This window comes from Mauremys mutica, chromosome 8 (genome assembly GCF_020497125.1).
Source record: "Mauremys mutica isolate MM-2020 ecotype Southern chromosome 8, ASM2049712v1, whole genome shotgun sequence".
In the NCBI taxonomy this organism is placed as follows: Eukaryota; Metazoa; Chordata; order Testudines; family Geoemydidae; genus Mauremys; species Mauremys mutica.
In genome coordinates this window covers 91,402,457-91,474,317 of record NC_059079.1, presented here as the reverse complement: position 1 = coordinate 91,474,317, position 71,861 = coordinate 91,402,457, and the positions used below count along the sequence as shown (strand labels likewise).

Below are 71,861 nucleotides of genomic sequence, written 5' to 3'. Positions count from 1 at the left end.
TGGCCAAACACACCAGTGAACAAATTCTACTCTTTCAAAAAAGTGTCAAAGAACATGATTTTTAAGAGCTCGTTCACAAGACACACACACACACACGCACCCCTGCCTAAAAAGATAAAGAGTTGCGTGACCTTACCTGGATTTTGGCCTTGCAGTCTTGGCAGTGAAATCGTGTTACTGAAGCCATCCCTCCAGACCTATCAGGAACAAATGAAATGGGCATTGCACAGAGGATCTAAGAAGAACTGAGGAAAATTCTTTACCCCAGCCTAGTATCTTGGTGTGGAGTGATACATAGCCACTCCACTCCCTCTTCTTCAATCCCTGTGTGCACCCATTACTTGGGTGATTTACATCTGCAGATCTATGTAGTGGTAAATCTATTAATTGTCTAACCCTAACATGCTACCAAACACTTCCATATAGAGTCCTAGTCTGTTCTTCACCCCACGTCCCCAACTGCACGCACACATACACGATGTTCAGCGGGACCAGTTCAGTTCTGCTGCATTTATGGCCTCCAATTCCAGCAGAGGCATTTGTCCTCCGAGTTGTTGATTGTCAGGAGACTTAACCCTGCATCATATCATGTTCTGAAAGAGATCATCACAAGCCATAAGGACTAGTACTCTGGGAGCAAGGGATTGGGCGTATTACATGAAAGCTTAAATTCCGCAGTAACTGACGGGGTCATCTCAGAAGGGCTGTTATAGCCAGTACCAACCACAAGCAACTCAATCTCAGCCCTGGCCCAGACAGAGACGGATGGCATCTAGCACAGCTTTTGAAAACGGTCTCAGCAGGTTATGAACTGGATTTCAGGTAGGTACCAAGTCTGATATGACTGGGGGGTTTCCTCAATCCAAGCCAACCAGAGTAATTGTTTGATGCAGAGCCTCATGCACCACACCAGGAATCCAGAGGCGGCCTTGCCAGACCATTTTGCAAACTGGTTAGGGGGTTTGCTGTCTGTTCCATTAGCTCTTAATGAAACAGAAGAGATATCTATTGACATCCCATTTTAGAGGGCAATGAGATAAATTCCATTAAAATGGCATCTAGGTTGCCAGGGGACAAGTTAGAAAGACATTACGTAGCCTGGCAGTAAAGGAAACAGAGTCCCTAAAAATAAATCACACTAAAGCATATGCAGTCACTGCTAGGACACCTGAAGTTTGCACATATGGTCGCTCCACTGGGAAAGGCCTTTCTGCGGCAGGCGTGCAAATCAAAGAGCTTGCATCTCATTATCAAGGCTGGGGAGGCATCAGTCAGGGCTGGAATGAAATGGCTAAGATTCCCACGACACTGTAATGGGGTGACAGTTTGGCAGCTTCAGCAGCATGCAAGTCTGATTGACCTGTATCTTTCACAGATGTGGCAGTGCTAACAGCGTGGGTGTTTACTTGCCAAGATGAGGGTATCTTGGCCTGTGGCATGGAGCCAAAGGTCCCAGGATCAACTCTCCAGATTGTAGAGGGTTTCTTTGGAATTCTTCCTGATACAACCACAATGCTTTTTGGTTCCAGCAATGGCACTCTGGGGAGGAGGTGAGGAAGGCTCCGGAAGGAGGCACTTTCTCCAGATCATGCAACAAGGCCTAATTGTTACTCAGTCCACATGACCTACATTATAGCCCCTCAGAGATTTTTTTGTTCCCAGATGGTTGCTGTTGACCCTATCCTTTAGAAGCAATAAAAGAGGGTGTCTGGTTTATATGATACTAGCCTAATGTTCCTTCCTCTCTCGTCCCTCACCACCATTCATCCCAAGGGGCCCCACTTCAGGTTCAGTAATATATGAACACGTGCAAAATCCCATCCTTCTTGAGGAAACCTGGCAGTAGAATATGCCTGATCTGCTCAAGAGAATCTCCCCTCAGTATTTAAATAGTGTGAGGTCAACAATGTTTCCTTAGTGTGGGCCAGATCCTGTCTCATTCATGCCAATGTACATCTGGAATAACTTCACTGAAATCAATGGAGTTGCTATACTATCTACCTACTTACCAATCTACATGGTGCCCATCACCTTGAAATTAGAATAGTTCCCAAGTATTTAAAAATAATGATGCTCTTGATTTACAGCAATAAACTACAACTGAGATCTGGACCTGGCCCAATGTTTTTAGTTTATTCCATAGGAAATGAAAGGAGATTGGCACATCTATGGCTTTTAGGAGACACACATGCTCTGAGGCTTCCTAATAAGGATTGTGGGAGTTTTGAAGGGATGCTAGTCAAAATGTAATGAAATGAATGCTTCTCGGGACTGATTAACATATAGCTTGTGCCACACAAAAACACAAAACAGATTTATAACTCACTTGGCTGGATACTCCCTTTCAGATAGACACCCTTAGCTTCTGACTGAACTCTTGGGGGATCTCTTTATCATTCTCTCTTCCCTCACCCTCTCTGTTATGCTGTGTATGGTTTTGTTTTCAAGTCCCTCTTCTTCAGTACCTTCCGCATACTGTCCCTACTCCAAAGTCCCTCCCCTAGCCCACTCCACCTCTGGATTTCAGTCAGCTTTGCTAGCTCTAATACTAAACATACAACAATTATTCTATTATCATTATTACAATATATTTGGCTAGCTCCAGACCAATACAGTGGAAAAACAACCCAAGTCCCCCACTGCGTTGGGGGAACACTGGACTATTGCAGACTTTCGTCCCCGTCTTCTCCTCCTAAAGTACAGTACTTTAGATCCATCTGACCATGAGCCAAAAGACTTCTTCCTGTAAGTTTTCTCTATGCTAATAGTATGTCTGGAACTCCCCCACTGTAGCATTGCTAACCACCCTCTTGCCTGACTTAAAACACAGCATTAAGCAGTGTCCCACTATATCTGCTTACTGTCCATTTTGCTCCAACCTTTGATAAAAACTGACTCTATTCTGCTCATACCTTAGTCTCAAGCTTGCTTCAGACCCAGTTTCCAGTTCAGTCTATGATGGCAAGACACAGGCCTGATCTACACTGGGGGCGGGGGGGGGGGTTTCGAACTAAGGTACGCAAGTTCAGCTACGCGAATAGCGTAGCTGAACTCAAAGTACCTTAGTTCGAAGTACTTACCCGTCCTCAGGGCGCGGGATCGAAGTCCGCGGCTCCCCCGTTGACTCCGCCACCGCCGTTCGCGGCGGTGGAGTTCCAGAGTCGACGGGAGCGCGTTCGGAGTTCGATATATCGCATCTCATCTAGAAGTCGATCGCTACCCGCCGACCCGGGCGGGTAGTATGGATGTACCCACAGACAAAACCAAAAGGTAGGCAAGACTAGAAATCCACACTTCCAGAAGACCTTGCTCGAGTATTTGTTTAGTGCTGAATTTAATGGACGCTACAAGGAGCAATATGACTATTACAGAAAGTAGCATGTGTACATCCAAAGAGGAAGATGTTAGGGGAAAAAAAATCCTTAATAGGAGTCCTGCTATTAACCAGCTATTATAGAAAATTTCACAAGTATACTTTAAAATGAGGACTGGGTTCCCCAGCTCTACAATACAACTTAATGCAGCCTTCTGGCCCATCCCACAAAGTGCTCAGCACCCTCAACTCCCACAGACTTTAATGGGAGTCAAGAGCACAGTGTGCCTTGCAGGCCTGGACCCTTCATTTCTAGAGTATCTTTCAAACACGTGGGGTCCTGAGCGCTTTACAGGTCAAGCCCGTAAAAGGTGTCGAAATGAGAGAAAACAGTGATGCAAAGTCAGGATACGGAATAAATGAAAGCTTCCAACTCTAGGGCTAATAAAGGAGAGAGAGAAAATAAGAGGCAGAGGCAAGGGAGAAAGGAGATGCTTTGAAATGAGATTTCAAAAGACCCGGAGAGTTGATGAGCCGGAGAGATACAGGGACGGAATGTTTTGTAAAATGGATTAAGCTAGAGGAGCATAAAACATTAGAAGCAAAGACTGAGGGCAGAGGGAGGGCACTCAAGGACACTGCAGCAGAACTTTCAGGCAATATAAACCTGCATTGAACTTTCTGTTCCTGGCAGCCTTTTTTTGGATGCTATTCTGGGGGTTGCCACTTCTTTGGAGCTCGCCTGCTGGGACAAGGTCACAAGTGGCAACTCTGCAATGCCTGTGTGGCAGTGTGATATGGTGCAGCTTCCTTAAATGGCACTGATGCCGCTGGACACACTATTGTTTGGTGGATACTGAGACCCTTCACATCCCACAAGCTGGGCTACCAAGTGGCAACTCAGATTGTGTGAAATTCAGCAGCTTCCCTTTGCAAGGGATCAGGCCAACAGTTCAGTTGGTTCCAATCCAGGCATTGTTCAGTGATCTGCCCCACTCTCAAAACTCCCCTGAACTGGGCTTTGAGTCTAGGGTGCAAACAAACCTCAAATCAAATCTCAGGCAACACTGACCCAGACCCATACAATGATTATGGGTTCACTGGAAAGGCTAAAGAATATTATGGAACTTGTCCACAATACAGTGTGTATCATCAACGTGCACTGGGTGTGTGTGTGTGTAGTGTGCCTGTGCAGTGCGTATGAGCATAGTGCACATGAGCAGTGTTTGTATGCAGCATGTGTACATGCAGTGTGTATATGTGGAGTGTGCACAAGCAGTATATAAAAGCAGCGTGTGTTTTCTTCCCAGGGATTGGGATCAAGAGGAGGGTGGAGGAGAAAGGAGGCAGAGAAGGTGCAGAAGGGTTATGGCTGAGGCAGACCTGTGCCCACAGGGGCCACTGAATCAGAGGTGCAATGCAGGACAATCCTCAGGGTTGCCCTAGTCTTGTGCTGCATCAGGTCCTGCAGCCCCTGAACAGGGGAAATGCAAGCTACCTGCCCTCCATTGGCCCCAGTGAGAGCAAGGTAGGCAGCAAACCCTGCCATTTGTATTTGGTAGTGTTTTTATATACATGTTGCACAGATATAAATGACAACATAAAGTGCCAGGCAGAACAGAATCAGACATGAACTAAATATATTACATTTCCTGTAGCAGTAAAGGCGTAACACTTGTTTTATAACCACGTGGTGGCGTTTTAAAGTCTCTACCTTTCACCGAGTGTTCAGAGATGCCCTGTGAGAGGTGGGCTGGGGGAAATCCAGACTCAGCAGTTTTTTTGCTGAACCCTTGTACTGCGGGTGAGGGATGTGTTCCACGCTGGAGTTCCTGTTGCTTTGGCTCTTGGAGGTGCTGCACACATGGTTTTTGTCTCTCCAGAAAAGATCTAAAAGCTAAGTAAAGCCCAGATTGTTAAAGTTACTTAGGCACCTAACTCCCATTGAAATCAATGGAAGTTAGGTGCCTAAATACCTTTAAGAATCTGGGCCATAAAGCTATTTTTTGGACAAGGATAAGCAGTTCCTCTGCAGCAATCTGTTGTGGTCTGAGGGCTGGAGAAAAGGAAGGTAGATTGCTGTACAGGTTTCTGGCAGCAACTTTGCTACATGATACCTAGGCCAGACTACACGCAGACTCCAGGATAAAAAAAGCACCAGGTGGGTTTATACCAAAGATGTCATCATGTCTGATGGATGGGATAGAGAGGGCTGCTTTCTCCAACAAGAACAGCCATAAAGACAATGGGACAGGGTCCACCAAAAGAGCTGGAAAGTCAACCTATCCAGCTACCCAGGAGATTCCCCTACACAGACAGCATTCACAGGTGCCAAAGAGCTGGCTTAGCATACGTCACAGCCAGGTAGGAGTGTGACCAGAGAAAAGAGGGCATGGCCAAAGCACTTGTGCGCCCTGGTTATTCCCAAGCGCTCAAGAGGTAGTGTAAATTAAACCTTGGATAACCAGGTGTAAATTAATTTGGGCTTTGGGTTGTTCTCACTTAGGCTGAGGACAAGAGCTGCCATAGGAACGGCCATACTGGGTCAGACCAATGGTCTATTTAGCCCAGTATCCTGTCTGCCGACATTTGCCGTTGGTTCCTAACATTCTGTTGGCTTTTTTGTCTGCTGCTGAGAAAATGTTTGCAGAGAATTATCCACGGTGACTTGAACATTTCTTTCTTGAGTGGTAACACCTAATTTAGACCCCATCATTTTGTATGTATAGTTGGGATTATATTTTCCAATGTGCATTACTTTGCATTTAGCAATGCTGAATTTCATCTGCCATTTTGTTGCCCAGTCACCCAGATTTTGAGATCCCTCTGTAACTCTTCACAGTCAGCTTTGGACTTAACTATCTTGAGTAATTTAATACCATCTGCAAACTTTGCCACCTCACTGTTTACCTCTTGTTCCAGATCATTTATGAATATATTCAACAGCATTGGTCCCATGAGGGACCCCACTAATTACCCCTCTCCACTGTGAAAATTGACCATTTCTTCAGACCCTTTGTTTCCTATCATTTTACCAGTTACTGACCCATGAGAGGACCTTCCTGCTCATCCCATGACTGACTACTTTGCTTAGAAGCCTTTGGTCAGGGATCTTCTCAAAGGCTTTCTGAAAGTCCAGGTATACTATATCCTCTGGATCACCATTGTCAATGTTTGTTGACCCCCTCAATACCTAATAGATTGGTAAAGCATGATTTCCCTTTACAAAAACCATGTTGACTCTTCCCCAATAATATCATGTTCATCTGTGTCTCTGATAATTCTGCACTTTACTATAGTTTCAACTAATTTGCCTGGTACTAAAGTTAGGCCCACTGGCCTGTAATTGCCAGGATCGCCTCTGGAGCCTTTTTTAAAAATCAGCACTACATTTGCTATCCACCAGTCATCTGGTACAGAAGCTGATTTAAGCAACAGGTTACATACCACAGTTAGTAGTTCTGCAATTTCAGATCTGAGTTCCTTCAGAACTCTTGGGTGAATACCATCTGATCCTGGTGACTTATTACTGTTTAGTTTATCAATTTGTTCCAAAACCTCATTCATGGACACCTCAGTCGAGGACAGTTCCTCAGATCTGCCATCTGAAAAGAATAGCTCCATGTGGGAATCTCCCTCACATCCACTGAGGTGAAGACTGATGCAGAGAATGCAGTTAGCTTCTCCGCAACGGTCTTAGCTTCCTTAAGTAGTCCAATAGCACCTTGATTGCCCAGTGGCCCCACTGACTGTTTGGTAGGCTTCCAGCATCTGATGTACTTTAAAAAAAATTGCTGTCGGTATTTGTCTTTTGGTAGTTGCTCTTCAAATACTTTTTTGGCCTACCTAATCACACTTTTATCCATGACTCGCCAGAGTTTATGTTCCTTTCTATTTTCCTCAGTAGGATTTAACTTCCAATTTTTAAAAGATGCCTTTTTGCCTCTGACTGCCTCTTTTTCTCTGTTGTTTAGCCATGGTGGCATTTTTTGGTCCTTTTATTGTTTTATTTTTTTATTTGGGGTATACGTATAGGGTATACGTATAGTTTGAGCTTCTTACAGTGTTTTTTAAAAAGTTTCCATGTAGCTTGCAGGCATTTCACTCTTGTCACTGTTCCTTTTCATTTCTGTTTAACTAGCCTCCTCATTTTTGTGAAATTCCCCTTTTTGAAGTTAAATGCTACTGTGGTGGGTTTCTTTGATATTCCCCCCCCCACACACACACACACAAGGATGTTAAATAGAATTACTTTATGGTTGCTATTACTGATTGGTTCACCTTTTGGACCAGGTTCTGTGCTCCACTTAGGACTAAACTAAGAATTGCCACTCCCCTTGTGGGTTCCATGACTAGCTGCTCCAAGAAGCAGGCATTAAGGGTTGAGAATTTTTATCTCTGCATCCCATCTGAGGTGACGTGCCCAGTCAATATAGGGATAGTTGAAATCCCCCATTATTATTGAGTTTTCTGTTTCCTCTCTAATTTCCCTGGGCACTTCACCGTCACCATCACCATCCTGGTCACTAGTATATTCCTGCTGATATACTCTTATTATTCAAGCATGGAATTTCTTTCCATAGAGATTCTACAGTACTGTTTGATTCATTTAATATTTTTACTATATGACTCTATGCTTTCTTTCACATATAGTGCCTCTCCCCCACCAGCACGACGTACTCTGCCACTCTTTTTCATTTGACTGTGTCTCTTCAGTTCCTACCTGTACTTTATGAACGTCTATCCTCTCCTCTTTACTAGGATATAGAGCAGGGATCGGCAACCTTTGGCGTGTGGCTCACCAGGGTAAGCACTCTTGCAGGCCGGGCCAGTTTGTTTACCTGCCGCATCCGCAGGTTCAGCCGATTGCGGCTCCCACTGGCCGCGGTTCACCGCTCCAGGCCAATGGGGGCGGCGGGAAGTGGCGGCCAGTACATTCCTCAGCCCGCGCCACTTTCCAGCCAGTGAGAAACAGCGAACCGTGGCCAGCAGGAGCCACGATCGGCCAAACCTGCGGACGCGGCAGGTAAACAAACTGGCCAGGGCCGCCAGGGTGCTTACACTGGCAAGCTGCATGCCAAAGGTTACCGAACCCTGATACAGAGTATCCCCTTTAATAAATCCTCCCCTAAGGGATGTGTCTATCCGAACCATGTGCTCCGCTGCATCTGTCGGCCTTTCCCCAGCCCTTAGTTTAAAAACTCCTCTACAACCTTTTAATTGTAAATGCCTGCAGTCTGGTTCCATTTTGGTTCTAGTCTGCAGCCAGACCGAGAATCCAAGATCTGTTAGGGTGGTGTTCAAATGCCTTTGTTCTCCCTTGCAATCCACGTCTCACTGAACACAATTCAGATTCAGCTCAGAATCTGGGCAAGTACGCTTCCTCCTAAGCATATTGCATGCAGTTCTCCATCAAACTTCACCCTCTTGCATGGCTGAACCTATTTTGCTGAAATGATAAATCCATCTTTTGGAAAAGACTAAGCAAAACCATTTCAGACTAAAAAGAGGATTTTGAGAAAGACGTGATCAGATAAAAGCAGAGGTAATAATGGAAACCTTTACTGAACCCTAATTATAGCATCTGTAAGCCATGAACATGGCAATTATTACACAGCAAATATTTACTTTACTGTAATAGTATATCTACTGTCCGTGGTTTCTGCATCACAGAGACAAATACAGAATAAAGAAACATTTTCACCATGCAAGGAAGTAGAAAAATGTTGAGTCTTACAGCTATATCATGTCCATGCATTTGATTCCCTGCTTCTAGGTGTTAGTCAGTTCTCCAACTTACCACATGCCCAGTCCTGCATTCCCTGTGCACCTAATTCTTCTATTAACTTCAGTGCACAAAGAATGTATTATTGGGCCTCAGAACTCATAAAGCTCAAGGCAGCTTCCTTGAGCAACTGCTCATTAGTAACTCCCTGGAAGCCTGAAACTGAAATCTGCTTCCTTACTGAAACAGATAGGCTGGCTCATGAGCACTAAGCTCGACACACAGTTTTATGATTGTGGGGCTGCTCATGAACATTAAGATGTGCGCACTGGTTCGTTTTGTAGGGTTGTTCGAGTACTGGGTGACTGCCACTGATTTTTTTTTAAAAGGCATTGAAGCTTTTATTAAAAATACACACATATAAAGAAATACCTGGACTTTGCAAATAGATAAAGGGGCAAATCAAATTAAATCCCAGACTGTCTTGGTACTGTCTCTTTAATTCATCCTGAGCCTTGTGACATAGACTATTTAATTTAAAAAAAAATCTAGGAGCTGGTGGTCAGAAACCTGATGAGATGAATATTCACATCAGGGTGTTGTTTTTTACATGACACAGCTACCATTAAAGTGCCAAGTTCCAGAGTGCAAAGGCAAACAGAAAACCTTTGAGAAACTCAAATTCCTAAGCAGGCCTCTTGTTAATGGCCACCTTACAGATCTCTAAAACATGCCAAGAGCTAATATCCAGCTGCATTCTCTATTCTCAAACTTCTTCTACAGCAGGGAATTTGGGGGAAATTTTCCCATGGTTACTAATAAGCTTGCAGCTGAAGCAGTGTCAGCAATCTTGGGAAGATGTGGGTATGAACATGCCTGTATGTGAATGTGGATTCACTTTGAATGCATGTTAGTGAGCATTTGTATGGAGTAGCGTTGTGCCAGCATACAAGAGCATATGTGTGCAAGTGAATATTTTTGTATGAGGCGAGTGCATGTGGATGCATTGTACATTTGTGCAAGAACACTTGCATTGGAATGTGCCAGAGGATGTGAGTAAGAGTGACCCTGTGTGACTGCATGCATGTGAGGACAAGTGTTTGGGTGCACAAGAAATTATGTGGGTGTGATGGTGCCTATGGCGGGGTGGCAGTTCAGACCACAGACCCATCACTGGGCTGGGGCAAGCAAGGAAAAGGTAGCTGCTACCGAAGTAATACTGTGAAGGCTTCCTTCAAACAAAATTTATCTTCCAGGGCTACTGGAGTTTAGTCTGGTGTGAACAACTCACTCCTCTGAGTCCCATCACAGCCAATACAGCTGATATTTATATTGAAAAGATCCTTTTATTGACTCTGTCCTCTCAAATAATTGATAAGCTCTTATTGCCTTCTGACCTTGACGGTCCTTATCCCAGCTGTTCCTAGTGTTTGGTCCCTCCCCAGCCCATCTGACAACTCACTGCACTAAAACAGGTGGTGTTTGTGGGGGAAACAGGGGCAGGGGCTTGATTTCTGCAGCAAGAACACAGAACTGCTGGCAACTATGGGAAGGGGAACGCTGCTGAACAAATATCACCCACGCACGTTATTATTTACCTCTGTGTGTCTCACTGTCTTCCCTTGCTATTTCTTCTCCTCCCCTTTCCCTCTCTCCTTCATCACTGCCTTCTCTTTTCTTAAGGCCTAATCCAGCACCCCCTGGAGTTAATAGGGATCTTCCATCGATTGCCATAGACTTTAGATCCTTTCTTCTCCACCTCACTCCCTCTCCCTCCCCTCAAACCATAAGAATATAAAATACAAATGGTCTCCATTCAGCTAGAGTGTATGAGTGAGGAGTCATTAAAGCAAGGAGCTGAATGAAGGGTATATGCCACCCCCTGGGAAGGTCCTGAAGCAGCTGTTAACTCTGTCCTCCTCCTCCATGTTCATCTGTCAAGTCAGAGGGGTAAATGTGATTTATTTTAGGATTAAATGTTGTATTATAATCTTTGTAAAGCACCGAGAGCTTGGCAGACACGTTCTATACCAGCAATACATACATCAGTATATGATTCATTCCTGAGGCTTGATGGTTTACTCCACACCCCGTTAGTTTCTTTGGGGATTTTCTGGAACCCAAATGCCTCCTACTCAGGGATGAATAGGTGCTGGTGGAGAGTTATGCACTCGATGTCTCAAGATACAGTGGACCTGATTTACACCAGTGTAAGTGCCCCTGATTTACACTGCTTCTAAGTGAGATCAGAATCAGATCCAATATCTCACTGGAGGTTTGGTTGTTTTGGGAAATTCAGTCCCTGCATGTCCAAACAAATGAAACATGGTTTAGCAGTACCTGGATACCTCAGTGATGGGTACATAACAAATACAGATAGTTCCATTAATAACACTGGGCTCCATCACACCACCCTGAAGCAGGGTAAATTCTTCTCACTGAGGTGGGGTTCTCCTCCATCCCACACAAAAGAACAAAGGGTTTATCCCCCAAACTATGCAAATCTCCCCAGATCTGCGCAGATTTAGGTGGTGTTGCTGGAGGCCCTTCGACATTCACAGAGATCCTGTACCTCCGCACTGGCTCCTCACCCCCAGCAGCTCTGCTCTGGCTTCCTGGACTCATCAGCCAACAGTTGCCCCACTCCAACCCCTTGTAAAGGAAGGTCCCAATGCAGAGGGTGTTCCAAAAGACAGTATGGACTTTCTTTAGCATTTTCCATGCGGCTGGTGGGGACCACACTGTTAATCCCCTACGTGCCCCCAACCTGTCCCTACCACCCCAGATCTGAGTGCTCATCTTAAGCCTCTCAGTTACTGCTGGCATTTGCTCATGTTTCTATTTGGGGGGAAGCTGCGTGCACAGCTCAGAGCAGGCCCTGTGCTAACTACTGCAGGAAGCTGCAGAAGAAACAGAGAACGTGGATTGCAAAATTTTGGGGATTATTTTTTTCCTCTTACATTAACTAATTAACTTTCTTCCTCATTAACATCTCTTCAAGTGTATCAGCTTCCCAGCTCCGATGGCAGAGTCGGTACAATAGCCCGGCACTACAATCAAATGAGTTCGAATTCAACCTGGCAGACCAACAGGGTGGAAGATTGGATTACCCGTGTGTCAGCAAGAGGGCATTGCTCTCCTGACCTCTCTTGAGCAACTAAACTGAATTGGGGTTGGGAGAGTGGGAGAGGAATAAGGAAATTAGCATAATAAGCATCTTCCTAGGAGCTACAAGGGAAATCCACAATGTTACAGCAAAAGGCACTAGAGCAATCTTTATGTAGCTGTTTAAAGTTAGAAGATCCCCAATCTTGACCTACCCTCTCTTTCTTGTTTTAGTTAAAAACAAAAACAGGCGGAGGTAGGGAAAGAAAAGAAATTCGTTCTAGCAGTTAGTCCAGCATTCGGGAGCAACCCTAGAGTAACAAAACAGTGCATGCCTTCCAGCACGCGTAAGAACCAGTACATGTAGCCCACAATAACAAACTTCCAATGGTGAACTTTGAGGCAGTCCTGATTTTATTCACCTACCATCTGTTCTATTAACTTCTTATTTGTGAATGACTACTATTGCCTCTATTTATTGGTAGTTTTATACATGTCCACTACACTTCCCATCCACCAAACACTTGATACTGTATCTGTTAATCTTAACCCACCACATTCTTGAGCATTGGCCTGCTAAACCCAGGGTTGTGAGTTCAATCCTGGAGGGGGCCATTTAGGGATCTGGGGCAAAAATCTGTCAGCGATGGTACTTGGTCCTGCTGTGAAGGCAAGGGACTGGACTCGATGACCTTTCAAGGTCCCTTCCAGTTCTATGAGATAGTATATCTCCATATAATAATGTGGAGGAAGATGCACTGCTCAGCACTGATGAATACTTAAAAGCTCTGAGAAAATAAAAATGCATTAAACTTTTATCTCCGGTGCTATAGCTACAATAAGCAATCAAAGAAACTGACACTCTCCCAGGGCTCTGGACTGCCTGAAGGAATTTTTTTTACGGGGACTGGCTAAAAGGATCTCAAACACCAGCTGCACTGTTTTTGGTTACTTTGCATTGGTTAAATGATGAGCTGTGAGCATTGCATAAAGCTCAGAAGAAGGGGGAGGAAATATTTTTCACTCCAAGGATTTTATGATCGAACCCAATTTTTTTAGATTGCAAATATAAAATCAATAGGAGCCATTTACAAATCTGACACTCCTTTTAGAATTCTGCTGAGGAAAGTCTAATCCCATCTCTTTATACAAGAGTGTCTCTCTTCCTTAACTTCTGGGGCCTGTCTCTCTCTACATGACAGCAGTAACTCAGGTTGCAATAAACAGCAGTTAGTTGCATGTAGTGGCAAGATGATCGATCCACTGTATAGTTTCTTAAGCTACACCAAAGGAATTAAAATTCTGTCTCACAAATTCTAAGTGATCCTTTTCATTTACTTTTCTGGCCATTCAATAACACAAATTTCATTTTTCATGCTATATCCATAAAATGGCTATTTTTCTCACCAAAATATGGGAAATGGGAAATTTCCCATGCTCCTGAGGAAACACATCTGATTATCATCCACAAGGAATTTTCAGTTTCATAATCTCAAATTTCAAAACAAATTTGCTTCTTTTGCTCAAAACCAGGATGATTTCCAAGCAAAAGACATTTTAACTCAAAATGAGCCTATTTTTTAATAAAAATATAAGGAAAATATAGCTGTATTTTGAAAAAATTGGACCATTTTGGAACATTCCAAATCAAACCTTTGGTTTTCAAACTTTTACAATTCCAGATGGAATTTTTCACATATCTCCAAGTTGAACTTCTGAGACAAGGAACCATGTGATGTTAATAACCTCCTGCTTCAAAGCCTCCCTTGTCCCCCTGTGGGGAGTATTTGCAGGTGTTTGTTTTCTTTCTAGGTCCTGCGTACTGTTGAAACTGGTATTCTAGCGCCATTGCCCCCATCAGTCTGGAAAAGGATTTTGTTTTCTCAGACCTGTGTTGTTATAACTGTGTTACAAAAAGAATGAGGGGAGCTGAGCATCCTCTGATTTTGGGTGCCTAGATTTCTGAGGGCCCAACTTGAGACACCTTGGGCCCAATCTTCAGAAGTGCTGAGCACCAATAGCTTCCATTGACTTCAGCTGATGCTGTGAGGACTCAACAACTCAGAATTTAGACCCAAAGCATCCGAAGCTGAGCAAGTCACCCAAAAGTCAGAGGCCACTCTGGAAAGTTTGGCTTTTGTCACTTGCCCAAGGGTTCATAGCGAGACAGTAGCAGAGCCAGAAATAGCTCCTAGGACTCCTTACTCACAGTTCAGTGCTCTATCTACTGCATCATAGCACGGACAGGGCCCCATTCTCCAAACCCAATATCCAGAGTCTGACGAAACTGAAAGAAGTTGACAAATCTCTATGTCAGGCAATGTTTTCATGCAGCAGGGTCAATCTTTGACCAAACAGCAGCCCCCAGATCATCTAGAATTTTAGGCTCTTCTAATTCTAATGTGTCTAACGAAGTGGGTATTCACCCACAAAAGCTTATGCTCCAATACTTCTATTAGTCTATAAGGTGCCACAGGACTCTTTGTCGCTTCTTACAGATCCAGACTAACACGGCTACCCCTCCGATACTAATTCTAATGGTGTCCCCTAGCTTGACTCCTTGAACAGCAGCTCTACCACACACCTCTTCTCCCATTTCTCCCCCCACCCAGGCTTTTGCATTTGCTCAAAGTTCCAAAGGCTGCAGAGCCAGGAGAACCAGGGCTTTTAAGCAGTGGTCCCATACTAAATTAGTACTGCTGCTGCTGTTGCAGTGTGGAGCATTGCTTCATCTGTGTGGTTGCAACACCACTGAAATTTGACCCAGCTGCCCCTCTGTGCAGTGAGTGTTGCAACCTGGCACATGGGGAGTCTGTTCCTGTATGGTGGAACACAGGGGAATCTGACAAGAATTCAACTCCTGGCAGCATCTACTCGTGTACCGTGTGGGTCAAAGAGAGGGGAGACTCCTCAGCTGAGGGAGATCTGGGGTCCCGGTGGGGGTGGGGGATGAACGGGGATCAGAATGGAATCTCTGCTGCAGGGTGGGGCAGGGACCAGAATTTGCCCACCCCCCAAGAAATCTTCCCATTTCAATCCCTCTCCACAGTCAAGAAGGAAACCAAACTAAACCAACCCCTCCACACCACACATTGATCAAGCTTCATAAAATTCAAGCAAGAATAACTTTCCATTTATAAATGAAACAGCCATGTGTAAAAGGAAGCTCTGCCACACAATAGGAGAGGGTAGGGAGGGTATCACACAGGCTTTAAACGAAGGACATAAGAAAGCCTGATTCATGAACAAATGTGAGCTTCTTTCCTTGAGAACACGCAGCATCTTCTCAAAACTGATCTTCCTGATTCAGTGTTTCACATGTAAATAATTTACCATGCTAAAATGTCAAGAACAGCAGGTCTCCAGGGAAGGGAGGACAGCCAGGGTCTGTAGATAAGGGACAATTGAGAATTATATGGGGCAATGTAAATCCATGTTATTAGCTTTCACACACATACATGCACATTTATATATCAATATTTGTGAAAAGGAGATTAAAGTCCTGCTTGAAAACCAGCATATGAAGGAAGAGAGACAGCTCCCCTCCATGCTGTCTTCAGCATGTCTTCTAGAGTTCAAGGGGTTGCTGCACAGAATGCCCCTTTTGGACAGAAATTAAGCTTTTCCAATTAGATGTATGGTGCCTAGATGTTGCGGAGATGGGTGCATGAGGGAGAGAGAGGGGCAGTGGAAATTATTTTCAAAGATTGCTTTTCATTCTCCCACCCTCTGCTCCCCCACTTCTGTCTGTGGCAGAGAAAGCCCAGCCTTTTCCCTCATTAGCAGGTAGGTGAACAGCTGTTTTTTCTCTCGGACATTAGTGTATTTCCACTCATCAGTTGTAAAGGAGTATTAAGTCCCTATATGCTGAGCATGTGACACTTTCCTGCACTTCAGCGACTATAACTATGGGGTCTGCTTCCCCATCTAGTGTGTGTGGAGGGGGGAGTGGGAGCAGAGGAGAATCAAAAGTCTTTCCATCCCAGTTCCATTTAGTTCCAGGGCAAGACGTTCGGAGAATGGAGTTCTTGAGAAAGGGGTGGACTCACTGGAGTGGGGGGGAGGGGTGTCTGCCAGTAACAGTGATATTATATTTTCCTGATACTGATGTTGAAATCAAAGGATCAGAAATAAGCAGCCGCCTACTTGAGACAAACATGCCCTTTCCAATATATACTTCTCTATAGACAGATGGTGATATTTAAAACTATATTTACTGCCCACAGTCGTTAAATTTACTGCATGGCTTTTGAGGCATTTCCCATTATATGTACAGGAGGGCTTCAAATTCTGTGGTATTATATCAGAGCATGATAAAATTTTAATGCTGCCCGCTCTATCGGACATGTAAGTGTTGTCCGGCAGTTTGAAGAGGACTCAGATATCCTGGCTGTTATTCCTGACTCTACCAGACTCACTGAGGGCTAATCTACACTAGAAGCTGCGCCACTGTAGTGTATCTGGTGAAGATGCTCTATGCCAACAGGAGAGAGCTCTCTCACTGGCATAATAAAACCACCTCCGTGAGCAGCGGTAGCGATGTCAGTGGGAGAAGCTCTCCCGCCGACATAGCCCTGTCCACCCCGTGCTTAGGTCGGTGTAACTTACATTGCTCAGGGAGTGGCTTATTCACACCCGAGTGACACAACTTATGCCGACGTAAGTGGTAGTGTGTACAAGCCCTGAGTGACCTTGGGCAACTAATTTCACCTCTCAGTGCCTCAGCTTACCTGAATATTAAGAGAAGATAGTGATACCTATTGAACTCGCAGGCTTCATTAGTGAACATTGTAAATGTTTATAAAGCACTTTGAGATCCTTAAATGAAAGGCAATGGATTACAGAGATAGTTACCTGACACGCTATAATGTATTACAGAAAAGGACACAATAATACCAGGGTACAAAATATATTGGAAGGACAGAACAGGTTGTGCTGGTGGGGGAGTTGCACTATATGTGAAAGAAAGCGTAGAATCAAATGAAGTAAAAATCTTAAATGAACTAAACTGTACCATAGAATCTCTATGGATAGTAATTCCATGCTCTAATAATAAGAATCTAGCAGTAGGGATATATTACTGACCTGACCAGGATGGTGATTGTGACTGTGAAATACTCAGGGAAATTAGAGAGGCTAAAAAAATAAAAAACTCAATAATAATGGGGGATTTCAACTATCCCCATATTGACTGGGTACATATCTCCTCAGGATAGGATGCAGAGATAAAGTTTCTTGACACCTTAAATGACTGCTTCTTGGAGCAGCTAGTCCTGGAACCCACAAGAGGAGAGGCAATTCTTGATTTAGTCCTAAGTGGAGCACAGTATCTGGTCCAAGAGATGAATACAGCTGGACCGCTTACTAAGAGCCACCATAATATAATTAAATTTAACATCCCGGTGGTGGGGAAAACACCACAGCAGCCCAACACAGTAGCATTTCATTTCAGAAGGGGACTACGCAAAAATGAGGAAGTTAGTTAAACAGAAATTAAAAGGTACAGTGCCAAAAGTGAAATCCCTTCAAGCTGCATGGAAACTTTTTAAAGACACCATAATAGAAGCTCAACTTAAATGTATATCCCAAATTAAAAAAAAAAATTGTAATAACCAAAAAAGTGCCACCGTGGCTAAACAACAAAACAGAAGCAGTGAGAGGCAAAAAGGCATCCTTTAAAAAGTGGAAGTTAAATCCTAGTGAGGAAAATAGAAAGGAGCATAAACTCTGGCAAATGAAGTGTAAACATATAATTAGGAATGCCAAAAAAGAATATGAAGAACAGCTAGCCAAAGACTCAAAAAATAATAGCAAAAAAAAATTTAAGTACATCAGAAGCTGGAAGTGTGCTAAACAATCAGTGGGGCCACTGGGCGATTGAGGTGCTAAAGGAGCACTTAAGGACGATAAGGCCATTGCAGAGAACCTAAATGAATTATCTGCATTGGTCTTCACGTCTGAGAATGTGAAGGAGATTCCCAAAGCTGAGCCATTCTTTTTAGGTGACAAAACCGGCGAACGGTCCCAGAGTGAGGTGTCAACAAATTGATACACTAAACAGTAATAAGTCACCAGCACCAGATGGTATTCACCCAAGAGTTCTGAAGGAACTCAAATGTGAAATTGCAGAACTACTAGCTGTAGTTTGTAACCTATCATTTAAATCAGCTTCTGTACTAAATGATTGGATAGCTAATGTGATGCCAATTTTTAAAAAGGGCTCCAAAGGTGATCCCAGCCGGTAAGCCTGACTTCAGTACTGGGCAAACGGGTTGAAACTATAGTAAAGAACCAAATTGTCAGACACATAGATGAACATAATTTGTTGGGGAAGAGTCAATGTGGTTTTTGTAAAGGGAAATCATGCCTCACCAATCTACTAAAATTCTTTGAGGGGGTCCACAAGCAGATGAACAAGGGGGATACAGTGAATATAGTGTACTTAGATTTTCAGAACGCCTTTGACAAGGTCTGTTGCCAAAGGCTCTTAAGCAAAGTAAACTGTCATGGGATAAAAGGGAAGGTCCTCTCACGGATTGGTAACTGGTTCAAAGATGCGGGGAAAGGGTAGGAATAAAGTCAGTTTTAAGAATGGAGAGAGGTAAATAATGGTGTCCCCCAGGGGTCTGTATAGGACCAGTCCTATTCAACATATTCATAAATGAACTGGAAAAGGGGGTAAACAGTGAGGTGGCAAAATTTGCAGATGACTCAAAACTACTCAAGATAGTTAAGGCCCAAGCAAACTGCAAAGAGCTACAAAAGGATCTTACAAAATTGGGTGACAGCAACAAAATGGCAGATGAAATTCAGTGTTGATAAATGCGAAGTAATGCACATTGGAAAACATCATCTCAAATATACATATAAAATGATGGGGTCTATATTAGCTGTTACCACTCAAGAAAGAGATCTTGGAGTCATTGTGGATAGTTCTCTGAAAACATCCACTCAATGTGCAGCAGCAGTCAAAAAGCTAACAGAATGTTGGGAATCGTTAATAAAGAGATAGACAATAAGACAGAAAATATCACATTGCCTCTATATAAATCCATGGTACGCCCACATCTTGAATACTGCATGCAAATGTGGTCACCACATCTCAAAAAAAGCTATGTTGGAATTGGAAAAGGTTCAGACAAGGGCCACAAAAATGATTAGGGGTATGGAATGGCTTCCATATGAGCAGAGTTTAATAAGACTGGGACTTTTCAGCTTGGAAAAGAGACAGCTAAGGGGGGATATGATAGAGGTCTATAAAATCATGACTGGTGTGGAGAAAGATATAAGGAAGTGTTATTTACTCCTTCTCATAACAGAAGTAGGGAGTCACCAAACAAAATTAATAGGCAGCAGGTTTAAAATAAACAAAAGGAAGCATTTTTTCACACAATGCAGAGTCAACCTGTGCAACTCCTTGCCAGAGGATGTTATGAAGGCCAAGACTATAACAGGGTTAAAAAAAGAACTAGATATGTTCATGGAGGATAGGCTATTAGCCAGGATGGGCAGAGATGGTGTCCCTAGTCTCTGTTTGCTAGAAGCTGGGAATAGGCAACAGGGGATGGATCACTTGATGATGACCTGTTCTGTTCATTCCCTCTGGGGCACATGGTACTGGCCACTGTTGGAAGATAGGATATTGAGCTAGATAGACCTTTGGTCTGACTCAATATGGCTGTTCTTATGTTTCCCACTTTCATATACGTAATAATCTATCTAATAGAGAAGATGTTATATTTTTCTGAATACTTTCAGTGTGATCGACTTTTATGAAAAGGGAAACAACGAAACAAGAAAAAAAAAGTGAAATTTCAATTTGAGAGCACAGCAAGTCTCCTTTGTAACATCCACATCAGTGCTGCCTCACAAATATAGTCTCCATAGACACTTAAAGATGCAGTCCATAGAACCAAACTTGTTCCAGTTGCCAGCAACACACACCAAAGAACAGTTAGACTACAACACAATTATAAAAATGTGTATACTATTCAAATATCTACCTAAGGTATATGTAAAGTGTTTATTATGGCAACACCCAGGCAGTTGTATGCATTAGTATCAAAAATAATATTTAAAAAGATAGAGGGGGCCACTCTTGCAAACACTGAAACATATGTGTAAATTTACTCACATGAGCAGGCCCACTGAAATCTATGGGATAATTCACACAAGTAAAGTTACACGCATGCGTAAGTGTTTGTATTATGAATTGAGGCCAATTCAGAAGGTGTCATGTACACATAGCATATGCTGCCTGGATAATATGTTGCACAACATGAATGACAAATGAACAGGGAATATACATTTTCTCCCTGGGTTTAGGATCTTTTTGAAAGGCTGGCAGGCTTAGTACACACTGTACATTCTTCAGAAGAGAATTATGGGCTGGGCAAACATTCCTTGTACTTCTCAACTGTTGCGATAATTTGCCACCTGTGCAGCCAAGCTGTTCATTCTGTAAATCTACAGGAAGTAAAAACTCCAGCACTTCCCCTGGCTGCCAAAGAAAGCTGACTATAGCACTGACCACCACCCCCCACCCCCACCCCCACCCCCATCCAAACACACAATGGATGCTCCATTGACCAGTTAGATATATGAGTTTGGATGCATAGGATTAAACAGTGATCACGTATTGGGAACTCTATCTGATAGGCAAAACCAACACACACACACAAATTTGCTCAGCTCTGCAGGTTTCTGCTCTACACTGCAATTGCTACCAAGCTGAAAGAGGACAGGGTTACAAAACAGCTGTCCCCCAGTACTGTTAAAAAACAGCTCTGTCTTGCTGTATAAAAGGGACAGAATAATGTTTTAGCTGAGCTCCTGAATCATGCTAAAACCCTGAAAAGTGGGGCCCAATTCTAGTCTGAATAAACTAGGTTGCAGTTACAAAATTCATGTTCAGAAATGGGAATACAGACCTATCCCTAGTGTGTTTCACAAAACCTGTGTGGAGGCAAATCTGACCTGATAGTGTCTCTTTAAATAAAATATCTTCTGTTGTGTTACCCGAATTCCTCAATAATCTCTCCACCAAACCCCTCCCTGAGACACAGCTTTGAAGAAGTGAAGATCAGAGACCTCCTGAAGCACCCAGAGCTCAAGTCTGAATTCATTTTCTTTAAATTTCGATGGATGCAGGAGCATCTGTGTCTGTGTGCTGGGAATGTCTGCAATTCCAGAACTGTCCCAGGCAATCTCTGCTCCCCACCATTACCCCCAAATTACTGACACAGTTTGTGATTTACTGTTACAGTGTTGTCATCTGATTTTTCCAAATACATCCATGTCCAACTCCCCCTTCCAAACCAGAGTGCACAGGGAATGGGAAATAACCTCTGTGTAATGCTTTGCAGCCAAGTCTATCAGAGAAATCAGCATTGCTGCTACAATGCTGGAATGTTTCAGTTGAAATTGCCAGAGTTCAATCATTTTGTTCATGCAGATTGTGTGTGTGTGTGTGTGTGTGCGCGCACACACCCCTCCTTCCTCTGCAATAGCTCCCTATTGTAATTCAGCCTGCATTTCAGCACATACCATGCCTGGCTAAAGCCACCTATTCCAGATTTCTCTGTCTAATCATTGGCAAGGACAAAGCTATTAGCAACTAAACTCAATAACTGGCTTTTTAATTTCATGGCCAAAGGTTGTCAGGACAGTGAAGAGAAATCTGCCAACTATTTCCCTTCCATGAAAATCTAGGCTCTTTTATCACTGACATGGGGAGCTGTGGGGCAAACCCAGAAGGGTTCGTTTTCCTCTCTGTCACCCCCACCACCCTTAGTGAGAAAGTTTCCCCCAGAGAATTCTGATGATCAGGGCCTTTCATTTGAAATCATTCTTTATTAAAATAAACACACCATCCCCTGAAGAAATATCGTAGCCGAGCATGCAGAGACTGCTCCTGCCTCTGGGATCTGATTAGAGGAGGTAACCCAGGAAAGAGCAAGTGATGGAAAAGGAAATCCTACCCATCCCTGCATACATAAGGAGGTGACTCTCTTCCTCCTCTCATTGTCATGGGGGTCTTTGCTAAAGGAAAGCTGCAGTGACGACTTTTATTACTATAGAGAGCTCAAATTTGCTGAGTAAATGGATATAAGCACTGAAGCAGTATTAACTGAAGCTCTGCGCCTGCAAGCGTCTCACTGAGAGGGTGTTTAAGGCAGAAGGAGGGTGTTGCTTGGCCATTGATAGCTTGGCTTAGTGACAGGGAAAGGAAAGGACAATAATTCACTTCCCTAGAGCCCCCAGGAGGATGGGAGACAGGACCTCTTACCCCCACCCCCAGGCCTCAAACCCTTCTGTTCAGAGATGTCTTTAAAACAAAAAACAAAAAAAAATTGAACAGCAATGGACTCTTCTTTGCATGTAGTTGTAGTGGAGAGTAGCCTTTTCCTATTACATTAGAATTTTCTTTGAAAGAAATGCTAGTTAACAGCTGTTGTGTCTGGCTAAGCTCCTCAATGGGGAGAAAGGTTGAAAGGGCAGGACACCTGAAAGAAGGGGCTGATGCTGTAAATCAGGGATTGGCAACCTTTGGCACACTGGACAAAATATAAATATTGTTCCTTCTGGGGCATGAATGCATGAGGGACAGAGTTCACAATGCTGGTGCCTTCTGCAGCTTGAGCCTGATAGAAGAGGTGAGGAATTCTCCCTACGGGGGCCTACATTGTTTTATATAAACCTATTCCAGGGGTTGTTTACCACAACTTAATGTGTCTGCCTATGTACTGTGGCAATGGATAATGTGTCCAGCTAGATTTGATAAAACTCTTTATGGCTGAAAGCCCTTTTTACAGTGCCTTTCAGCTAGAGATCTGCTAGTTAATTAAGCCCCATAAGAACTCAGTGAAGCCGGTATTATTATTGTATCCATTTTACAGATGGAGTTTGTGAGGTACAGAGAGGCTGGATGGCTTGACTAGGAATCACACAGCAAGTCAATCACAGACTCAGGAAGAGAACCCAAGACTCCTAGTCTGCTGAACTAACAACTAGAATGCACACCTTCCTCACAGCTCAGTGCTGTTCTGCAACACTAAACATCACTTTATTGTCCCATACTTAGACGTAAGCCACAGCATCTAGCACCACAAGTCTACAAATAACAAACCTGTTTGCATGGTCCAGTGATGATGTTGGCAACCTATAACAGTTCTTGGGGTACCCAGGACCACGAGTCACCAAATTACCAGCCTGTCAGCCACTCAAGCACTCTCCTCCAGGCTACGCCAGCCCTCTCTTTACCTGGCAGGTTAACAAGAGGTGCACCTCAGTCCCCTTGAAGCGTTTCCTTCCTTACACTGGCTACTCACAGAAATCCCAGATCCTCTGTTCCCAATGGAAAAGGGGACCCCAGTTTTACCTTAAATCGCCAATCCAGCACTTTTGATCACTTATAATGATACACAGTATGGTTTGGAGATTCCACTAGAAACAAGAGAGTGATCAAAACAAACAGCTGCAATATAAAACAAAGTCATAAATTGCAAACTCAGGTCTACACTTATTAATAGTTATCTTTCCTATCTAACAAGTAGGTTTTTTCTCCCCCCAAAGTTCAGTCCATTGCAAAGCTCGCTGGTTCTCCAAAAACCAGCCAGGATCCAATCTTTATGAAACACCCATACTCAATGTATCAGCTGGAAGCAAAAGAGAAGGAGAAATATCTGAGTGTATTGGTTGATCACAGGATGACTATAAGCTGCCAATGTGATGCGGCCGTGAAAAGGCTACTGTAGTCCTAGGATGCATCAGGCAAGGTAATTCCAACAGAGATAGCGAAGTGTTATTGCCATTACACAAGGCACTGGTGAGACCTCATCTGGAATATTGTGTGCAGTTCTGGTCTCCCATGTTTGAGAAAGATGAATTCAGACTGGAACAGGTGCAGAAGAGGGCTACTAGGATGACCAGAGGAATGGAAAACCTACCTTATGAGAAGAGACTCAAAGAGCTTGGCTTGTTTAGCCTAATCAAACAAAGGCTGAGGGGCGATATGATTACTGTCTATAAATAGTTCAGAGGAATAAATACCAGGGAGGGAGAGGTGTTATTTAGTTAGGTGCTAATGCTTACACAAGAACAAATGGTTATAAACTGACCATCAACAAGTTTAGGCTTGAAATTAGAGGATGGTTTCTAACCATCAGAGGATTGAAGTTCTGGAACTGCCTTCCAAGGGGAGTTCTGGGGCTAAAACACCTAACTGACTAAGACTGAACTTGGTAAGTTTATGGAGGGGATAGTATAACGAAACTGCCTACAACTGCATGTAGCCGATCTGTGACTGCTAGTAGCAAATATTCCCAATGACCAGTGATGGGACACAAGATGGGAAGGTCTTTGAGTTACTACAGATAATTCTTTCCCAGAATCTGGCTATTAGGTCCTGTCGAAATGCTCAGGCTCCAACAGACTGTCATATTGGAGTCATGAAGGAATTTCCCCCCAGGTCAGATTGGCAGAGACCCTGGGGGTTTTTCACCTTCCTCTGCAACATGGCATGTCTCACTTGGAGCTTTAAACTAGCGTACATGGTGGAGTCTCTGTAACTTGAAGTCTTTAAATCATGATTTGAGGACTTCAGTAACTCACCCAGAGGTTAGGGGTCTATTACAGCAGTGGTCTCCAAACTTTTTTGATCGCGCACCCCTATCAGTAAAAAATTTTTGAGCATGCACCCCCAATATATGTATATTTATGTATAAATTATATGCATGTACTACTATACTATTATGTACATTATAAAACATACAAAAAAAGAAATTAAAAAAGGATGAGATAAAGATGAAATAAACAATATTTTGAAAATAATTTTGTATTGTATTTTATTTAACGGTACAAAAAACCTTTTTGCTCTCACAAAAAAATTTATTATTAATAATATTTTTTAGTGAGAGCAATGTGATTGAATATGCTTCATTATTTCTGAAAATCTTCGTTTAATACTTTGTGATACAGCGAATCGAAGGTCTGGATTAGGGTTAGGGTGCGGGAGGGCGCTCAGGGTGGGGGTGAAGGGTCTGGGAGGGAGTTAGGGTGCAGGAGGGCGCTCAGGGTGGGGGTGCGGGGTCTGGGAGGGAGTTAGGGTGCAGGAGGGCGCTCAGGGTGGGGGTGCAGGGTCTGGGAGGGAGTTAGGGTGCAGGAGGGAGCTCAGGGTGGGGGTGCAGGGTCTGGGAGGGAGTTAGGGTGCGGGAGGGCGCTCAGGGTGGGGGTGAAGGGTCTGGGAGGGAGTTAGGGTGCAGGAGGGCGCTCAGGGTGGGGGTGCAGGGTCTGGGAGGGAGTGAGGGGTCTGGGAGGGAGTTAGGGTGCAGGAGGGGGCTCAGGGTGGGGGTGCAGGGTCTGGGAGGGAGTTAGGGTGCAGGAGGGCGCTCAGGGTGAGGGGTCTGGGAGGGAGTTAGGGTGCAGGAGGGCGCTCAGGGTGGGGGTGAGGGGTCTGGGAGGGAGTTAGGGTGCGGGAGGGCGCTCAGGGTGGGGTGCAGGGTCTGGGAGGGAGTTAGGGTGCGGGAGGGGGCTCAGGGTGGGGGTGCAGGGTCTGGGAGGGAGTTAGGGTGCAGGAGGGCGCTCAGGGTGCGGGGTCTGGGAGGGAGTTAGGGTGCAGGAGGGCGCTCAGGGTGGGGGTGCGGGGTCTGGGAGGGAGTTAGGGTGCAGGAGGGCGCTCAGGGTGCGGGGTCTGGGAGGGAGTTAGGGTGCAGGAGGGCGCTCAGGGTGGGGTGTGGGGTCTGTGAGGGAGTTAGGGTGAGGGGTGGTGCTCAGGGTGGGGGTGTGGGGTCTGGGAGGGAGTTAGGGTGCAGGAGGGCGCTCAGGGTGGCGGTGTGGGGTCTGGGAGGGAGTTAGGGTGCAGGAGGGCGCTCAGGGTGGGGGTGCAGGGTCTGGGAGGGAGTTAGGGTGCGGGAGGGGGCTCAGGGTGGGGTGAGGGGTCGGGGAGGGAGTTAGGGTGCGGGAGGGCGCTCGGGGTGGGGGTGCGGGGTCTGGGAGGGAGTTAGGGTGCGGGAGGGCGCTCAGGGTGGGGGTGAAGGGTCTGGGAGGGAGTTAGGGTGAAGGAGGGCGCTCAGGGTGGGGTGCGGGGTCTGGGAGGGAGTTAGGGTGCGGGAGGGCGCTCAGGGTGGGGGAGAGGGGTCTGGGAGGGAGTTAGGGTGTGGGAGGGCGCTCAGGGTGGGGGTGTGGGGTCTGGGAGGGAGTTAGGGTGCGGGAGGGGGCTCAGGGTGGGGGTGCGGGGTCTGGGAGGGAGTTAGGGTGCGGGAGGGGGCTCAGGGTGGGGGTGCGGGGAGGGGGAGGGAGTTAGGGCGTGGGAGGGCGCTCTGGGTGGGGGTGCCGGGTCTGGGAGGGAGTTAGGGTGCGGGAGGGGGTGAGGGGTCTGGGAGGGAGTTAGGGTGCAGGAGGGCGCTCAGGGTGGGGGTGCGGGGTCTGGGAGGGAGTTAGGGTGCAGGAGGGCGCTCAGGGTGAGGGGTCTGGGAGGGAGTTAGGGTGCAGGAGGGCGCTCGGGGTGGGGGTGCGGGGTCTGGGAGGGAGTTAGGGGGCGGGAGGGGGCTCAGGGTGGGGGTGAAGGGTCTGGGAGGGAGTTAGGGTGCAGGAGGGCGCTCAGGGTGGGGTGCGGGGTCTGGGAGGGAGTTAGGGTGCGGGAGGGCGCTCGGGGTGGGGGTGCAGGGTCTGGGAGGGAGTTAGGGTGTGGGAGGGCGCTCGGGGTGGAGGTGCAGGGTCTGGGAGGGAGTTAGGGTGCGGGAGGGCGCTCAGGGTGGGGGTGCAGGGTCTGGGAGGGAGTTAGGGTGCAGGAGGGCGCTCAGGGTGGGGGAGAGGGGTCTGGGAGGGAGTGAGGGTGTGGGAGGGCGCACAGGGTGGGGGTGTGGGGTCTGGGAGGGAGTTAGGGTGCGGGAGGGGGCTCAGGGTGGGGGTGCGGGGTCTGGGAGGGAGTTAGGGTGCGGGAGGGGGCTCAGGGTGGGGGTGCGGGGTCTGGGAGGGAGTTAGGGTGTGGGAGGGCGCTCGGGGTGGGGGTCAGGGGACTGGGAGGGAGTTAGGGTGCGGGAGGGGGTGAGGGGTCTGGGAGGGAGTTAGGGTGCAGGAGGGCGCTCAGGGTGGGGGTGCGGGGTCTGGGAGGGAGTTAGGGTGTGGGGGGGGCTCAGGGTGGGGGTGCAGGGTCTGGGAGGGAGTTAGGGTGCAGGAGGGCGCTCAGGGTGGGGGTACGGGAGGAGGCTCAGGGCTGGGGCAGGCAGGAGGTGCAGAGCACTTACCTGGGGCAGCTCCTGTTTGGTGCAGGAGGTGTGCAGGTGGCTCTGCGCAGCGCGGCACCGCCCCCATGGCCACGATTCTGGGAACTGTCCCACCCTCCCCGGGCAGGGCCACCCAGAACACAGGGGCTTTAGGGGCTGCAGGGCCCTGGGCTAAGGGGGCTCCGGGGCCCTGGCCTGCAGCTCTAAAGCCCCTTTTGGAATGCGGCCCTGTGAGCACGGGCCGGAGGACTCAGGAGCAGCCGCACAGCCAGCGGCTTTGAAGGGGAAAGCGCCGCGTCTTTCCAGCCACTGACTGTGCGGCTGCTCCTGCTCCTCCACGGGCCGGTGGACTCAGGGCCGCATTCTGAAAGGGGCTTTAGAGCTGCAGGCCAGGGCCCTGCAGCCCCTAAAGCCCCTGCGTTCCAGGTAGCCCTGCTTGCGGGGCGGGGGGGCAGCTTCCCCACTCCCTCCCTCCTCCGCCCATCCCCTTCTCCCTCCGGCAGCGCTCCTCCTGCCACGCCCCCTAATGGATCGTCTTGTGCACCCCCTGGGGTGCACGCACCCCACTTTGGAGACCACTGTGTTACAGGAGTGGGTGAGCAAGGTTCTATGGCCTGCAATGTGCAGGAGGACAGACTAGATGCTCATGATGGTACCTTCTGGTCTTAAACTCTATGAAGCTATGTCTGCTCAGTGAATGGATGCAGAGTGTCTTTCTCCACCCTGCGCTACACTGCATCGATCATTTGTCCTTATTCCCAGGCAGAGTGATTGATCCCCCCTCTGTTATAATGTTCCCTTTTTACCTCCAACTTGTTTTGATTGTTTACATTTGTCTTTGACAGTTTTCCATTGACTGTTTAGAGCTGCCGCAAAGGTAGACAATGGAGCCTTGCATCACCAGCTAACCAAGAAGGGGTGACAACTCCCTCCTGCTTGAATGGGCCACCACCAAGACACATAATTCTCTGGTGACTAACTTTTCCTCCAAGTCCATAAGGCATAATTTTCAGTATAGTTACATTACTCCTTAAATATTACCCATACACACATCTCACAATGGTTACGAGTATTAATAAGTTACAAGCTTTCAATAGAGGCCACATATGCTACCCTTTATGGATCGATACCATGAAAGTGGTGTATTAGCCGTAGTGAGTTTGTCAGGTCTGAGACAGGAGTTGCTTGTAAAGAACAGTGAACCCTTTGCCAGTTGGCACCAATGGACCTCTGTGTCATATAACCCTTCACTAACAAGCTAGCATTTGCACTGCTTGCCCATACCATTGCCATTAGCAGGTCGGCTCTACACGTGGTATCCTGATGAGGGAAGCGAGAGTACTTTTAGCATGGGCAAAAAACTGCAGTGGGAGATGGAGGTGGGAGATGTCCCAGGGGCCTGCTCTCTGGTCGGAAGGACACAATGGCCTCCCACAGCCTTTTGAGTCATTTGTTAATCTGGAAGAATTTTCACTTGTGACAATCCCAAGTAAATCCCAGACTGGAATCTCCGGCCCTGCTCAATGGACCCTTGTTGCTGCTCTACCCTCACCTTCAGGGGTTGGCCTCGCGTGCTGACTCACAGCACTCCAGCCAGGAGCACAGATCAGGCCCTCCCCAGAGCAGAAAGGAGCCGTGGGCTCCTACAGAAGATTGCCTTTCACTGAGTTCCCTGCCTGATGCTGCCTAAATAGCCACGTTTTATGCAGGCTCAGAGATGTCTCTCTGGCCTCCTTTGCTTGTTCTCTACTGACGTTAATCGATTAATAACATCGCTGCCTCACAGCATGACGGGTGATGACAGGATGTACTGCTCCCACTGGCAACTTGTCGCAAGCAAAATCAGGAAGCTTTGGTTTGCTTAGTGGAAACTCCATCCCCAAATAACCGAGCACATCACTGTGGTGCCCTCTAGTGAGACAATCATCATAGTCTTACATTTATTCTAAGCAACGCCATCCACCTCAAGGGACCCTGACATAACGTACCAAGGACAAGACAAGCCCTAGGAGCTCGGGGAAAGGAACTCTGCACCAGCCTGACTAATCCTGGGGATAGTCAGGCTGGTCCAGCTGGATCCCAGGAAAGCCATTTACATTGCTCCTCAGCCCTGACTAGGCCTCCTTGGATCCATTACTCTCTTTCACTTACACAAGGACTGTAGGTGTTGCTGCTGCCTGGGGCCAGCAGTACCCTCAGAGAGGCCTGTGCTCAGGAAACACCTGGGTTGGGCAGGAGCTTTTAGGAGCTCCCATCTCCAAAACTTAGTTGGGTGGGGGGAGATTTGAGGAAGTCAAAGGGCTCTTCCTTCCTTTTAATCACTGCCCATTATCTAGTTCAGCCAGATCCTTTCTTGGCTGACATCTCAGGGAGACCCCTGTCCAGGAACGCTGGGGAGATTCTGCCCTGCCTCACAGTCATTCCTCCATCCTCCATTGTATACGTGGCAGCCGGGGGGGGGGGGTGGGTGAACTGGGTGGCTGCAGGGAAATGCAGCAGTCCCTAAGAACAAGACCTCCCACCTCAGGATGCCACTAGTGTTCTGTTGGAGCAGAGCCCAGCCAGGCCACACAGCTGTGCCTGGAGTCTACTCCCACTGCATGAGGGACTCAGAATTTGTCCCATACACAGATCACTTTAACAACCACAGCAATCAGTCAATTCTTGGGAGGAATATTGTTTAACAACACTCAGTAACACTACTCGGCAGTGTGGGACGGGGAGTGAAAAAGAACATTTTACCCAAATGAAAATATAGGGAGAATTTAGGAAGGCAGAACGTAAGTTCCCCAAACTGAAATTTGTCCAGGAGTTGGACCCCAAGATTCACATCTGATTCCCTACCCTCCTTGCAAAGAACATCATGTTTTCCTTAAATGATCATGAGTGGCAGTAACCTGAGTTTTTCCTGACCTGAGAGATGATGCCTCTAGCAGCACAGAGCCTTTTAGAGGCAGGAGGAGTGAATTTCTACATGCGCCAGCCTGGCTGGATATTGTACGACACTGAGATCCAGTGGTCTGAAACCAACTCCAGCAGTGAAGTGAAAAGATTATTGGAGGAAACAAGCCGAAGAAAAAACACACACATCCCAGAACACAGAACTAAAGTCACATATCCATATATGCATGTGTCCAAACGAACATATAGTGCAGGTATGGCAATATTCACTGGCAGAAATAGGCAGTCTTTTGATACTGAACAACAAAGTATGCTTTATTACTGCCATATGTGGTGAAGATGGTGGTGTTTATAGTGCATTGCCTTAAGGTTGGTATAACCTTAACCTATTGCTGTGGAACTCACTGCAGCAGGATATTATGGCAAATAGCTTAGTAACTTTTAAAAAAGAGGCTGATATGTTTATATGAATAAGGATAGTGCTTATAGATGTAGGAGCTGTAACAAAATTACAAGGGATCTCAAACCTCCCACTTCAAAGCACAAGCTGATCACTAGTGGCAGTGGGAAGCAGATTGCTAGTGGTGGTCAGGAAGAAATGTCACCCTATGAGATAATTTTGCATGATTAAATGCCTTGTGGGGAATTTTACACCTCAGTTTGAAAAACCCAGCCTTGACCAATGTCAGAGACAAGATACCAGATTAGATGGATCATTTTCTGCTTAGGTAGGACAGTTCTCATGTGTCACAGATTCCCTGCTTGTAATACGGAACATTGTATACTATGCAATACGCTGTAATAAACACACTTTCCAATGTACATCTCAGTGCCTATAAACATTGGCTTTTTTTTCCTCCTCATAGCTGCCAGATGGCGTGGGACAGCTTATGCTGCTTCTCAGAGCTGCTGAATTTTAATCAGGTGAAAAGGACAATGCATTGCATGCAGAATTTTGCCCCCTCCCCTTTCAACACCTGCTGCAACACACAGAAAGACATGGATGCGGGGCTACTCCCCTACAGTGTACTTGGGGTGAGGGCATCATTGTAAGAATCATACTCATCTAGTCATCCCATTTTTGAGATGGGAATATACCACTAAGTCAAATTCAGCCCTAATGTACCTATAGAAGTCAAAGGAGCTAAGACACAGATGAATTTGTCTCCCCTGAATTTGCTCCCTTGTTTTGCTGTAGCTTTAGGAAAGTACTTATATGAGAGACACACTGGACAGGTATGTTCTCTTTTGGGGTGTATGTGTGCAGGGGGATTGAATCACAGACACCTTCCTTTAAGTCTTTTTGGTAGCAGAAGTCCTGACCAGATTCAGGAGAGACAATGGTTCAACAGTCTTGTTAACTGAGATATGCTAGTCACCAAGTTTGGTGCGCTGGCAGTAAAGCAGAATTTAGATTGGTCAGACAATCAAGTAGTCAGACTCACTGTGCATGTGTATGTCCTGTATGTTAATGCTGGGCTGACTTGGAACCAGACCCTTTGTGATCCAGAGGTAACAGGCTGTAGGTAACTCTTTACATATCTTGCATACAACATGGCCAAGCAGCAGGATGAATAAATCATCCTGAAAGACAGCACAACATAGAAGTGGATGACTCACAAAAATATTGGTAGGTAGACAGGTATGATAAATGCTGGTGGTGGTTTCAGTCCAGTTCCCAGCAGACAAGTGTCCACATCAGCCCATGTTTACACTCTAAGCAGAGAAGCCATAGGAATGAATGGCTCACTGAACTTCCTCTTGCCAATAGAGGTAAGTGAACCAAATTCTGTGGCTATTTACACTAATGTAAATTAGGGCTGTCGTTTAACTGCAGTTAACTCACGCAATTAACTAAAAAATATTAACTGCAATTAAAAAAATTGTGATTAATTGCACTGTTAAACAAAAGAATACCAGTTGAAATGTATTAAATATTTTTGGATGTTTTTCTACATTTTCAAATATATTGATTTCAATTACAACACAGAGTACAAAGTGTACAGTGCTCACTTATTTTTGTTTACAAATATTTGCACTAAAAATGATAAAATAAATAGTATTTTTCCATTCACCTCATACAAGTACTGTAGTGCAATCTCTTTACCCTGAAAGTGTAACTTACAAATGTAGATTTTTTGTTACATAACTGCACTCAAAAACAAAGCAATGTAAAATTTTAGAGCCTACAAGTCCACTCAGTCCTACTTCTTGTTCAGCCAATCGCTAAGACGAACAAGTTTGTTTACATTTATGGGAGATACTGCTGACTGCTTATTTACAATGTTACCTGAAAGTGAGAACAGGCATTCGCATGGCACTTTTGTAGCCGATGTTGCAATGTATTTATGGGTCAGGTATGCTAAACATTCATATGCCCCTTCATGCTTCGGACACCATTCCAGAGGACATGCTTCCATGCTGATAATGCTCATTTAAAAAAAAAAGTGTTAATTAAATTTGTGACTGAACTCCTTGCGGGAGACCTGTATGTCCTCTGAAGGTACTAATGTGAAATTTCTAAAGTAGAGATATAGCACTCAACCCAAGGTTTAAGAATCTGAAGTGCCTTCCAAAATCTGAGAGGGATGAGGTGTGGAGCATGCTTTCAGATGTCTGAAAAGAGCAACACTCAGATGTGGAAACTACAGAACCTGAACCAACAAAAAAAGAAAATCAACCTTCTGCTGGTGGCTCAGATGACGAAAATGAACATGCGTTGGTCCACTCTGCTTTGGATCGTAATCGAGCAGAACCCGTCGTCAGGCTCTGGAATGGTGGTTTAAGCATGAAGGGACACATGAATCTTTAGCGCAGGGGTTGGCAACCTTTCAGCAGTGGTGTGCAGAGTCTTCATTTATTCACTCTAATTTAAGATTTTGCGTGCCAGTAATAAATTTTAACGTTTTTAGGAGGTGTCTTTCTATAAGTCTATAATATATAACTAAACTATAGTTGTATGTAAAGTAAATAAGGTTTTTAAAATGTTTAAGAAGCTTCATTTAAAACTAAATTAAAATGCAGAGCCTCCCAAACTGGTGGCCAGGACCCGGACAGTGTGAGTGCAACTGAAAATCACCTCATGTGCTGCCTTCGGCACGCATGCCATAGTTTGCCTACCCCTGCTTTAGTGCATCTGGAATGTAAATATCTTGTAACGTTGACTACAACGGTCATGTGAATGTCTCATTGTAAACAAGAAGCAGGTGGCATTATCTCCTGCAAATTGTAACCAAACTTGTTTGTCTGGGCGACTGGCTGAAGTAGGACCGAGCGGACTTGTAGGCTCTAACGTTTTACATTGTTTTATTTTTTAATGCAGTTATTTTTTGTACCTAATTATACATTTGTAAGTTCAACTTTCATGATAAAGAAATTGCACTACAGTACTTATATTAGGTGAATTGAAATATACTATTTCTTTTGTTTTTTACAGTACAAATATTTGTAATCAAAAATATAAAGTGAGGACCGTACACTTCGTATTCTGCGTAGTAATTTAAATCAATATATTTGAAAATGTAGAAATATTTACATTTGAAAATGTAAAAATATTTAAATAAATGATATTCTATTATTCTTTAACAGTGTGGTTAATCGCACTATTCATTTTTTTTAATTGCAGATTTTTTTTTAATTGCTTGACAGCCCTAATGTAAATCCAGAGTAACTTCATTAAAGTTAATAAATTTACTCTGGATTTACATTAGTGTTCTTCAGAACAAAATTTGCCCCTAAAACTAAACCTACAAAAATAGTTTTGATTATTAGGGTTGCACCTTAAATGCAGGAACTATTAGATCTTGATGTAGATGGTATCAATGACTATAGCACTTAGTGATGGGGAGTCTTCCACTATTAGATAGACATATCAGAGGAAAGTAGACTGTGTTATTGCTGTTAGGAGGCAGGGGATTACCTCTCTGAGTCACTGAGGAGTGTACTAAAATACATTACAAATCGGCATGTTTCTTCAGAGAATTCTGGGGCACTGTCAGGAAACAGGGAAACTAGATGGACATCCAGGGATCAAAGGATCTGCATGTTTCATTTAAGGCCAGTGAAACAACAATCGATTCTTAAAGAAAATTATTCTTTATCCCCAATATTTTAATGCACGATCAAAAACAATCTCAACACTGCAATCCTGCGGCCTTCTTGTCAACTTTGAGGCAGTTCAACAGAGGGTGATTGCCAAGGACACAGCCTCCCCCGGTGGCCACATGCGTGTATTACATACACTCCATCCTAGTTTACGGGGGGCCGGTACTGGGCGGGGGCCGGTAAAGTTTCTGGGGTTGCCGGCAATCAGCCTGGCTCAGCACAACTCTCAGAGTGTGTCGGGCACATTGCACGGGGGTCAGCGGGGCCGTTCAGTCACATCTGCCGGGACAGCGTGCACGGGGGGCGGGAGCCGGGCCCGCAGAAGTGGGGCGGGCCCGGCGGCAGTGGAAGGGAGGCGGCCCCGCTCCGTCACAGGCTTCCTGCCTGAGCCGGGGGAGTCCCTGGAGCCGCACGGGGCCCCGCGGCAGCGACACCAGCGGGCGGCGCTCGAGCGCTGCCGGGACAGGGAGACCCGTATAAATACCTGAGCCGGGTCTCCAGGAGCAGAACCCAGGCAGCTCCCCGGAGCTGAGCCCGGCCCGCGCGCGCGGCCCTTCCCTTCCCGCTGCGGGCGGGCGCAGGCAGGGGCCGGGAGCTGACGAACCCTCCGCGCACATGGAGTCACAAAAACGACAATTCCCAGAATGCATTGCCCAGCCTGCCGCGCCCCACGGCCTTCCGGGCTAGCGCCGCGGTGCACGCTGGGAGCTGTAGTTTCTTTACGCAGCTCAATGGCTCAAGTCCTATAAGAGGCGCGCTCGCGGAAGGACTTCCGTTCCCATGATGCAGTGGAACGGATCTACGCAGAATGTGGCGCGCCGTCGGCGACGGCAGCGGTGCCGGTGGCACCGGGTGAGCGGGGAGCGGCGGCTGCGGGGTCCCGGCTGCGCCGGGTACCAGGTGTGGGGCATGTCGGAGAGCGGCGGCGCCGGCGGAGCTGCCTCAGGCGGGGGAGGCGGCGTCACTGGAGCTGGGGGCGCGGCGGGGGCTGGGGGCGCGGCTGCTGGGGCGGGGCCTGGCGCCACCGACCCGGCCTCGCTGCCCCCCGGGGACGCGCAGCTCATCGCGCTCATCGTGGAGCAACTCAAGAGCCGCGGCCTCTTCGACGGCTTCCGCCGGGACTGCCTGGCCGACGTGGACACCAAGGTACCGCTGCAGGGGCCCGGCCCCACCAGCGCATCGCCCGGCTGCTTGCCGGGGAGGGGTCTTCCGACGGGGACACCTGGGCACTGGGTCTGGTTTCCCCCTACCCCGGGACCGCCTGGCCGACGGGAGCCCCCGGGCCAGGCTCAGCCGGGTACTCTCCTGCTTCTCGGAACCTAGTCGCCTGGGCGCCCTCTGACCCTGCTAAGCCTCTGTCGCACCGGGACCTAGGTCTGGCCCTTGCTCAGGCTCCAGCGGCTCTGCTGGGACTGCCTTGCTGACATGGGCAACAGGATGGTAGGGACTTCTCCCCACCCAAGACCCCTGGTCTCACTACTTGATTGCCCCACCTTTGGCCTGGGCTGCTTGGCCGACCTGGGTACCAGGAACTGTGTATCTCCTCACCTTCCTCTCAAACAGCAATCCCCAAGTTCTGGTCCCCGTCCCCTAGTTTCCAGATGCCATCCTGAAAGGGGTTCTGCTTCAGCCACCCACTTCATTGTAGGTTCTAACTTTATTTTGGGGAGCCCGGTTCCGTCTCTAACCTGGTTCCATTTGTGGGGAGAAGGGAGCATGCACAGCACTAGCCCAGGGCACAGGCCTGCCTTGCCTCAGGATTTTGTGGGTATTCTCGTGTCTTGGTGCTGCAGCCAAGAAGAGTGACCTAAACTATAAGTATGAGTGGTTCATGGAGTCCAGAAGATGATACGGAGGAGAATATGAGGTTTTTCAGTTTTCCATTATTGTGCCATTGTCTATCCTGTGAGGGGACAAGGTTCCCCCCCTGTCCCCTTGTGTTTTTTCTGATCCCTTCCAATTTCTGTGGCCAGGGCCTTCCTGAGAGACCATAGAAAGCAATATTGGTAATTCAGTAAAAGTCACTATTCCCTAAGTCATTTCTGACTGTGGTGCAGGAGTAGGGGACACCAAAGCTGCAGGGCTGGTCTTCACTTGGATGAAAACTACCACTGGTCAGGACTTCCATCAGTCAAAGTCCTCTTGCAGGAATTGGGTGCAATCCCCACTGTTTTATCACCCTCACAGGGTGATTGATAACTTTGCTAGACACTAAAAATCATCATCTTAATGAAGACACAGAATTTATGGCTTATTATAACAATCTAATCTATTAACGCCTCCTTTTTGTCCTTTGACTGTAGAGGTGTGAACAGGCCACTTCACTTTGAATGGTCCCTTACAGTGTGTGTTTACTTCTAAATAATCTGTGCTACATTGTATTTAGCTGTGACACTGAGGCCTTGGCTACACTGGCGCTTTACAGCACTGCAACTTTCTCGCTCAAGGGGGGTGAAAAAACACCCCCCCCTGAGCGCAGCAAGTTACAGCGCTGTAAAACGCCAGTGTAAACAGTGCCCCGCTGGGAGCGCGGCTCCCAGTGCTGTAAACTAATCCCCTCAGGGAGGTGGAGTACCTGCAGCGCTGGGAGAGCGCTCTCCCAGCGCTGGCACTGTGATCACACTCGCACTTCAAAGCGCTGCCGCGGGAGTGCTTCTGCAGCAGCGTTTTGGAGTTTCAAGTGTAGCCAAGCCCTGAGTACTTTTCCCAGACCTGAAGAAGAGCTCTGTGTAGCTTGAAAGCTTCTCTCTCTCTCACCAACAGAAGTTGGTCCAATACAAGATATTACCTCACCAACCTTGTCTCTCTATAAAGGAGAAAAGACAGTTAAACAAAACAGTAATAGACCACAAAAGATGTATTATGAAGGATTCTTGCAGGGAATTGTTTCAAGATCTTTTACTTAAGCCGGATTTTTTTTTTTAAGCCAGCCTACCAAAATCTGAGGCAGAAAGTGGACAACTTTGTATCTACCCATCTGGACAAACAGGAGTGGAACCCAACAATGAACAAAAACCAGTTACGAAATGGTCTGAGACAGAGTGTGATTCAGTAAGTAAGCAGCATTCTGTAAATTGATAGGAATGTTTTTTGATAGATGAAAACTGTCATAGTCACATATCATTGCCCTAAAAGGCTAAGTGCATTTGGACTATTTTAAGGGTTGAATTCAACCTGCTTTGTCGTCTGTGCCCTCCCAGATTTCACTATATCAGGTCAATGCAGTTTGAGTTAACTCGCATCACAGCAGTGTTCCTTGAGGATGAATAGGCAGTTTCCCAGAGTAGGATAATACAGTCAACATCCGTTGAAGTATTGAATATGCTGTTGAAGTGTAGCATTCTCTACCAAAGCATTGCATCATACAGTTAACACCATGGTTGCTAACTAAGCTGCGTATGAGGCTTGGAACCGAACTTGTGGTCTTCTGCTTCAAAAACAGGCATTTACCACTTAAGCAAAAGAAGGATCTCTTATTAGGTCTCTTCTGTTTTTTGCAAACCTCCAGCCACTAGTGGGCAGTAATCAAATTCAGGCTTGTCTGATTCCATCCAGCAGATGGCACTGTTGGCACAAGTAGACAGGACATTAAAGCCATAGGGTTTTTTGGTTGTGTCTAGCTTTTTCGTTTTTTTTATGCATTAAATGCAAACAAAACAAACACATCCATGGAGTACTAGGCTTACTAATTCCTACTGCTACTCCAGTTTACTCTGTAACTTGTGCCACTGGCAAACTTGTTGAATAAACTCCAGTGTTTTCAGGGAGGCCATGTTCAGTTTTATAGAAACATGCACATGTAGTCTGGAAAAAAGCTTGAACTTGTGGATTTCTCCTGAGACTGGTGTCTGAAACTGGTGTGTAGGTAGCACCTCAGTAAAGGTGGGGCTGGAAATAGGTAGTAGGACAAGGGCATGAGTAGGGAAGAATCAGGGAACTGGAGACAGGGGCTTTTAATTTCAAAAGGAAAATAACTAAACATACAGCAGCAAGTGTCTTGCAGGAAGCAAAATTAGAATTTCAGTGCAAGTAGCAGAAACTACAGATGTCTATTTCACATACAAACTGCTTGGCCTAATCAGTGAGGATTGCCCTAATTACCCTGATCTCAGGGTAGAAGTTAACTAGATGTACTGATTTTTGCATTTTACAGTATTGCTTGAAAGGGCTTGTGTGCAAAATACAGCAACAACATAGAGAGAAGTGTGGCCAACAATCAGAAACTGACAGTAATGGATTAATAGTACTAGCAAGGCCGGCTTTAGGCTGATTCCCAGAATAGGGCCCCACACCTAAGAGGGCCCTGCGCCTTAGGCGCCTTTTTAATTTTTTTATTCGGCGGCAGGGGGTCCTTCGGTGCCGCAGAAGACCCAGAGCGGATTCCCCCGCCGCCGAAGCCTCGGACCGCCGCCGGGTATTTGAATTGCGCCCCGCAGTTCATAAAGCCGGCCCTGAGTACTAGAGTAAGCCTTACTATTCTTTTCACTAGAGTAAAATGGCATTTGTACTGTTACACACCAGGGAGCTTTGCTCCCTTTTAAACACAGTTAGATGAACTACTGGTATAGGCAGTGACTACACAAGGATTAAGGGTTTAGAGCAGTGCTTCTCAAGCTATCTGATGTGGGACCGGCAATTTTTTTCCCAATGTGCCAGGGACCAGTGCCATATTATTATCCTATTCGACGCTCTTATGAGGAAAGTCGCCGTGGCTCCAGTCTGCGGACCACCACTGAGAAGCACTGGTTTAGAGTACTCACTTAAGTTACTGTGAAGGCTGCAAGAATAAGATAGAGTTGAAATGTGCCAAGATGTGTACGTGTACCCATCCATCATTGGATACAAGTACACACATTCATCTAACTATATTAGACTTTATTTGATGTCCCCATGACCTGAAAAAGCAGTGGATGCAGTCATGAACATGAATATTCTCTCATGAACATTCACTGCCGTTTTAGTCTGGTGGCTGTTTTTCCAAATGCTAGGCAATGTCTCCGTTTCCCCTCCCCTGGTCTCTTGCAGACATGACTTAAACCCGCCAGACTGCCCGTGTCCAACAGTCCAAGATTCTGACACAGCCGCTAAAGCAATAAGTCACTTCAGTTACCAGCCCTCAATTCCAAAAAACTCTATTTTTGTGCTGTGTGCATTTGTGTGGTTTTTTTCGTACAAATGTACCTGCGTAGGTACTGTTGCAAGGAGCAGGTGATGGTAACGACACTGGGGTGAAGGCCTCATCTCAATTTGGAGTGTTAGACCAAGGGGGAAAAAAAAAACCTCTCACCTTCTGTCCTCCTCATACGTTTTGTTTCCCTTGTTTGTGCCAAAGCATGTTTTGTTTGCTCCTTCTGACCTCATTTCAGAATGAGCACTCCCGAAGTGGCTCCCATCCAGGATTTCATTTCAGTACCTGGGAGACCAGATGTCAGTTGTGAACACTGAAGGGGGGAATAGAAAAGTTGATAGGTGGAAATGTTCTGGTTTCTGTGTGGTGACTGGAACGCTTCCCTCCTGAAGGAGCTACCAAGTGGGTTGCAGCTCTCACCATATTAATGCTAATTGCAGCTGACATGAGGGCTCTGGAGAGTTCCCAGTGGGGGTAGCGGGGAAGTTGCTCAGAGTAGCTGAATGACTCCTTTGTCTTTGCCCAAGGTCAGGGATGCTGGAAGCTGGAGTGGACAGAATTATTTCTCAGGTGGTGGATCCAAAACTAAACCACATCTTCAGGCCACAGATAGAGAAAGCGATTCATGAGTTCCTGGCTGCACAAAAGAAAGAGGAAACTGTGCCAGCTCTTCCACCAGAGCCTGAGAATCAGGATCCTCCTGCTCCATCCCAAGATGCCTCGTAAGGTCTTGTATCATTGCACCTTCCCACTCGCTCCTAGTTAGCAAATCCTCTCACTTAATTCACTTGCACAGCATTAAATTAGGGAACATAAACTACACTGGCCAGCAGGCCACGACCCTGATAGTCTGTCCTGGTTTGGTACCAAAAACACTACTAGAGGAAAGAACCAGAGACAGTTCTGTAGTCCTACAGTTTACAAACCTTCAGAGTCAGAAATGCAGATCTTGTACCACTGGAAAACTGGTTGTGGTATTCTACCTGGCTTTACAGGGAGTAAAAGTTTTCTTTCTGATCATCAGCTTTTTACTAGAACATCTAGCAGCTATACTAAGTGACTGCTAAAAGCATATCAGAATCGGAGATGAGGATGATGCAAAACGATTATCTAGGACTAGGGAGGAACACTCTGGCCAGCAACTCTGCTTTCAGGGCTGGTTTTGGAACAGTGATCCAAAAGGACTTTAGTCCTTTAAAAGCAGGTCATGAGACAACTGCAAAAATTGAGTGAATAAATTTCAAGTGGATTAAAAATTAAGAAGTGCCAAAATACAACCAAAAATTGAGCTAAGGACAAATTATGCAGATTTGGCATTAAAGTTGTAGATGATTGGTTTCTTCAGTGGAACTGTTTGTTTTGCTAACAGTTTGCTAGTACTAGAAAAAGATTAATGCAGAGGTTAGTGTTCTGTGAAGTGAATAATGGCTTCTTCAAAACTTGACAGCATGGACTGATTTACAGCTGAACAACTTACAGATGCTCCCCAATTTACACAAGCGTTCTGTTCCCGAACGCCTTGCGTAACTCAAATTTTGCATAAGTCGGAAACGTATCTCCACCCATTACGCCAAAAAAAAAACCCTCCTATTTCTAGCTCGTGGAACTTTTTCCCTAAGTGCAGATTTGCGTAAGCTGGGTTTGCGTAACCAGGAGGGCATCTGTATATTTTTCCAGCTAGAAACTGAGGAAGTTCTGTGTTGGATATGAGTTTGCTCTGGCTTTAGGGATTAACATAAAACTTTCAAGTGATGCTCTTCATAGGGCTATTTTAAAAAAAACAAAAACAAAAAACTTCTGCATCTTAACACACACAACTGTTCACCCCATCTCTGTCAAAGGACCTGCCTTTTAACATGTCTGAATTGACTGTTCAGGTCCTCTGAAAGCTCCCATTATAGGTGGCCGAGGTACTTTTTTGGAGCAAAAAGTTTCATTCTGAGACTTGGAGCGTAGGCAAATTCATAGCAGCATTATGCAGAAGGAAATTAAAATGTATTTTAATTGCTCTCTACTAATGCTTTTCAAAAGAAAAAATTATCTTGGTCCTACAGTAAATGTTATATTCATAAGGGCCAACAAATAACATGATCTACTGTATTCATCATTAATCCATTCTTTTGTTTAATGATAGTGGCAGTAGCTTCCTGGATAGCAGCAGAATTTAGAGAAATCAACCAATCTGAATTAAACTTGTGACACACAAGCTTAATGTTCACTGTCCAGCTTGGGTTAGCTCAATTGTATGTAGTATGCTGCCTCACCAATGTCCTACTGCACCCTATTGTGTTTCTGGCTTAACTGTGAATTTATTAACCTTGAACTATTCAAGTGCTGCTGTATAACTTGATATGACTTTGTATTCAACTGCATTTACTCTGAAAGATAGAATCCTGTAAACTTTTTTCTTTTACAGTGTGTTCCTGGTACTAAAAACAGCTGCAGTTGCTAAATACAAGTTTGGTTAGATTGGCAATGGACTATTTATTCCATTTGACACAAGACTACAGTCTGCTAATGAAGATTGATCATGATACCAGAACTGAGGAAAGCATTAGTAGAATTCACATGCACCCAGAGTGCCTAATGTGGATAGGCTCAACATGAAGCTTGTTTTGCTATTGATAGAAATCCAGAAAGAAGCGCATGTCCTTGCTGATCATGCATTGGGGTGGAGGGTATCAAATATCTCTCTTGCATGGAGGAGCTAAGAAAAGGGTTTGGATGTGATACTAGTATGACTTGTTAAGGTAGGAGAAGAAAAGTATGTAAGATGTATATGGGCCTCTGAACTTAATTTTTGTATAGTTCCTGGAAGGCAGCTATCATGAGATTTACTTTAAAAAGTTTGATTTGGATCAGAGGAGAGACAGTCAGTAAGTTTTATAACTTCATGCTTGTTTACTGCATGAAGAATTATTGAGCATTAGATGCCAAATCTGATTTGTCACTATATCAGTGCCTGTCTTGAAAAGAGGATGTTCCTGATTTAAAACAACTGGAAAGAACTCTTCAGTGTCAGTTATCCAGGAGTACTTAGAGACCAACTTCTAGTAGATTTCTGGAAACTAGTGTTTAAATTTAGCTATCTGAATAATATCTGATTTAGTCATAGCTCTTATTTCCCAGGGAGACTTTAGAAGCAGGGGCTGTGAGTGGGTGAAAAATCTGACACTTCTGTGTTTTAACTTGAAAAAGTTCTCACCCACAATATTGTTCAGGTGACTGTTAGTAGATGCCCCTTTTTCATGCTTAAAAGGGCAGAAAATCTCTGGGAAGGCCGTCAAGTATGGAATGTGATTAAGTATTCTGCTAGCACATGTCTTGATCTTTTATAATAAAAAGTTGAAAGCCTATTTTGGTGACTTCATATGTTTTTAGGAACCTGCTCAGAGAAATTGTATCAGAAATCCAAGTCTTTACCCCTAGTACCGTGCTCTAACCATTAGACTACACTTCTAACCTAATCGTTTCTCCCATTTACAACATAACATTCCAGAATCTACCATGAAATGGGATACAGTGAAGGAGATCTTGAGCTGAGTTATTCCTTTCCTTACTGTAAAACACCACTTACAAATTGCTGGGAGAAACCTGAGGTTTCTTTATCTTTCTGTGCTTCATTGTGTTGCACACCAGCTGCGGGGCTTCTGAAGATAAAATTCACCAGAAGAATCAAACTAGTGCTGTTGGCAACCTCTAAAAATGCATCTTGAATAAATGTGAAATGGGGCTTTTCATTTTCTGAACAACATGGTCATGTTTGAGAGGGGAAAAAAATGCCTGTGAATGGAACGTTAGAAGACTTCAGGTGTCCAAATTCTTCAGAGTGGATGGGCTTTGTATATCGCATGTAATTGTAATACAATGGCCTATAGAGCCTCTCACAGAGAATAGGACTCCGCACAACCAGTTCAGTGTCCTATCCAAAATGGAAACTTAAACTCAGTTGGGGTGAAAAAGGAAATTGGTGCTAGAGCCTAAACTTTGCAAATACTTCTCTTCTGTGGTTATTGCAGGAAGCATTGTCCTTCGTTTGTATTAGTACTTGGTACCTTGTGCCCTCCGCGAAGTTAGGCAGAACATCTGAACTATGTTCTAGGCCTGGGCCTTTACAAGCCCTTACTGGGGTGGGAAAACTTGTGTGGGCCCTCTGTTGTACAACTTTACCCCCAGTCAGGAGCTATACACCCTTCCTTATTACCAAACAACTCTTCCCCCCCCCCCCCTTCTTATTCCAAAGGGGACCCTTCTACTGGCATGCTCTGGCAGGACAGATGCTGGTATAGGTAATAAATGTAGACTGACCTCAGATTCCCTGATCTAGTTTTGAGTGTGATCAAAGCCAGGTTTTCAACAGAGTTGAAGGGGCATTTGGGTGCTATGGAAAGAGTATGAATGGTGGTGGCAAAGATCTACTTGGGTTGTTGTCTTAATATGAAAAAAATACAGGTGAAGCTTGATTTTTCTCTCTCCCCCTCCCCCCCAACTGCTTAGTGGTTGAAGTGTTACCTGAAACCAGTAGGAAGTGAGTGCTCAGCACTCATGAAAATGACAGCCTGAGTGGAGCCGGTTCGTTCCTGTAACTTTTGAAGTAGGAACACTCTTGCTCACCTCTTCCTGCCACTGTAAACTCTCACTTCTTTCTGTGTTAGGAGCTGTCAGCATGTGAAAAGAATGGCCTGTTATTGTTGATGGATGCGGGGAAAGGGAAAAACCTTTTTCCTATGTGTTGGCTTAGGAATCATTTAATACTGATGAACACTAAAGCTTAAAGGGCTCTACTTTCGGGGGGGGGGGGGGTCATTGAGGACTTAGGCCTACTGTGAACAACTGCCATTTTAGTCATATTACAATAGCTGGGAATAAAAACTACAGACCATACTTGGGCTGCGTGGAGTACAAAACATGAAGCACTTTCACCAAGAAAACCCTAAAGCACATTAAAACTGTCTTTAACCCTGTGTGTTCCACAAGCATCTTTCTGTTGCATAGTATTATGCAGTGCTAAGACATTCACTGAATTACCACTGAAGGAAAGCAGGCCTAATGGTTCTAGTTTATAAATTTGGTTAGATTTTAATCAAAATATTTCACCTTTTAGAGACTACAACTTACCAATGAGAGCATGAGGAAGGTTTCATTGTCATCTTATGAAAAGCTGTTTGCTGCAGAGTTGTTCATCACCTCTGGGGCATTTTTAGACTTTTCAGTGTTTGAGCATCTGAAGTCTTACAATTGTTGTATTATTAGCATCCCCACGGCCATAAAAGTTGAAATATTTTGTTTTCCACAATGAGAAGTAGGAGCATTGCACTCCATTCAACCAATGTTTTCAGGTACCTCTCAGAGGTAGTGAACAGGGCCCCATCACAGACCGTGACTGCAAGGAGAAAGGGGCAAAGTGATTTGCCCAAGGTCACACAGCAGCTCATTAACCAAACTAGGACTCGCATCCAGGTCTTCTGAGCCCCCCAGTCCAGTACTCTAGCTCTTTGACCAGGTTGCCTCTCAAACTCAGTCACTCAGCGCATTAAGAGTGGTTAAAACTGCTGGGCTCTAACTAAACTCATTTTTCAGGAAAAAAAACTATTCAGAATATCTTAAATGGGTCTAGTGTAAAAAGCTTTTCTATGGGCACCAAATGCAAGTGTGAAATCCTGCTGTTATACAACTGGAAGAAATTTAATACTTGAGTTGAAGTTTGTCTGGCACAGGGCATAGACTAGGATACTGTTTGGAGCAGGAGTTCTTAAGTTCTGTGTGATGGAGAAAGCAGCATGTACTGTCAGTCGTTTTAATACTCATGTTAAAAAGTCTGGTTAGTTTCCTCCTTGTTTTGGTGGGGAAAATTAGCTCATCTAGGGCTTCTGACATCAGCTACCTCCTTCCATAAGCAACAGCCCCTAGAACTTTTTTCCCCCCCTCCATTAAATAAGCTGCTTGATGCTTGAAGGGAGAAGTCCTTATCAAACTTAAAACGACATTCAGTAGAAAATTTGGTGTTCTGAGTCAGTCACTGGGAATACACTAGTATATAAAACAAACTAGAGTTCTGTGCTGTTCTCTGTGTGCTTCCTGTTTATGGTGAGCTGGGGAAAGCTGCTGAATTATTCAAAGCAAAATCTATCTATGTCAGGTGGGTGACAGCTGGATAAGCTTCCCCCAGGACTGTCCCTCAGTCCTCATCTAGAGGGATCCAGCAGGAGGGGAGGGAAGGAGAGGAGAATTAATTCCCCAAACCAATACAATCTTTTGTCCATTTCCTGTTATGCAAACAAGGGGCTGTATATTTGAGAGAGCCTCACAGGAGAGCTTGTTTATTAATCTTTTCAGAAAGGAGATGTGAAACCAGTTTGACAGAGTTACTGGAAACAGGACGGGGAGAGGGAGGGACTTTGTTTTTGTTTAGAGGTTTGTGTCTACCGCAAGCCTTCCACGCTTCAGGGATATTATTGCCACCCAAACACAATAGCTTAGGCTCTCTCTGAAAGGCTTCTGATTGTTGTGAACATAGCACTAGGACACGCAAGAATGTACCTGCTTTCACTTGTTGCATATGTTGCACTACTTCAGGCTTTTGCAAAACTGGACTCTTCCTCTCCCATCACATGGCTTGTCACTAGGCAGCCTTTCAGATGCAGAAGAGGTCACACACATGTGCAGCCTTCTTTGTAGAAATGCGTGGGCTTCTTATCAATACCCCTGTAAATAGGAGCCAAAGATTAAATACCTGCTGGCTGAGGGCTTACTGAGCCAGCTGCTTGGTGGAGCTTGTAGCAGGATAAACAGTTTTTTGAACACATTAATATTTAGGAGGTCCCAAAAAGTGCATAATGACTTGACTTTAGTTTTGTGGGTGCTCCTAGGGGCAAAATACCACCTCATTCTTTAGGTATATATTTGGCAGGAACCTGGAGCCAGCTGTACACCACAGGGAAATGCTTAATGAGGTAGATGGGGCCACATACTGGGATAAGCCAAAAGACACTACCCTGAGTTCCGTGCTGTGCAAAGTTGGGCATAAGACTCCCACTTGCACTGCACTCATGTGCATGACTTCTGCCACCACTCTACAGGTACACCGGCCTGAGGGCTGCATTAAATTAAGGTAATAAACCACTGGAACAATTTACCTCTGAATAGTAGTAGATGCACCAGCACCTGAAATGTTTTAAGTCTTGACTAGATATCTTCCTAAAGGATTAAGTTGTAGCTCAGACAGAAGTTACAGGCTTGGGTCCAGATCCTCAAAAGATATTTAGGTCCTAAGTCCCATTGAAATCTTTGAGGATCTGGGCCTTGCTGCAGAAATTACTGACGTTTAAGGGCTTATGTTCTGCAGGTGGTCAGACTAGGTGATCATAATGCCCTTAAAATCATATGACTTAAGGTAGGTCAGCCTCTAATAGCCACCAGTCTTTGGACTGGTATACCAGAGTTGCATTCTGACCACACTCACCCCTGTGCTGACAGCAGGAAGTGGGTAGAGCTAATGTACCCCTACACTGGATCCCCTGGCTCTGAGGTGATCTTCCCTGAACTATTAATTCAGGTGTTGCTCTCCCCCCACCCCACCCCCAAAGTAAGGTCACAGTGCAGCAAAACGTGATCCTTGTCTGTTGCATTCTGGAACCACAAGTTCAAATCCTTAGCAGCATTCAGGGAGGCCTGCAGGCACCTTGCTGGGGAATATACCCTGCTCATCTTTCAGAACTCATTCCTTCCATGAAGTGAATAGTCAATCACATAAGCTTATTAAAAAACTGAAAAGATCACCACTCAAAACCATAAATTGAATGATGAAATAAGTGAATATGTGCTAGGTACAGAAGCAAAGGAGACCTGGAGGAATACAAGCAGTGGTGAGCTGCAGCCGGTTCGTGGGAACCGGTTGTTAAATTTAGAAGCCCTTTTAGAACCGGTTGTCCTGCATGGGACAACTGGTTCTAAAAGGGCATTTAAATTTAACAAGCGCTCCCTGCTGCAGCCCTAGTTCACCTCAGCTCTGCTTCCACCTCCTCCCATGAATGCTCCACCATGCTTCTCCTCCCCCCCTGCTTCCTGTGAATCAGCTGTTCGCGCGGGAAGCCTGGGAGGGCTGAGAAGCAAGCAGGCTTCCCGCTCAGGCCCAGGAAGATGACGCTGAGGTAGGGGTAGAGGGAACGAGGAGGGCCGTGTGCCCCGGCCGGTCTCCAGCCGCAGCCCTGCCCGGCCTCGGCTGCCCGGCTCTGGCCGCGGCCCTCCCCGGCCACCAGTCTCCAGCCGCGTCCCTTCCCGTCTCCGGCCTGCGGCCCCGGCCGCCCGGCTCTTGCTGTGGTGCGACACGGCCTGGCTCCAGTAGTGCGGGTCCGGGCACAGCGGCGGCCGCAACCCCACCTACCCGGATGCCTGGCTCCGGACACGGCCCTCCGTCCCGGTCCTGTGGTGCCACGCGGCCAGGCTCCGGCAGCGCAGGTCCAGCCGTGACCCTCCAGCTCCGGCCGTGGCCCTCCCCGGCTCCGGCCAGCCAGCCGCCCAGCTCCGGCTGCCCGGCTCCCGCCACATCCTCCGGCCCCGCGTCTCCGGGCTCCCGGCTCTGGCCGCGGCCCTCCGGCTCTATCCCCGTGTCCCTGGGCTCCAGCTGTGCGACTCCTGTCCCGGCCCCACGTCCCCGGGCTCCCGGCTCTGGCCGCGGCCCTCCGGCTCTATCCCCGTGTCCCTGGGCTCCAGCTGTGCGACTCCTGTCCCGGCCCCACGTCCCCGGGCTCCCGGCTCCGACCATGGCCGGACTGTAGCGCCGCCAGCCACGTCCAGGCAGCGCGGTAAGGGGGCAGGGAGGGGGTGTTGGAGAGAGGGCAGGGAAGTTCGGGGGGGGGGTGGATAGGGGTTGGGGGGGTCAGAGGGCAGGGAACAGGGGGATTGAATAGGGGCAAGGGTCCCAGTGGGGCAGTCAGAAAGGATCAGGGGTTGGATGGGGCGGTGGGAGGCAGTCAGGGGACAGAGAGAAGGGCTGGTTGGATGGGGCAGGGGTCCTGGGGGGCCATCAGGAATGAGAGGAGGGGTTGTATGGGGCGGTGGGGGGAAGTCAGGGTACAGGGAAGGGGGGTGGATGGGGCAGGGGTCCCTGGGGTGGGGGGGGGCATCAAGGAACGCAGGGGGTTGGATGGGGCAGGAGTCCCAGGGGGTGGGCGATGACCCCTCCTGGGGTGAGGAGGGAACCGGTTGTTACGATTTTGGCAGCTCATCACTGAATACAAGAAATTGGCCAGTAATATAGATGCAAAAATGAAAGCCAAAGGTCTTCAAGGAACTTTACTTAAGACTTTGAACAAAAGGAATGGGGAAAAAGAAGCTTACAGAAGTGGGACAGAAGTACCAAAGATATGGAGGAAGTGAGGTTAATCAAAGATTAAACTGATATGGTGTTGACTGATGACAGTCATGTAGAGGATTGAAGGAAAAGGTATTCTGAATGGCCTTAAATGAAGAAAACTCAAGAAGGAATGCAACATCGAAATGATGTAGCGGAATGTACTGTGCCAGATGAAGTGGCAAATGCTGTAAAATAAATGAAAAATAATAAGGCCCTTGGCCCAGATGGAATCCCTAGTGAGGCATGGAAAAAGCTTAGATTAGAAGGCATTCATGGTCTAGTATCCCTGTTCAGTTCAATCCCAACCCCGTGGAGGAAAAGCATCTCGGGGCCAATACACAAGGGAAAAGGTGACACTGACAACTCCACAAATTATAGAGGTATAAAGCTGATGAGTCATACAAGGAAAGCTTGGGAGAGAGTCATTGATAGACTAAGAAGTGATGTAGATACTAGTGAAAATTATCATGGCTTCATGCCAGGAAGGTCAATAATAGATGCTGTTTTTGCAGTGAGGCAGCTAATGGAAAAATTTAGAGAGAAAAGGAAAAATACTCACCAGGTGCTCATTAATCTGAAAAAGGCCTTTGACTTAGTTCCTAGAAAAGGCATCTGGTGGTGTATGAGGGAGAAAATGGTACCAGAACTTTGTGTGTGGCTTGTTTAGTGACAAATCAGAACTTCTGGTAATAAAACAGATGAACTACTGGTAAAGTTGGAAGTGCAGCAGGGATCAGCACTAAGTCCAGTGTTGTTTATCTTCCTTTTGGATACCCTCACAAAGAAGATACAGAAGGAGGCCCCTTGGTCCATGTTTTTAGCAGATGATATTCTATGCAGTGAGGAGAAAGACAGTCTAGAAGAGGATCATGATTAAGGCTAAGTTTTTGTCACAGGTATTTTTAGTAAAAGTCATGGACAGGTCACGGGCAATAAACAAAAATTCACAGCAGCCCATGACCTGTCCCTGACTTTCACTAAAAATATCCCTGACAAAAGGGGTAGGTGGGTTCAGCACCCACTGCTGCTGGGGCTCCTGGGTCCCCCACTGATGCAGTGGGTGGGAGCTCTGGGATTCCCCTGCCCCTGGGGCGGGGCTGCTGCGGGGTCCCCTCGCCCCAGGCAGCTGGTAGCTGCAGGGTCTTCCAGCCACTGGCCGTGGCTGGGCAGCTGGGTGGGGTCCCCCTGCCAGATTGGGGGCTGTGAGCTGCAAGGGTGGGGCTGGCAGCGAGCTCCAGTCCCAGGGCAGAAAATGTCATGGAGGTCAATGGAAGTCACAGATTCGGTGACATAATCGTAGCTTTAATCATGATAAATTGAGAGGTGTTGGAGAGACATGGGTTCAAAATTATCAGAGGAAAAATGGAGTATATGGTATGTAATTTCAATAATGTAAACACTCAAGAATTATCTGTGAAACTAGATGGGCGGACAATAGAGAAAATACAAGGTGTCATGTGTTTGGGTTCCAGAATCCAGGGAAATGGGGAAAATGAAGGATGAAATTAGAGCTAGGATAATAAATGCCTGGCTGAAATGAGAGAGATAAGTGGTGTAGTATGTGATAGGAAGACACCAGTAAGTTTAAAAGGGAAAGTCTGTAAAATGGTGCTCCTGAGCCCACGTGAGGAAGATATATGTTAGAGACATGCTCAAAGTAACACCCATAAACAAAAAGATGAGGAAGTGCAGGTTTGGTCATGTAAAGCACAGTTCAGGACAATGTGGATAAGAGTGTCCAACAGATCAAGACTGAAGGAAAAAGACAGGCCAACCCAAGAAGTGGTATGATGTCACAAAGGAAGACATGTTGGCATGTGGTGTGATAGAAGATATGGCATTGAATAGAGCATCTTAGAGGGAGAGGATTTGTAGAATGGACCCCAGTTGATGGGATTAAAACAAGGAAGAAGAAGAAATGATTATGTGCTAGCTTCTCCCAGTAGGTTTGAGTCTGATTGGTGGCATCTTTTGCTTTAGACTACAAACTCCTTGAATTAGGGATTGTGTCTCATGGAAAGCCAAGCACACTGTCAGTGTTTAAATAAATAATAAACTGAACCATGCACCATAAGGTATGGTGGGAGGGAGGGGCTTTCAGCAGAGACCTTTCCAGTCATTCTCATGTAAACTGCCCCAGCTACAGGCCCTGTGTCAGGCCATGATAACTCAGCCTTAGTGAGTTAAGGGTGGGTTTGGAGTGGGTAGAGTTCCCTTCCTAAGGCTACGAAAATCTTAGCGTCTGTCTCCTTGAGCATGCTCAGAAGTGATTTTTTTCAGGCCTTCTCTGTATGAGCAAAGTTGCACTAGTTTAACCAAATCGATTTTAAATTGACCTAGTAAGCTAATGTAACACCCCTATGTAGAGATGTAATCATGCAATTTAGAGATGCAAATTAAACTAATTAAAGCAAAGGTTTGCATCAATTTAACTAAATTTATTTTAAAACTGATTTACTTAAATGGGTACATTCTTGCTTGTCTGTATCAGGCCTCGTTCACTTATAAAACTTTTAAAATGTAGTTCAGCATCTTACTGTAGCAGGAAAAAACTAAACAATAGAAACAACTGTTCTGCAACACCTAAAAGAGCATAAAGGGTTCAGCAGAACATTGGAAGTGGTAAATGAAGCCTCTGATACAACCCTTAGAAAAGTTAATAAGGAATCCCCACCATGATACAGTGCATTACAGGGGATAAATGCCCTTTGGTTTAAGCATTTGTCCTTGGCAAGTGTTGGAAACAGGATTACAGCCTTGATGGACCAGTGGCATGGTAAGTCCTATATTCTTAACTGGACCCTAAGTTCCCTGTCAGAGGTAGTACCGACATTAAAAAGGGAGCACTTTCCATCTGAAACGGAGACTAGATAGTGCATCCCAATAAAATGACTTATAATTCAGTTTACATTGCCATTAACCAATGCAAGCCAGACAAAACATAGGTTCAGTGCTACACTGCCAGTAAATACAGTTAACATTAAGGAAATCTTCCCCCATTTATTTCAGAGGTGATGAGTTTTGCGCTATTCCCCTCTCTGTGTTTCACAATCAGAAGTGGAGCTAGCTGTGCCATAATTTTCTGGTCTGCTGATCTAAGGTCAGCCATTGTGTTGTCTGGCTTTTACCAAAGACCTGACATGCTGTTGAATTTGCTCAGAGAGCAAGTAATGTCAGCAGTGAACTGTCTGGCAAGGCTGATGAATCTAAGATGCTGATGTAATTCAAGAAGCAATTAGATGCTTTCCTGGGGCTGAACTGTGTATTAAGAGGATGAGCCTCAGTGGATCAAATGGTCCTTTTCCTTCCCACAGTAACTTCTCAGGTTCTGATTGATAATGTTCCTGTTTCTTGGGCAGTCATTTGATACCTTGAATTTGCTTTCTCCAATGAATACGTTAATGCCTTTAATAGGTCTCAGGAAATTGCTGCATTTCTTCATCTGATACATTAATAATGTGAAGGGGCTTAAAAGATTTTCTGCCTTCTCAGCTTTCCCCTGTCCTGGCCACATGTATTCGCTTCTGCCGAGTCACAAGAGACCAGCTGCAATTTAAAAAAAAAAAAAAATTGCAGGGAGCTTGAATTGCATTCTTGGAAAAATCAGCCTTGTTGCTCTGCCATGCAGGAATGTCAGACAGGCTCTAAAGCCCTTGAGAGCCAGTGTGGCTCAGTGGGTAGAGCCCTAGCCTTGGAACCAGGGGATAGGAGGTTTTATTCCTGGCTCTACTGGCCCAGTTGGACACCTTAGAAAGCCCCTTCACTAGTGGTGATGATGATACTTCTCTCCTTTGGATGAAAAGTGCTCTCTAGGTTCAAGGGATTTGGCTAGCCACAGAACTTCTACTAGCAATAAATAGAAGGAGTTGCGTAAGGTGAACAGCAAAGAGAAAATAAAACTGAGAAGTCCTGACTGCTGTGTAGAATGGTCCCGCTAACCAGTCTGTGCATAAAGCAGTTTGGACTGATGTTTTTTAAATTCATCCTCACCTTCATAAAACCCTTTTGGTACTTTGATTGACTCATGCTAGCCCAGGAGGAGTTATAACAAATAGGCATCCTATTGCAACCCATAGTATCTGGAATACCTGCAGTGAGCCAAGAGGTACCAAGAGGATTTAGTAGAGGGAGAAGAACCTTAGAAATAAGCCCAGAACAAGTCCCCAGGTCGGAACACCCCTGCACTTGATAGCTAGGCTCTATATGGGCCAAACCAAAACCCTGGTCCAAACAAGTTTTGACAAAATTCAGATGTGGATCCTGATCTAAACATTGCAGCTTGGGCTCATTTCCAGTTAAAACATATTTCTGTGCTGAATGCCCACTGTTGCCTGGTTTGTAAGGACATTCAACATGGGAATTTGGGCCTAACTCACCTTTCAATTTTGCTTTGCAGCTCACCTTTAAAAAAGATTTTCACTGTCTTGAGTAAACAATAAGAAACAGGAAAACCTTCCCCGCTGGTGGAAAGAAAAATGATGGGCAACTGACAAGAACACTAAGGTCATGTCTACACCCTGGGCGTTCCAACAGGACAGCTACAGCGCTACAGTTGTGTTGCTGTAGCACCGTAGTGTAGAGGCTTCCTGAGGTGATGGAAAGGGTTTTTTTCCATTGCTGCAGTTAATCCTCCTCTCTGAGTGGTGGTAGCTAGGTTGATGGAAGAATTATTCCGTCAACCTAGCTGCATCTATCCTAGGCATTAGATCGGCTTGACTACGGTGCTCAGGGGGGTGATTTTTTCCACACCCCAGAGTGACATAGCTAAGTCGATCTAATTTTTAAGTGTAGCCCACGCTGAAGGGTATATTTACACGGGAGTTGGAGCAGGCATACCCACAACACTAGCTCTGACTGAACTAGGAAACTAAAAAAGAGAAGCAGCTCGCGCAGCGGGATGGACTAGCCAGCCTGAATACAATCCTGTCCAAGACCCTAGGTATGTACTTGGGCAGCATGCCCCTCACGTGGCTGCAGCGGTTCTGTTACTGTTGTTAGCATGCTAGCTCGATCGGAGGTAGTGCGGGTATGTCTACTCAGGCTGGTAATTACATCTTCCAGCTCTAGAGTAGCCCTACTCTAAGCTTTGTATCTAACCCTGCAAAGCTAAAGGCTGAATTCTCTCAGAGCCACTCAGCACATCCCTATTCCAGTATCCTGTTCTTCTTCCATATGTCTCACTTGGGAATCCCACAAATGCAGGGACAAGACTATAAGAATTAGAATTGCCGTTTGGGTCTGAGGTGAGGCCAGGGGCGGCTCTAGGATTTGCGCCGCCCCAAGCAGGGCGGCATGCCGCGGGGGGCGCTCTGGCGGTCACCGGTCCCGTGGTTCCGGTGGACCTCCTGCAGACGTGCCTGTGGAGGGTCTGCTGGTCCCGTGGCTCCGGTGGACCTTCCGCAGGCACGCCTGCGGATGCTCCACCGGAGCCACGGGACCAGCGGATCCTCTGCAGGCATGCCTGCGGATGCTCCACCGGAGCCGCGGGACCAGCAGATCCTCTGCAGGCACGCCTGCGGATGCTCCACCGGAGCCGCGGGACCAGCAGATCCTCTGCAGGCACGCCTGCGGATGCTCCACCGGAGCCGCGGGACCAGCAGATCCTCTGCAGGCACGCCTCCGGATGCTCCACCGGAGCCGCCTGCTGCCCTCCCACGGGACGCCGCCCCAAGCACGCACTTGGCGCGCTGGGGTCTGGAGCCGGCCCTGGGTGAGGCTAAGGAGAACTTGGTTCTTCTGTATTATTAGCGCTGGCCAAATTTCTTATGAGACCTTGACCAGGTTACTTCACTGCTCTGTGTCTGTTTGCCATCTGTAAAATGGGGTAAATAATACCAATGTACTTGCCAGGGGTACTAGGACACTTCATGCATTAGTATTTGAAGCACCTTGGCATCCTCAGAAGGAAGATGTTATAGAAATATGTACAGTACTATGCCACACATACTGGTGCGTATATACCTTTGCTAATATCCATTGGTGGGGCCCAGTATATGTTTTACATCATTAAATAGTTGTGGACCCAGCAGATTTAAAGGCTTAATCCTTTTGGCTGTCCCAAGCCCTGTGCAATCATCTTTAAATGTACATGTCCCTGTAAGCTGGGTTGGCAGCTTCAATTACAGTGCCATTCAGTGCCAGCTTATGGCTCCAGAATGAGAAGCAGATAATAAAATTGAACAATGAAACCCAGTTGTACAACCCTGATAAAGGAATAAACTTGTCAAAGGATTGTATTACTGTGCACCAGTCTCAACAGGCTTTGCATTTATCAGCCCCAGCCAAACAGAGTATCAGGTGTTGCCTGAAACCCTAACCACTGGCTCCCTGTTAAAGGAATTACCACACATCCCTCATGAATAAAGTGCAGAAAGCAAAAGATGCCCCAGTCTAGAAGGGTCATTGATGAGCTCTGAAAGAGTCCTATCCAGCTCCCTTCAGCCAAAGGAAGGTCACTGGGTTGCATGGGGGGAAGGGAGGTGTTAACAGGACTACAACAGTGACAAAAATGAGAGCAGGTGCTGTCATGCTCAGCTGCAATGTTGGCTCAGCTGCTATGCCCTGCAGTGTAACGGGCCATATTGAGCACAGGTGGGTCACGCTGTGGTCACCACTTAGCCAGGAGTACCAGCGTGATAGCAAGTGGGTTACATTAATTAACTTTCTCCAGCTGACTCTCCTGGCAAGAGTAGACTTGAGAAATTATTAATCTGGATGCCAAGTGTTTGAGCCACATTTTTGTGGCTTTCCTGCTGAGCTGGGCATCCAGAAGTTGGAAGTTTTATAATCCACACATCTTTGAGTCCCAGCGTTACAATAAATGCCACCATTCGGGGCTCAGGCTAATCCAGAATTCCATGGCTTTCTTTCCCCCTGCAGCATTGCTCTAATGCCTGCTGTACATGCACTGTTCAAAGCCATTTCACAGAAGCTGAATTCAGACACTCTTTTCCATTAGCAGGAGTCAAGTGCAAGCAGCTTTTCCCGGGTTAACCAAAATAAACTTCAAAATCTTATTTCTTACCAGGAGAAATAAAGCAATGCAAAGAAAGGAGCACAGGCTTTAAAGAAAATGGAAATTAACAGAAAGAAAAGATTTAAGCGGAGGATCAAATCAGACCAGTTCTGCAGTCATGGAATTGAAAAAGGGCTTTCTAGGGTCATGACAGGAGCTCCCTTTCTTACCCCCTACACACACATCAGCTCAACCATGCCCTGCAGCATTATAGAAGCTCCCTTGCTTCCCCATCTTCTCCTATGCTTTGCTCCAATCTCCAGACCTGCACTGGAGTCTTATAACAGGTAAACAGTGGGAGCCACGATCGCCGTCCCAGGCCAATGGGGGCGGCAGGAAGCGGCACGGGTGAGGGGTGAGCAAACGCGGCAGGTAAACAAACTGGCCCAGCCCACCAGGGTGCTCACCCTGGCAAGCCGCGTGCCAGAGGTTGCCAACCCCTGCTATAGATGCTACCTACAGTATTCATAATGCATCATGCTTATTGTTCTACAACATTCACTCAAGGATCCATGAATAATGGAGTGAATGGAGGTGGATCCATGAACTAGCATCATGACCCATTCTTTACAAGAGCTGTCTTCCCTTCAGATAAAGTTAATGCACCTGAAGTGGCTGTCATCATGTTATAACTATCAAATGAACAGTTCCTTAGTCACTTCATGCAGACACAGATCTTTCAACACATAGACTATTTTTTAAAATGTGCTTATGTATCTAAAATGATACATTTAAAGAAAAATCAAGTTAGAACTAAATCCTTCAACTAAATCTATTGGGCATCAGCTGTCTCCTTCCTGCTGGGAAGGTTAGAAATCTGACTGACACATCTGAAAACCAAAACAGTCAATGTGCAGGCCTTGCCCAGATATTGTCCTCAGTGCAGCTGTAAAGAGGATAAAAGTACAGGTGTGAATGTGGTATCTGGTTGCTCAGTGTAAAATAATAATGAGCAGATATTAACCTGTGTGACAAATGTGTATCTTCTCAAAGTAACCTTTTCCACAGCACTATAACTCCGGTTTTAAAAAACATAATACAAGGAGGAGAAAGAAGAGGCAGCTCATTCCAGAGGATAGTAAAGCAGGGTGGATAGCTGTCAGCATTTACCTGGTTCCCCTCTGCTCCAGTGACTAAGACAACAGGGTCCATCAGAAGAGCCAACAAGATAATGCTGAACCATTCACCAGCTGAACCAACAGGATCTCTCTCCAGTGATAGAGAAGGGATCCACGGATAACTGCCAGCAATACAATGAGATCAACCAATCAGACCTACAAATAAATCCACTAAGACAAAGATCTGTTTTCCTATTCCAGAGCCATTCAGGATGCTGAACATTAGACCAAAACCCTTTATTATTAGGGAATTCCACCAAATGTGCCTGAACTGAGGACTCCTTATCTCCCCACTATTTCCCCAGTGTAGCTTAAAAAGACTCATATCTGTTCTAAGCAATCTTTAGGAGATTAAAAATTGTCTGCAGAGGAACCTGCACTGGATTGATTGTGTTATTGTTGGGTTGGATATTGGGAGGATTGATGGTTCCTGGTGGAAATATGCCAGAGTATTTCCAGACACTGAAGCATTTACAGTGGTGGCTGCATTTCATTTGTAGGTGGCAATTCCAGTCCATAATAACTATTCTTTTGTGCAATGCTCTGAGATCTTTCAGGGTGAAAGGCATTATACAAAAATGAAACGTTATTGGGACATGAGCACCCTTTCAAAGGAAGCATATGCATCTGTTCACAGTTGCTGAATTGCTGTTAGGGTCTTGGGATACTTATGCATTTCATATCATTTGCTAATTTCAGATGGGAGGGCTAAATCCCACCCCTAGATGCATGGGGGCAGCTCCCCGCCCTGTGCTGAGTCACAAGTGGAGCCAGAGACAGAATTTGGCCTCTTGCATTTAAACAGAATCTTCCTTCTATCCCACCGCTCCCACACTTGAGACATTTCAGTGAAGTTGTCAAGCTGAACTTGTGATAATAAATTCCTCTTTATAAGTGAAATTCACCATTGTGCAGTGGGCCAGCAAAATGTCCATGCACCACTTAAATCCCAAGTAAACTCTCAAATTAGGGCTTAAGTAGAATTTACATGATATATAGATCTTGCACCGGCCCTCTTCACACAGGTTAATTCCACCCAATGGCAACAGACTAATGTCACAAATATCGTCACCTTCCCCAAGTGGGACCCTGCTAAAGGAGAAGCTGGGCAGCTGTCACCCAAATGGAAACAGTCCTGGAGTCTTCAAATTCAACCAGTCAGAGATGTGCTACCCTGTAAGCTCCATTCTATTGAACAACCGTGAGTTTCTGTAAAGGAAACCTTCCTGCATAATGGGGAATTTTAAAGCTCCAGAATGTGCTGGGAATGGGCCCAAGCTGCAAAACCCCCGTCTGGATTTAACTCAGCCAGCACTAGGGGATATTTGGGTCGTTCTGGTTCAGGTCCATGTCATCAGTAGTAGGAAGATGAAGAGCCAAGATCACACAGAGAAACACATTCTCTTTGGCACCTCGTATGAAAGTTTCTTTTTATAAGAACATTCTTTTTCTTCCATCGAGTTGAGCAATGTGGGTGCAGGAAAAGGGAGGGGAACTGTTCTGAAACAGGAAGGAAAATGCCCTAATCCTAGCAATTGCCATTTCATTTGCTATTTGCCAGGCTTTCCTGACAGCCAAGTGCAAAGTTAATTAGTTGATATTTGTACAGCACTTTGAAGATGGAAAGCCCTATATAAGTGCCAAGTATTATTAAAGGCTTAATAATGACACAATACCTATGAAGGCTTTTCATTTTCAGAATGGTCTGCAAATATTAACTGAGTGATCCCCTAATGCCCCTCTGAGGTAGGAAATTCAGTGCTTTCATTCCCCTCTTTACAATTAGGGGAACTGTCAGAGAGGTTAAATAACCTGCCCACAGAAGGAGTATAGAAGTCAGGGTTGGATATCAGGCACTCCTGGGTCCCAGTTGTGCTCACACTACTAGTGGCTTGAAAGTGTGTTCACCTGCAGTAGAAATGCCATCACATTTTCTCTCTAGCTGAGGGACCAAGGAGTAGCTGCTTATAAAAGGCAAAATGTATTTAATAACCACTGGTCATTCTTTATCCAGTACTTTGTCCAATCCCTCAGAAAGTGTCCTGTAAAGTAACCCTTCACCAGCAGTTTCCACTGCCCCATTCAGACATTTTCCCAGAGGTTTTTTTCCTGTCAGCACCAGATACCATGTTAGGTGGGTGGAGAGATGAAGAGGGCTGGGCGGGAACATAAGGAGGACATTCTACATTTAATTCCATGGGGAGAAGTCCCAATAGCAAGCCTAGAAGGAATCCTCCAAAAGATCTTAGCCTGGGTGACCTAAAGGGCTCAGTTCAGGGATTAGCAAGGCAAAAAAACCCAGAGTATCTCTAGAAAGTATTTTAAATGGAAGGATGTGTGGTCTAGTGGTCATGACAGGAAACAGGTCATGTGTGACCTGCACGGTACTTAATCTCTATGTGTCCTGATTACCCAGTCTATAAAATAACCTCCTGTTGAGTTGCAGGGATGTTTATAAAGCATCACTGGATGGGACCTTGCCTGCTTTTATTATAGTTTATTATCATTATTGTATTGATTACTTTGGTCCCATGCATCTTTTCTCTTCCTGTTCCCTCCTGAAACCAAGAATTTGGCCCCGGTTCACAAATCTGGCTTTTCCTTATGGCAGCCTAGGAAAGCGGTCAGGCTACCAGCTGGTAATTTGCTAATGTCTGAGCAGTTGCTTTTCAGGGGCTGGAGGGAAATGGCATTTCAATGAATGCAGAGCTGTCTCAGACTTGAGGAATGTGAGGCAGCTCACACATTCAGACATAGGGGGAGGGGACATTCTTGGGGACATTCATCCCGTTCACCTGGCTCCCTGAGCTCACAGTGGTTTGAAATGTACTATTTCCTTTGCATTCTCCAAGTAACACTTTCTTTCTGGTGAAAGGGACAGGAATGAATTACTGGTAATCAAGGTCCAGTTTGTCCCTGGAACATAGGCAACACCAGCACAATTCTCCTCCACACACTTCCCCCTCAGTTGGCCTCAATCCTTATGCAAAGACATTCACAGCCCTTGGCAGCTCCAGGGAGAGTGCCAACAACAGTGTGGCTGATTTGGGGGTTGCTGAGACACTTGTCCATAGGCAGCTTATTTGAGACCATTATTTCACATCGTCCACCAAACAGCCGTCAGATGGTATCAGCTTTTACTCTCTACCTTGCTGGATTGGAACCACTTGGACCATTAATTTAGGCCTCATCTACACAAAAATGTTACACTGGTTTAAACTTAAATCAGTTAAATCAAGCCCCTGTATAGCCACTCTTACTCAAGAGTAGCTTATTCCCATTTAAACAGATTACTAATTGATTTAACCCAAACTAGGCTTATTTTGATTCAAACCAAAGTCAAAAAGCCTAGACAGCCTTATTAGTTTAGCTAAATAGATTTTAAAAAATCACACCTTAAGTTAAAGTGATGCAACTTTCTTGTGTAGACAAGCTCTGAGAAGTGACAGCTCTTGGCTCACTTTCACTGAAATGCCCCTATTGTGATTCTGGCCCAAATTTTGGGTTTGTATCAAAATCCAGCCCAGTTTGGGGTTTTGGAATGAACATTTGGGACAGCACTACACTGCATCTCCAGGCCTTTTGGTAAAGCACGAAGTGGAAGAGGAGATGGTCAGGACTGATTACAGATGAGTCCAAACCACATTTCCTGATCTTTGGCATGAAACCCAAATTGTTTCCATCTTTTATAATTATACTGGACCAAACAAAAAACTGGACCAACTACCCCACACTTTGGGGTGCTTGACATCCAGATATGGATTGGACCTTTGGGGCTCGAGCCCAACGGTACTATTTTCAGATTCCCTTTCTCTCTCTCGTTTCTGCTCCCTCCTTTAGGATCCGGAAGATGAACACAACCGGCCTTATATTAAGCAAAGCCAGAGTGCCAGGAAGGGAGATTCCACAGCACACTGTTTTGATCCCAGCAGGAGAAAGACACCCTCTACCCAGCAAGAACTTTTGAGTTAGTTCAGCACAAAGACAACCGAAAATGTAGATGCAGCAGTTAATGGGCACAGCCATTTCGCTTCCTTTTCAGCATCCCACGCAAGGAGTAGGGAGGCAGTATGTCAGAATGGTGCACATTTGCCATCTGCTTCTGGCATGCCACTAAATCACTGTGCTGCTCTCATGCCATGACACCCTGTGCTCTATTGAGACACATCTCTCCTCAGCAAGTGGTGTATTCAGCCATGATCAATCAGATCTGTCCATTTGGGACCCATAAGCCCCTCAGATATTTTGTCAGGTCCCCACCCTTTGGAGAACTTTATTTTCTAGATGAACAGTATGGGTGCCCTGCATGTGTTGTCAGCTATCCTGTGTGGCTGGCTTTCAATCCCTCCCCGTGACAGGCCGGAGCAGCTTACCACTGTCACACACAAAGGGAACCCACAATTCAGCCCAAACCATTGCTACTACGGTCATTTTACTGCCTAAAATGTGCAGGCAATTGTTGCACAGAGACAGCAGCCACCTTCTGTACAAAGGCAGCACACGGTGGTCCAGTCTCTCGCAGTACTGCCTACTCTGTGAGTTCAAAACACTGTACGATTTGGAAATAAGGTGTAGCTTGCCTATTTTTTTTTCCTTCCATGCAGTGTAGTTGTAAATGTGTCAGTCCCAGGATATTTGAGAGACAAGGTAGGTGAGGTAAAATCTTTTACTGGACCAATGTTTGTTGGGAGAGAGAAAGCTTGTCTCTCTCTCTCTCACCAATGGAAGTTGGTCCAATAAAATATATTACCTCACCACCTTGTCTCCCTTCTTTTTTTGATCTGCCTTCAGGTTTCTGATCTCTGAGAAGAAGGTGCCCACTCCCCACTGGATGGGTGTGAATTAATTTCAAATTGGGAATGTAATCTTAAGTCTACAGTCAGGGCACTCAAATGGGAGGGGCCCCCTCCCCTTCCTCCTGACTGATGGGGAAAGTGTCCCTCAGCCCAGCACCCTCCTCTGCCAATCCCCCTGGGCACCACTTAGGCACTCCCCCCACCACACCTTCCTCTCTCATACTGCCCTCTAATGATCACTATTCCCTGTGCCTCCTGGGCATTATCCATTTCCCACCTCAGCTGACACATCCTGTTTTCTGCTCCCTTGTCCCCCTGCTTCACCAAACTCTGCTCCTTGGATTCTGCTCCCCTGCCAGTAGCAAGTAGCTGGGTCTGGCAGGGAGACACTTCCCTGCAGACTGCAGAGCCTCCTTCCCTTCTACCTCAGCCCCCTGGTGGTTGTTCATTTACTGTGTTTACTCACTCAGTACAGCACTAAAAGGGGTAGGGGTTGGAGCTGTTGCTGCCACCCCTACCCTGGAGCACAGAGGAGGCTCTTCAGAGGGAAGGAGCCTGGGAATGGCAACCTCTAGCAGTGCCAGGAGCTCAGGGTGCCAACAGCAGCCTCCAGAACTGCAGCCTCACGAGCAGCTCAGACAAGACGCTTGAGCTGACAGATCATGAGCCGCTTCTACAAAGGATGGGAAATGCTTGAGAGCTGGGAAAATATCTTGATAGTTGGTAACCCTGCTGCCATAACCAGGAGAACAGAGGAAAGGCCATCAGAGGTGATGGTCTGAATACAGGCCAAGAAGCCAGGAACTCCTAAATTCTAACTTCATCCTTGACACCAAATTATTTCATAATATTAGACAGCTCACTTAGCCTCCCTGTTCCTCAGTTTTCCCATCTCTACACTGGGGGAAATACTGACCTTTTTACCTCACCAGCATTCAGTCAGTCAGCTGAAAAGTTTTCCTTATTTTTCTTAGTAACATTTGGGAGTGATTTGTCGTGGTCACTCAGTGCCTCCCCTCTCACTCTCACTCTCCCCCACCCCACCTCACCCCACCCCCCAACCCAACCCACCTTATTTCAGTAACTAAGCATCAATTAAGTTCCAGCAATTTGTGGAGCCTTGAGAATAGCTTTAGTAGAGAGCAGTCATACTAGCTCCAGCCATAAGAGGGAGATATGCTACTGTGTGATTTTTCAGCTCTGATGTTACCTGCCTTCTGGTGTCTTTTGTAAGATAGTTGGACGCCTGTGCATTTTCCCTGGGTGAATCTGCTCTGGGAGGCAGGAGTAAGCTCTCGTGAGGAATTTGTTTAAATCCTGAAGGTGTATAGGGCTCAAGTTTAAAAAAAAAAAAAGGAGCAATTTGTTTCTCAACAGATCTGATCACGGGAAATAAAGGCAAGTGATACGTTAATGCTGGGTGGATGGGAAGTGAACAGCCCAGGGGATCAGGGATGGGAAAACTAGACAGATTTTCTCCTTTACATTGCTGGATTTAAACTATCCCAATTTGGTACTGATCTGTTTGGTCTGGCAAAGCAGATTAAGGCAAAGACTATAGGTCATTTCTAGGGACCCAGATCCTGGAGTCATGTGATCATATTGGCATCTCAGCTTTAATTTTATTTAAACATTTATTTCTAGCCTTAAAAATGTGATCTGAGTGTAACCAATGCAGTGACAATTACTTGAAACAGCCTGAAACCATAGCTCAGAGAGGTGAGCTGCCCCAAGCATCTCAGTGGGGAGTAGTTCCAAGACCCACTGCTCTTGAGCGTCATGGTCCCCCACAAGAGGACTCTGAGTAGCAGAAGAAGAGAGCAGCAGTTCTAGCCCACCCACCCAAGAAGATACACCGCAGCTGGTGTAAGTATTGGGGTCCCAATGCTATGACGTCTGCCTCTCTGCATGAAAGCTGGGACCCTTTCTGCTCCCTTGCGCAATAGAGGCCCAACTACCATTCTTGAGAGTACAATGAGCCCCTATACCACTGCCCTACCCTCTCTGGAAGAGGAGAGGGCCCCCTGCCACCATATACAAAATAGATGGTGGGATCAGAGTGCAGGGTCAGGGTTACAGGGGTGGAGCCATGAGTACCCCACGAAGAGGTGGGCCTCGTCGGGTGGCTGTTCAATGGCCTGCCAAATCTACCTATGCATTTTTAGAGAACCCATTATTGCAGTGGGGGGAGGCCTACGTGGTCTCAGTTCCTTTCCTCCTGGACAAAATATCCATGACTCATATAAATGGTCACAGTATTGTTCCAAAGCACTGCAGGGCAATACCAAAAATAAAGAGACATTTCAAGGGCACTAAATGGCTTTCTTAGCAGAAAGACCAAAGACTGTATGAGTCATGGAAACTGGTATATTCTCTCAGCCATAGATCAAACAGAGGAGATGGAGAGCAGTATAGGGGAAACTCTCACTTCTACTGGTCTGTGTGGTTTACAGGAATGTCAGTCCAGCATCTTTCGCCAGCCCAGCATTCACCCCAATACTGTTACTGTGCAACATTAGGCACATTTTGTTTTTACTCTCTCTGATTTCTGTTAAGCAGGAAGCTACGCCAGTGCAAGTCACTGATAAGCTGAACAGAGATCGGAGGGGCTCACACCGACCTGGCCTTTGGGGTCCCTAAAAGAGAATCTTTGCTTTCATTTTATCCCTATTCCTTACAAAGGTAAGCTTTAAAACAATCACCTGATGTAAACCAGTATCACACCAGCTGGACGGGAAGCATGAAGATTCCACATACAGGGGAAAGAGATGCATCCCAAACAAGCATCTTGTTGACCTTCTCCCAAACCAACGCATCCTATTTGTGTCAGTGTTTTTTGTGATGGAGACACTTGTCCACCGGGAACTGCTCAAGAGCAACAAATTCAGGCCCCGCATCTATTAAGGATGCAGAGGTCTGCCCAAGCAACTCTCTTTGCAGGATCGGAGCCTCACTTTGGACAGTCTACCAATCTGCCATCAAAGAGTAACCAATTTTCAGGCAGTAGGAAAGATTTTCAGTGAAACTAGAAAACCATAAAATCAGAATTTCACATTTCATTGCAATTTTGCAAAAAAAAAAAAAATCTGATTTGACATTTTCACATATTTCTACGAAAACAAAAATCATCCCTCTCACTAAAAAAATACTTAGGGGAAACAAAAAGTTACTTTTGAGCAAAAAACCCAATATTTCTGAAGTTGAAATTACTGAAATTCAGACAAAAAGATTGATTTTCATCACATGAAACCCTGAATGCCCACATTTTGATGCATAAGCTGCCTTTGCATGTAATTACATGGAAAAGCAGACTTTGGAGCGTGCTGAAAAGGAATTGGGCAAATTTTCATACACGGTAATTGACAGTTCCCTAGTCATTACCAACTTCAGCTGGGTTCACACTGTGCCAGCAATCTAGAGGTGGCAAGCTCTAGAGTCCATTTACAGTCTCCCGACCTTTTCTAAAGGACATTTTAGAACAGCATGCAATGTAGAATGCAGTGGTAAGCACGGGGGTCCACATTCTGATCCCAGTGACACTGGTGTAAATCTGGAGTAATTCACTTGGGCCACATTCTGATCTCCATCATACTAGTGTAAATCTGGAATGACTCCAATGACTTTGACAGAATTAGTTAGGATTGACTGTAGTGTAACTGAAAGCTGTCTCTAACCGAAGCTTCCCAATCTTTGTGCAGCATCTGCCTGCACCACCACACACTTGGTCACACCATTGCTATTACCTCCTCTGGTTCAGGGGGGCAGCCACTTTGAATCAGTGGCCTTTCATGAAAAGCAAGCAAGTATGGCACAGTGTAGTAGTTGCCTGTCATTTCCCCCAGACAAACTTGGGAGTGCCTCCTGAAGAGAGACTGTCTGAGAGAGATTCCAACATCCAGGGGCTGGGACACTCAGACACTAGCTCTCCTTGAGCAGCAGTGACCTGGGAGGTGGGTTGCTCTGGCAACAGCATGCATTATGTAACCCCCGACCATCACCTCCTGCTGCCTCTCCCACCTCCTGTGACTGCAGACGTGCGTGAGTCGAGGTAGAACTTTTTATTAGGGTTTCTCATAAGCTGGATTTATGGGAAGTCCCCAACTGCCTGCCCCTGACAGCTGCTCACAAATGAGCTATTTTGGAAAGCAGGGCTCCCGGGCATGAAATACCATCATCTTTCTAATGACCTCCGTACCACATAGATTCCTGCAGCAAAGGGAGGGAAAATAAGGTGAAAAACACTTTATAAGAAGGACACAACTAAGGCCATTCTTCATAATCTTAGAATGTTTTTTCTAAATTCATTAATATTAATTCCTCTGGAGACTAAAATCAAAATCTTCCCCCAAACATTTGTTTTCCTGTTGGTATGCACGTTCTCTGTTTTGTTATTGTAGGGGTTGCTCATATGCACTGGGACTGCACACAGAAGGTTTGCTGAAGTAGGGTTGCTCATGAATTCTGGGGCTGATCACCTGGGCTAGTTTCTGTTGAGCTGCAGCATGCTGGACAGCTGGAGTTGATTTTGCTTTGTAAAGCACAGAATTTGCTTTGAGTTTCTAAGAATCTCAGACCAATTTTGTTCACTTGCAAGGTAAAACAGCATCCTTTCCCCAGCCAGTCCATCTGGGTTCTTTATGGCTTGTGCATTGTCAGCAGTAATAAAGATTCTGCAACTGGTACTTGAATAACAGTGCTACTGGAAATGCACAAGACAGAACAGACTCAAAGCTGAGCTGGGCTACAGGAATAAAAAATAGTGAAAAATTGTGTGAGAAGAGTAAGCACCTATGACTGTGAATCTAGACAGGAGACAGCAGATCTGCTGGGCAAGGAAAAGCCATTTTTACACCATAGCTACACCCTAAAGGAATTTTGAATGTACATCACAAAATATACATCATATTTAAAGCCATATAAAATTAACCTGTTTTCTTGCTGTTAACAATATTTGGTAGAATACAGAACATTGCTTTGTGAAACTGCTGCTCATGAAGGGAGAGACTGATAGCACTCGCCTGAGACAGGTACAGACAGGTACCATGACAGCTTAACAGACACATGCACAGAGTTCTGCCAATGGACCTGCAGCACCACCATCTGCTATTCCAGTCCTGAATCCCACACAGTTCTATGAATGTACACCAATCCAGTCCTGCATCACCTCCTGCTAGCACAGTCCTGGGCCCCCACATCTCAATCCTGTCCCGCAGCATCCCTTGCTCTGCTATTCCAGTTTCAGGTGCTCCTCAGAGTTCTTACTGGAAATAAGAATTCCCCAAAATATCACAAAAAGAACCTGTTCTCATGAGATTTCCTGGTCAATTCTGCAGACACGAGAGGTTTAGGGAAGCATCCAAAGCTTTGAGTAGAAAAGAACCTTCAAACCTTTTGAGGTTCATCCGTCATTAGTGGCAATCCATTTTAGAATAGTGCTTGACAACCAAAACTCAGGGACCTGTGGTGATTCCCTGGGCAGGATGATCACTACAAGTCTGACTTCTGCTTCACTGAATCAGAAAAGATCCAGTCACCTGAGCCTTAGGCGTACCTAGGAGATGATTGGTCCCTTTGGATCAGTTATCTTGCTGCCTCAAGAACAGACAGCAAATAAACTAATTATTATGTATTATGATGCTCAGGTGCAGCATCACCAGCATCCAGACCAATCTCAGTTTTAGTTTGGAGACTGGGCTCAGGATTCAAAACCAACATGCTTTGGAAGGCAGGATAGCTCTGGGGATTAGTAGCAAAAAGGGCTACAGAACTTTTCCCTTCTGGTCACTGCTTTGAATCTAGCTGTGGAGAATGAGGGGGCTGTGTGTGTGTGTGTGTATATATATATATATGTGTGTGTGTGTGTGTGTGTGTGTGTGCGTGCGTGTATATATATATCTATCAATCATATGCACTTCAGTGTACCTGCTTGACTGCGTAGAGTTAAATCAAAAGTGAGGCTAGAGAAACCAACAAGAAACAAAACCATGGCAAAGATAAGATACCATCTCAGAGAACACGTGGGGTCCTTCAGGAAACAATGGCAGAGCTATTAATTGGGGAATGAACTCAGATGGGCTCCAACCGGACCAGCAAGTTTTACTTTTCCAGGACTAAACCTAGGATCAGAGAGAATGTTAAAACCATAAAGATGCTCAGTTAGGCAGAAAAGGAATAGAAAGGGCTGTCATCAGACTGAGGCTAACTCTAAGGGTATGTCTACACTAGAGCTGGAAGGTATAATTTCCAGTTTAGGTACATATAGCCATGGTAGCTCTGCTCAATCTAGTGCACTGAACACAGAAGCGTAGCCATGGTGGCATGACAAGCTAGCCCTGCAAGTATGTACCTAGGGTTTTAGACAGTATTGTACTCTGGGTGGCTAGCCTGTTCTGCCACCACGGCTCCACTTCTATTTTTAGCATGCTAGCTCGACCAGAGATAGTGTGGGTATGTCTATCTGAGCTGGAAATTACACTTTCCAGCTGTAGTGTAGACATACCCATAGGCAGAGAGAGACAGAGACAATGCTGTGAACAGGACAGTCTGCTTCTCTCAGCTACAGATGTGAATAAACTAGACTTACTTGAGCTAGGGATAGAGAGATTAATCTTAGATAAGAAAATATGAACATGGAACTCATTGTTTTAACCCATTAACAATGCTGTGTCCCTTCTGGCAAATAAATACTTTGTTTTGAAGATGCTATTTCTGTGCCACTGCAAACTCATTTTGTCACAGGAAAATCCACCGCAGAGCCAAACCCACATGTGGACCATCAGGGTAACATGGGTGGTAACCAGGGGTTTGTGACCCAAAGCCCCAGTCAAAGAGTGGTTGGATCATGGGGTCACAACTAAGCGGGGAGGGATAGGTCAGCGGTTTGAGCATTGGCCTGCTAAACTCAGGGTTGTGAATTCAATCCTTGAGGGGGCCATTTAGGGATTTGGGGATTGGTCCTGCTTTGAGCAGGGGGTTGGACTAGATGATCTCCTGAGGTCCCTTCCAACCCTAATAATCTATGATTCTATGAAGGCTTGAAAGGAATGCACTGGGGGAATTGGGAAAGGGGTTCAAAAGGCACAGCCTATCTGGGGACTGTGACATGAGGCAGGGTGATGGTGATTAAAAGTCATCTTCAGCAGGTGGCTCTTTAGTGATGTGTTTTAGCTGATTTGTTGATTTCAGTTCATTTCCTAATGGACAGGCCACAAAAAAAACCCACCATCACAACTGCCATTAATGGCCACTCTTGTCTGCAGTCTCAGCAGAGACACCAAGGTTTCAATGAGCCTCAGACACTTACCCCTAAACCTGCCCCTTCTGGGTCAAGTATGATACACACTGGCAGAGAATGAATGGGGAATTCTCACACTGCCTGTGCTGTGGCAGAAACTATTATCTGATTAAGCAGAGCACATCAGTCTTCACTGCAATCAGTCCAGCTTCAAGCACCCTTCATCAGCACTAGATTCACTTGGCAAAAAAACAAGTATTATTAACAATGCTAGCATTTACCATATCATCATCAATCATCATCATCATCATCAAGATTGGAATTATATCACATTATTCCTACTAAAATAAAGAGGCCATAAAGTTTCATGAGGCCTTAGAAGTTCTAGGAATTCTAAACATTTTATTAGGTGAAATAGCAATTCTGTAGTAAAAATAGCATTGGGTTTCACTGTTAAATCTCATTTTTCCACATTACTTTGAACTTTCAAGATGTTAAAGAATTCAGGCTGCAATGTGCTTCTCATCGGGAAGCAGAGACTACGTTTGTAAAGTTTTAAGTGCCACTTCCACAGAACAGAAGAGTCTCCCAACCAGCCAAGTCATCTCATTTTGAGCAGATGAAGATATTAAGCACAACGGGAGAACAAAGTCCAGCTAATGGGATTTCAAAACAATCAGGAGGCAAATTATGATGGTTTGGTACTTGGGAACACTTTCACCTTTCACGGACGTCAAAGGATAAGCTATTTTTATTGAAAAATGATGGAATCTGGGGCTTAGTTGGGTCTCTGCAGCAGAAAGCAATTTAAACTATTACAGCTTTGAAAATGGAACTTGGGATAGGAGGTGACTGGGTGGGAGGCTTTTTTTCTGGAAGAAGGGACAGACCATTTCACATTCTTGGTGCAGGATCAGTCCTCTTGACTGGGATTTTTGTCAGTTGCTTTTAAATATATGTATATTTACTCTTTTCACTATCCCAACTTAGCCATTTAATAAGTTTTAATATCAGACTCTGGCACTGGTCAAGATGAAAGTGCCACAACTGCATTTTCTCATCTTGGACACATCAGGCCAAGCATTTTTAAAGCCATTTTCTCAGCTCTGTGTGAGCTAATCCTCAGAATGCACAGGAACACCAGCTATTTTCCTAAAAGAAAAAATTCCTTTCCCTATCCTCCCTCCTCTTGGAAGAAATCTAGCTGTCCCCAACACTGTATTCCCTTTCCCTCTCCCACTTCCCCATCACAGCCCTTTAGCTTGCAATCAGTGGTTAATGGTAAATTTCTAAGTGTAGCCGAGGTTTATTGACCAGCCTCCTCCATCACCACTGTCTGGGTCTTATGGAATAGTCATGGTTAAAAGCTCAGCTCTCCCCAACCATCTGCTGAGCGTACCAAGCCTGTCAGTGCAGGACCATGTTAGCTGCATGTGGCGGGGAGCACTTGATCCATCATAATATTGAGTTTCATCACGAGGACCTCAGCTATGTGACCCAGAATATTTGACCTGTTGTCAGGAGGGGTCTGAGCCTATTGAGATATTTCACCAGGACACCCTGGCCTCCCTCCTTCGGTGGAATCTGATCCAGCAACAGGAAAGTGTGAGAATTTTCAGCTGTCCCCATCCTATGTGAAACGATCAGGGAAGGACTGGCTCTTTAGTAGAGGGGATACCTTCAGACCAATTTTCCTTCTCTTCTTTTTCTTCACATACAGTAGGGCCTTAGTGGATTATGATAAGCTGCATTTTTGCAAACAGTCAAACTGTATCTGATAATATTTTACTTTTCACACAGTGCCATCCATGCCAAAGATCCCCAGGCATTTTAGGGTGCCAAACTTGCAGAGTGCCAAGCGGCACCTGAATCATGCTGATGTCCCTCATTTTCACTGAGGACCTTCAGCATCTTGCAGAATCAGACCCTATAACTGCAGATTTTACTTCAGCCACCACTCAAATGCAGCCACCTTTGGAGTCAGTCATGGCAGTTGTTTAACAGCAACAATACACACTGCTTTAGGTCAGCAAGTGAAAAAGAACAGCGTATTTAATGAAAATGTCAGAGGAAAATTTAGAGAAGCAGAATGGGATTGCCCCATTTAGAATTTGGCCAAGACAGAGGCTAGATAACAAATGCAAAATGTGCAGTGGAATTTTTAATCATCATAATTACTCAGTACCCCAGATGTACCTCTCATCAGAAAGGCAGAACATCCAGCAGCACGCTGTCCCCCAACACTGTGCTGGGGCAGTGGTTCAGAACAGACTCAGAGGTGGCACGGACTGGCTCTAGGAACTTTGTTGGCCTCTGCAAACTGGAAATTATTCACTTCTCATAAGCCACACGCAAAGTCATTCACCATTGTAAAAAGGGAAGAGCACCACCTACTGAGTTACTAACATCACTTCTTTCAGCACCATGAGTTTTCCTTGGAGGTCTCTTGGCTGAGTCCCAGCCAAGCCTGTCCCAGTTTAATTTGCAGTCTGGTGGGACTGCAAAGATTTAAGTGTGAAATAATGAGATTATTCCTGATGCCAGAAACCACAAGAGGTGAGAGCCTCCCAGTTCCATCTCTGTGAGTTTTCGGTTTTCCAACTCAGTTGCCTGTACATTTTAAAATCCAGAGTCTGACTGACTTTATGAGATGCTGCCAAACCTTCCTCTTTGAAAAAACCTTTCCACGGAGGACACTCAACACCCTGACATCCCATCTTTCCCAAATACCCTTCAAACATTTTTTACAAAATAAAAATAAAATAAAATCCCGAAACAAATCAACACAAACAAAAATACTCCAAGGAAAGTGTCATAGTCACAGGGTGAGCTGCAGTTTGGAC

At 45.7% G+C, this 71,861-nt stretch overlaps 1 protein-coding gene and 1 long non-coding RNA gene across 3 annotated transcripts; one reads left to right on the top strand and one right to left on the bottom strand.

Moving 5' to 3' along the window:
* Window positions 1-35,142: 35,142 nt before the first annotated feature.
* BOD1 (biorientation of chromosomes in cell division 1) lies at window positions 35,143-42,856 on the top strand. 2 transcript variants are annotated; one of them, XM_045028611.1, is made up of 4 exons: window positions 35,143-35,518; window positions 37,299-37,423; window positions 40,028-40,222; window positions 41,917-42,856. In XM_045028611.1, the coding sequence occupies exons 1-4, from the start codon at window positions 35,153-35,155 to the stop codon at window positions 41,966-41,968; spliced, it is 738 nt and encodes a 245-aa protein (XP_044884546.1). In that variant the 5' UTR covers window positions 35,143-35,152; the 3' UTR covers window positions 41,969-42,856. The 2 variants fall into 2 exon arrangements, with proteins under 2 accessions (XP_044884546.1, XP_044884548.1); XM_045028613.1 differs by having other exon boundaries at window positions 35,144-35,518; window positions 40,028-40,227.
* A 1,162-nt stretch (window positions 42,857-44,018) lies between these two features.
* On the bottom strand, window positions 44,019-57,112 carry LOC123376717. The gene is made up of 3 exons (XR_006581907.1): window positions 56,981-57,112; window positions 46,041-46,205; window positions 44,019-44,158 (listed from the first exon to the last, which is right to left on the bottom strand). It is a non-coding gene; the product is annotated as an uncharacterized LOC123376717 (long non-coding RNA).
* Between the last annotated feature and the right edge of the window lie 14,749 nt (window positions 57,113-71,861).

Bases quoted from the DNA above. Each gene is read 5' to 3' on its own strand.
- BOD1 (XM_045028611.1), top strand. From the start codon at position 35,153: ATGATGCAGTGGAACGGATCTACGCAGAATGTGGCGCGCCGTCGGCGA. The intron at 35,519-37,298 runs GTACCGCTGCAG...TTTTTTTTTAAG, and splicing joins TGGCCGACGTGGACACCAAG to CCAGCCTACCAAAATCTGAG. The intron at 40,223-41,916 runs GTAAGGTCTTGT...TTTCTTTTACAG, and splicing joins GCTCCATCCCAAGATGCCTC to TGTGTTCCTGGTACTAAAAA.